The following is a 72089-nucleotide window of genomic DNA, read 5'->3' on the forward strand; positions in this document are numbered from 1 at the left end:
TCAGGGGTGGAAGATGGTTCCTCCAGTGGGGTTTGTTCTGACGCTGGCGCCCTTCTTTGGAAGTGGTCGAGGTGCTTCTGCATCATCCGCGTTTTTATCGAGCTTCCGACTACGTCCTCATTTTCAACATCTCCACGTGTTGTCCGCTGCAACCAGCGCTCTGCCCTCCCCCACTCTGCTCTCCCCCTGCCCCCCTCTGTTTCTCCCCCTGTACCCCCTACGTTTGTGCTCCCCCCGCTCCCTTGACTTTAACCCCCCTTCTCTACTTCCCAACCAGTGAAGCCCTCCTCGCCGACCAGCTCCCGAGCATCGTTGATATGTATTCTGTGTGGTCTCTCCCCTCCGTTCCCTCCAGCAACCCCATGATTCTCAGGTTTTGCCGACTCTCCTCGTCGTTGATTTTATCCTTCAACCCATTGTGGGTCTTGACCAGGCTCGCTACCTCGGCCTCGAGCATCGTGATCCAGTCCCCTTGGTCCATGGCTGCTTCTTCAAGGTCCTGTGTCATCTTTACCTGGGCCTCTCGCCACCACTCCATATTTCCATTGCCTCCCTTACGGAGCCCAATGCGGCTTCCACTGCCGCCTCGACGGCTGCCAGGCGGTCTTTTCTCATCTCCCTATTTCTCTGGAGCTCGGAGGTGATGAAGCACATCAACTTGTCCATCAATCCCTGGGTCTGTGCTGGGAGCTCTGCGGGGTCGACCCTCCCCAGTTCTGTGCCTCCACATGCAGTTGTGTGCTCTGAGGTTGAGGTTTCCCTCCTGTCATCTTTATGGGCTTTTCAGCTGGGCGGCTGATTCTTTCCCATTCTACTTGGCAGTGCAGTCGATGGGGGGGGGGGGGGTTTAGCCTGGGGGATTATGAATACTTTTTGTGCCCGTTTGTTGCACTTAAAAGACCATAGTCTAAGTTCTTAGATGAGAGCCACCTTTCATGTGACTGCTGAACTCATGGCTGCCACCAGAAGTCCTCCACGCCCATTCTTGATGTTACTTCAGTAGTGTATGCAGTGGTACGAGGACGGTCACCAGATTAAGGATAAATTTCCCATAGTAACTCATGAGTCCGAAGAACGACCGCAATTTGGTTGCATTCTCCGTCGTGGGGGCTTATTTGATTGCTTGCACCTTCTGCTTTACTGGGTGCAGGCCATCTCAGTTGGCACAACACCCGATGTACGTGACCTCTTTGGCATACAAAACGCATTTACCTCTCTTAAAATGGACGCCTGTCTCGGGGAACAGGCAGAGGACTTCCTTCAAGTTGCTAATGGGGCTCCTATTTGATGGCTCCAGCGACCGAAACGTCATCCAAATAGACCGCCACTTGCGGTAGTCCTTGGAGGATGTTCTCTATGACTCTTCAGAAAATAACGCAAGCCGATGACACTCCAGATGGCAACCTTGTATGTTCACTGTGGCCTCTGTGGGTATTAATTGTCATAAATTTTCTGGAACCTGCGTCTAGCACCAATTGGAGGTATGCATGAGTTTAGAAAAAGAGTGCCCTCCAGCCAACTTTGCATAGAGGTCCTCTATTCAATGTATCGGGTATCCGTCCAAACAAGAGGCCTAGTTTACTGTTTGCTCATAATCCCTGCATACGCGGACGGTTTTGTCTGGTTTCAGTACCGGGACTACAGGCGCTTCCCAATCTGCAAACTGTATCGGCCGGATGATTCCTAGGCTTTCCAAGTGGTTTAGTTTATCCTCTACCTTTGTGAGCCATGTGTACGAAACTGGGCAGGCCCTGAAGTACTTTAGTTGGGCCTTCTGCTGTCTGCAGCCCCCCGCGTCCAGCTCAATTTCTAGCAGGTGACCATTCACCTGGACAATGATTCTGAAGGAGGCGACCCGCGGCATGGTGATGTAATTCAGCTGCATGCATTCAACACCATCGGGCTGCTCTAGGTGGAGGGTCCTAGCGCTAAGCAGGTGACTCCCTCATATAGGGTGATGCACTTGTTGGGAGACCTGGTTTCTCCAGCCACAGGTGCCGCACCTCTGTAAATCCTCCCCCAGTGGCTCTGAGGAGATGTCTTGCCTGGCTGCAGTGGCCTTCAGCCAACGGGCCTGGCACCCGACGGTGTTCGAGCAAAGGCAGGGTTGCAGAGGTCCCGTTTCTAGGGGCCGCCGCTCATTTGAATGGGGGGAGTGCTACATTAGTCACCTCAATACCCAACATACACTGGAGCTCTTAGACTCTCTTCTCTGTGCTATCCTGTGAGAGGCCAATCTTGGTGATCCTTTTTAGATCCAACGATGGCTCAACCAGCAATTTGCACTGTGTTGCCATGTTGTTTACACCGCATACAAGGCAGTCTCGTAGCATCTCAGGTAGGGATGGCACATAGTTGCAGTGTTCCGTCAGTTTCCATAATTGTGTCAGAAACTCACTAACAGACTCCCACGGGGCTCACTCAGCCTTATTAAATCAGTACCTTTGGCTAATGACTGATAATTTGGGGTTGTAGTGGTTTGTCATGAGCGCCACCAATTCCTCAAAAGTCTTGCCGTCCGGGGCTGCAGGGTAGGTTAGGCTCTTTATGACGCTGAAAGTGGGGGCCACACAGGCAGTCAAAAGAATCACCGTCTGGCGATCTTCCCCAGTAATAACGTTCACCTTTGAGAAATAGCGCATACGCTCCGGGTACTGAGCCCAGTCTTCCAAACGTGCATCAAACGCGTTGAGCCTACCGAAGAGTGGCATTTCTGAAAGAGTGCAAACATTGCTGCTTTGCGTTGATAAGCAGCCATAGTCTGACTGGCCTGCAGTTCTGTTTTATCCTCATCGCCAATATTGTAGTCGATGAGGAGTCCCGAAAAGTTGGATCAAAAGTAATTTATTTTCTTTATTAAAAAAAATATTTCCAATTAAGAGGCAATTTAGCATGGCCAATCCACCAACCTTTGGGTTGTGGGGGTGAGACCCAAGGAAACACAGGGAGAATGTGCAAAATCTACATAGACAGTGATCCGGGGCCAGGATCGAACCCAGGTCCTTGGCGCCGTGAGGCAGCAGTGCTAACCATTGTGCCACCATGCTGCTGCAAAAGTAATTTATTTCTTGCTCACAGCGAAGAAATAGAGCAACTAGGCAACAGTCCAAGTCCCAGCTGGGACCATCCTGAGATGCCGGCTGCTACCTGGGCCGGCTTTTATCTTGGGGAATTAACAAGCCCCGCTGTTGGGACTCCACCCACAGCAGGGGGAGCTCGTACACACAAGCACCTTGGGAGACCAATTGGGTTGTCCACCTGGGGGTTATGGCAAGTGTGTGCCTTTGCTTCCCAATTAAAAACTAACAGGGTAGACTTTAATTTGCTGCCCTGGTGTTAAATTGACATTGTGAAGAAAAAATTGCCCAGTTTTCATTTCTGATCTGCTAGTTTTTACATTGGATGATAAGTTGAATACCTACCTAAAGAACAGACAGAATGCTGTACTGATTTTCAAAACAAGACATTACTGGATTTAAGCCCTAAAGTTGCAACATATCCCACTATTCAATTATGCTTCATAAAATATGGGATAAGTGATCTAGAAACATGAAGCACAGAAGATGGCTCATCATGCCTGTAACAGGCTCTCTGAAAGAGCTATCATTTATGACTACTCCCTCACTCTTTTCCCATATTCCTGCAAATTTATTCTTATATATACATCCAATTCACTTTTGAAAGTTATGGTGATCTTACTTCCACCCAGCTTTTAGGGTGCAGTCAACTCGGGGAACATGCGTCCGAGACTTTAGTCCCGTTTTCTGCACTGAGGAGCTCCATCCCGATCTCTCAGCCCCCCCGATGTGACTCCTGAACCCCCAACTCACCTAAAAGGGTCCCCATCACCCACGTAGGGCACTCCCAGGTCCCATTGTGTGAAAAATGCCAGATTGGCATCTTGGCAATGCCAGCCTAGGACCCTGGCAGTGCCCCTGCCAGCTGGCATGTCGTCTGGGTGTTATATTACTTTGCGGAATATATGTTACTCATTTGCTTCTTACCAAGATGACCTCTTACTCAATGTTGATTAATACTTGTAGTCTTCCAACTAAAGCAAATACTTATACTAAATATTAATTAAACACGATTGAATAAGAATGAACTACGATTAACTACACCTTCACTCTGAGCTATCTCTCTCTAACTCTAGTCACTAGTCACTATACACACAAAGAGGCGGGAACTCAGCTTGAGTCTGTCTTTTATACCCCTTTCTAGTGCTGCCATCTAGTGATTACTTAGCTGTTATGTCTATACATTAACCCCTTGTATACATACAGATATGCAGATCAATACACTGGGCACCTTGGCACTACCAGAGTGACAGGCTGGCCACGTCAGGGTGCCAAGGTGGCACCAGCAAAACCAGGGCAATACCCTGCCAAGAGGGCAAGCACCTGGGGGCCTCCAATCCTTTGGGAGACCCCCACGAGTGCCAATCCATCTGGTCTCCATTTGCGGCAGTTGCCAACTTCTCCAAGGCAAGGGAGTTAGATCCCACACCTTGGATAGATCTCTGGAATGCATAGTGAGACTAGCTGTCTCACTCTAATATGCAGATTTGCCAGAAAGTGATCCCGCATCTCGGCATTTACTAGATAGGCTGCGCTGCTTTTCGGGTGCAACGTGGCTGGTAGATCTCGCCCAACATCTCATTGAGTAATATGATATTTTCCTCATCTCCCTTTGCAATTTTTGTCAATTATTTAACATCTGTGTCTGCTGTTTACCAATCCTTCTGCCAGAGGACGCAACTTCTCCCCATATTAAAATGTATTGTACCAAGACCTTTCCTAATTTTGAACTTCTTTCAAATATCATCTTAACCTTGTCTGCTCATAGAAGATTAATCCTTAATAAACAGAAGAAAGTCATACATATTTTTAGGTAAGCTTTTTGTTCTACGATTCTGAGGCAAATCTGATACTGCCTGTCTCAAATATTATCCCTGTGTCTGCGTGGGTTTCGTCCGGGTGCTCCGTATTCCTTCTACAAATCCCAGAAAAAGACATGGGGGACAATTCTCCAAGCCCCCCGCCGGGCCGGAGAATCGCCGCAACCGCGCCACAATGCCCTGACGCCGGCACGGGATTCTCCGAGGTGCGGAGAATCGGCGCCATTTACACTGTCGCGTTTGGCACGGTGCCAGCCGCAGGCCGCTGGAATCGGCGGGGCCGCCGATTCTCCGGCCCTAATGGGCCGAGCCAATACGGCAGAGTCCCACCGGCGACGCTCACCCTTGGTCGCTGGCGGCAGGAACTCTGCGGGAACGGTCAGGGGGGCGACCTCCGATGTGGTCTGGCCCACAATCGGGGTCCACCGATCGGAGGGCCGGCATCTCTCACCCCCGGGCCTACTTTCTGGCATGGCCAGCCACTGAACACCGACCCCATGTCGAGTCGGGGCTGGCGCGCTAAAGAAGTCCCCCGCGCATGCGCAGGTTGGCGTGGCGGAAAGGAGGCTGGAGCGGCGTGAACCGCTCCAGCGCCGTGCTGGCCCCCTATGAGGGCCAGAATCGGTCATCGGTTCGCGCTGTCGTGAAACGCGACGCCGTTCATGATGGCGCGAACACTTGGGCTCCATATTGGAGAATCGCCCCCATGCTGTTAGGTAATCTGGACATCCTGAATTCTCCCTCTGTGTAACGGAACAGGCGCCGGACTGTGGTGACTAGGGGCTTTTCACAGTAACTTCATTGCAGTGTTAATGTAAGCCTAATTGTGACAGTAATAAAGATCATTATTATTATTACAACTCAATTGATTGAAGTATGCACCAAAGAGAGGCCTCTGGTTTTACTGGCATTTTGAAAGTCCGCCAGCACTTTGAAGGGGGTGTGGGAAAAATTGAAAGGGGAATGTTCAATATGTTTGTCTCCTGTACTTACATGACTATGAAGAACAAATGCTGCATGGTTATGCCTACGTGCAGGGGAAATTCCAACATATAAAGGCATCTTCCACTTCATTTTTGCTGTAATAGAAATGATGTTAACATGAGACTCAATGAATCTCTTAACCTTTACCAGACAAGCCAACTTTAAAGTCCATTGCAAAAAATGATCACAATATTTACAATACAGACATATCAGTTTACTTATCTTTGGTCCTCATTCTTTTGATATGGTTTATTTTTTACATACAAATGAATACTTCAGCATCCAAAGTCAGAAGATCTGGGGTGGGATTCTCCCTCCACGCCCGGCGGAAAACGGGCGAGAATCACTCCAGACATTTTCCTCGAAGGTCCGGGGTGATTCTCCATTTTCCAGGGGGCTAGCAGAACCCCGGCGTGTGTCCTGTAGCTCCGTCTGCCGGTGGGGCCCTGATAGCCAGACAGTGCGACCTTGCATGCGCATGGCGGCCACAAGCGGGTCCGCGCATGCGGCGGAAGGCCACTTTGGCACGGGTGCCGCCGACATGGCAGAGCCACACAGCGGGCCCGTGTGAAGGAAGGTAGGTCCCTCCCAGATCGCGATGGCCCACCAATCGGTGGCCCCTGATCGCGGGCCTGACCAGCGCTGAGGCCCCTCTTCCCGGAGTCAGATACCCCGTGTCCCCCATCAACCCCCGCCAGGTAGTACCACATGTAAACCACGCGGGCGGGAATTCGGCCGGTTGACCACGGGGAATCGCCACTGGGGCCTGTTCCAATGGCACCCACCAATGCCACGTTGACCATGCGCGTGGGACTGGTAGGTCCGCAGTGAATTGCGGAAGCACCGTCGTGCTGAATTTCCGACGTAAACAACTATTCTCCGCCCCCGTGCCGGCCGCGGTACGGAGGGTCGGAGAATCCCGCCCCTGAAAGGTCCTGAAATTCTTTAAGTTCTATGGGTCTGGTGCCAATATGGACACCCCTTCCCCTGGAAAATAGCTGAAAACAATTCTGTATAATTTACGACAGCGGTTGATTGATATATTCTGCCATTTTGAGGAGATTCAGGAATACACAGACAACTCTATTCAAGAGAGAAAAGGACTGGTTACGGATTACGTACATCACCTTCGAGATTTGATTGCCACTGTACCTTAATGGTCCCAAAATCATGCGTATGATGGGAAATCGGATTGTTCCCGAGCCATAAAGTGGCCTGTCTGTTTTCTGTAGCCAGAGGTCTCTTAGCCACAGTTCTTTGTCCGATAGGGGCGTACCTCTGATTGCTGTAACCAATGTAAAGTTTGTGAGATGTCCATGAATGGAGATGTATGAATTCCAGATCGAAAATGCAGGATCTTTGACTTCACCCCAGAAACATGGATGTGTGTCCTTATGGCTATCTCGACTCTGAATCCTCTTGGGACTTTCTGTGCATTGTGATGTTTTGTCTTTGCACAGCTTACCGAGGTGTCCTATTCGGCTAACTTGAAAATTCTGGGCTGAAATATTGGACTTTGATGACACCTGTGGGGGTGCTTTGCACCACAGCTATGGCATGGTCGCTCTCATGTTCAGTTAGGGTATCCCTTCCCTTGACCTGAATTGTCACTGTTTCACTAACTGAACAGTGGAGTTTATTTTGAACCATAGTTTGCTTTTTTTTCTTAATATGGAATTGTGCTGCAAACAGATTTCAGATTGGCTGACATCCTGGATGGCTTTCTTAAGTGTTACCATGTCCGAAAATGCATTGTCCGCCACTTGTACAGCTTTTCTATCCGTAATTATCTCCGCTTACTGGTCTCTATAATCACAACCTTCAGCCATTCCGCACAGCTAATTGATGAAGGAGTTGACAGGTCCTTTGGTAGCTGGCTAAATTAATCCCTTTCAAAGATTGTGATCCATGGTTCAAAGTTTCAAATTGCATGTTTAACTTTAAGAGGTTTCCAAAAATCGAAGATGGCGTTGCCGTCCGCTTCTTTACAAAGGGTTTTCCTCCGTTCCTGATCTCGGCGTTTGAAAGTCTTTCAACAATGATGCCCTGGATCGACTGGTTTGAGTCTTTCTTCCTCATTTTGACACACTGTTCTCAGGTGTTGGAAGCATCAAATCCTGGCTTTTGCTAGCTTTTTAAACTGTCTACTCAGTCACATTTAATTTTTAATTTATTTTTTTCTTTGCTTGGATTGAGCTTGGCTGGTGATCAGGAATCAACTCAGGAATCGTGTTTCTCCAACTGTGAGTTAAATGACAATTTCTGACCACAGTACTTAACTTTTTCAGGACTTGTATTGGGCAGTAATTTTTTATTTTAAGTTCACCCCTGCTAGGCCTGCTGACTCTGCACACTCTGGGTATTGAAGCTGAACTTCCACGGGATTCAATGAAATCATTTGCAGTAAGGAATCTATTTGCTGCCTTCAGCTTCCAAGTCTTCTTTGGAGCTTTTCTATGGTGACTTCCTTCTGCACCATCATTTCTTGAGCTTTTCTTCAGGTCAGAATGCTTCTTTGATTTTTCCTTCCGTTGTCTAGGATTTTAATTTTCTTTTGCAGTCTCTGCGAAGTTTTGAGTTGTTCCATTGTTGCCACCATGCTGTTGTAAAATGTTGGGTGTAGTTTGGTTGGTCTTATATTCATAGACTTAGGTAGGTCAACAGTAAGTATTTATTAACTGCCAGAAACTAAATACATAGATACATTAAAATTCCAAGCTGGAAGCTGCCTCCATGCTTGCTTCTACACACAGCTCTGTCCAACATTACATTGACCCCTAGGTGCAAGTCAAGTATTCTCTTACATCACAATGTGGACAGTACTGTACTCAATCCCACATTAAACTTTTATGTGCCAGATTCTTACACCACTGAAGTTACTTAGACACTTTGTATCAGGGGGCAGTCTCTGGATAGGGTCTTCTCATTTGGTCGATGGTCAGAGACAATGGGTGTGACTGTGAGTGAGGCAGGTGTGAGAGCAGCCAGAAGGGAGAAGTGGAGGAGTCTCAGTCTCAAAAAGGTTTGAAGTTCTTGAAACCTGTATGGATGAAACCAGTGGTTGCAAGATAGATGATAAAACTAGCCACAGCACAATGATGCAGGAAGCTATACAAGCAGGGGAGTTAATAGAAATGAACGGCTCAATTCTCTGGGAAAATTTCTAAGTGTGGTAGTGAGCAGGAATTGCCACAAGCTTCCTGGTGCTCAGCCCAGCGAGGCCGGTAACGCAATTCAACATTAATTGGTCCACTTAATGAGGCCTACGGGCTTCTCGTTGCAAATTAAGGCTCGCCAGCAGATTCACCGGGACCGTGTTCACCAGCCCCCCACTAACAAGGTTCAGCAGCACTTGGGCTGCACTTGCTCAGCCAACCCCAGCAAGCTCGTAACAGTGATGACAAGAGGATCAGCCCCAAGATTCGGAGATGCTGACCTGGGGAGGCTCCTAGATGCAGTGGAGACCAGGAAGGATGTCCTGTTCCCCCGAGGTTCCCGTAGAGTCAGCCACAAGGCAGCCAGTGCTGCCTGGGATGAGGTGGCGGCAGATGTCAGCTCGGGGATTGTGACCAGGAGGACTGGCCTTCAGTGACGGAAAAAGGTCAACAACCTGTACCGGGCAGCACGGCTGAGTAGAACTCAATGCCACCCCCCCCCCCCCCCCCCCCCCCACACGCACACACAAAGGAGCATCTACCCCACAACTTCCAATGCAACCCCCAGCCTTTCCTCCATCACCCCTCCCCCCAAATCTCCCTCACATCCCCTCTCCCACCACTGTGAACAACACATGTTGCTAACGATGCCCTCTCTGTGTCTCCTCAGGAAAAGCTCTCCTATAATTGTTGGGAGAGGGCCCAGACTAGCAAAGGGGTGCCGGACTTAACAATCCTCACCTCCTTTGAGGAGCAGGCCCTAGAGATGGCTGGGTGGCTGAGGACAGATCGGTTAGCCATGAAGGGGCTGGAGGAGCTGTCAAACATGAGAAGTGATTGTCTTACTGACTGACCCATCCCTCCCACTGACCACATGTCCATTCTCCCGCAGGTCCTCCGGCCCATCCCGGGCGGCACCCTCTCCTAATTCCGAAGAGAACACCTCGGAGGAGAGTTCCGAGGATGCAACCATAATCGCAGCAGAGCTGTCATCCCCACCATCCACCAGCGCAGAAACATGGATCTCGATGGGGCATGTTAGTGGACAGGCTTCGGGAGCACAATCTAGTGAGCACCACACTGCTGATGATGCGCATCAGGTGGCGAAGAGACAGCAGTCGGAGGTCTGCTGGATCCCAGGACCTAGCTGAGTACCAACCTGATACTGAGCCTGTGATACACAGGTACCCGGAGCTGATGGAGACGATAGGGACCAACTTGGGCATTCAAAGGGAGATGTCAGCGTCACTCCAGCAGATCCATACCCACTTGGATGAGTGGCACCAAGGCCAACACTGCCAGGGTGCCAACCGCAGTGGAAAACCTGGTGCACGACGTCGGCACCATGAGTAAAGGTGTCCAAGGCATCGCGCAGTCGGAGACGGCCATGGCCGAGTGTCTCGAAAGAATGTCCGACTTGCTGGGGGATGTCACCCAGCACCAGACCGACCTTGGTGAGGTTCTGCGGGACATGTCCCACTGTCAGATGGGAATGGCTGAGGCACTGCGAAGCTTGTCTCAGTTGCAGGTGGGCATTGCCGAGGTGCTGTGGAGCCTGTCCCAGTCACAGGTGGACATGGCGCAGTTACTGAGGAACATTGCTGACGGAGTCAACTCTATGGTGCAGACCATGGGGGACCGCCAGGGCTGGCAGTGCCAGGTGATGCAGGGGCAGCCAGGCTCGAACCAGCTGCCCTTCCATCCCTAGGTGGACTCCAGAGCCCAAAGGGCACCGGCCGGGAGGAGGGGGTGCTGGGTGCTGGGTGCTAGCCGGACCCCGTCCCATGGACTGGGGATGTTGGCCTCCAGCACCCCCAAGTTCCACCCCTCTGATGAGGTCACGTCTCGAGGTCAGCACACGGGACTGGGTGGCCAACAGGTGAGCCAGAGCCCTTTGGCCCCAGAGGACATCCGCCATGGACATCGAAGGCCATGGGATGAGGTAAGCAGCTGGCTGCCCCACCTCTGATATGCATCCTGGGGAAACACCTAGACGTAGTGGTAATGCTCAGGAGGGTAAAGCACATCGAGGATCATTGAGGGAACGGGGGTGGGGCACCATCGGGAGTGGCGTTTGTGACAACACATTAAATTCGCAAAACCATTATGATTGCTCTGACACTTTCTTCCTAATGTGGACCAAGCCCCGGATCCTTTGCCCATCTCTCCAGGCATCCCCCCCCCTCCCACCATGTCTGCCCACCCCTGTGGAGGGTCCCCCGCCCCCCCGCCGAGGACTGGGGTGGCAAGCCTAGCACCTTCGGGCTCTTTGCCTATAAGCAAAAATAGTTACTCACCTCCTCGGCTCCCCACTGAAGCTCTTCCGCCAGGTTAACCTTTTGCAATTGGAGTACTAATCGGTGCCAGTGTGAGCACTTGCTGGAGAGGCCACTGAATGACAGGGGGGCGTTAGATATGGGGTCACTCACGTAAATTGTATTGAAATGTGGCTTAAGTGGTGATAATTGGTTTCTCGCGATGCTAAGGCGAGTTCCCAATTTTGCCGGCGGGAGCAGGCCGCTTGCATCACAAACCGTTTGCCGCCTGGTGCGTTACTCATTTTTGGCCTCCCGCTATTCACCGGCCTTGTTACGCCAGAATCAATCCATCTCTGCCTTAAAAATATCCAATGACTCTGCCTCCATCACTCTCTAGGAAAGAGACTTCCTCTCTAATCATAATTCTTCTCATCTCTGTCTTTTATTTTTAAACTGTGTCCCCTGGTTCCGCCGAGTCTTTCCCAGAATGGGAAACACCCTTTTAGTATCCACCCTGTCAAGTCCCCTCGGGATCTTATGGACTGGATTTTCCAGCGGGGGGATCCTCTGCTTTGCCGGCAGCGCACTCACACCCTCGGATTTCCTGATGGCGTGGGGTTGCCCCCGATGGGAAACCCCATTGGCCGGTTGGCAGGATGGAGGATCCCGCTGCCGGTGGGGCGCGCCGCACCAGAAAACGGGTGGAGCGGGACGGAGAATCCCACCCAATCTGTTTCAATAAAATCACCTCTTCTAAACTCCAATGGATACAGGCCTATCGGATCTACCTTTCCTCAGAACATAATCCCTCATCAGTTAAGTGAATCTTCCAATGTAGTTATATTCATTTTTAAAGAATATCAGAATTGTACACAATACTCTAGATCTGGTCTCACCGATGCCCTGTAAACTGTAGCAAATGTGCAGGGTAGGTCAATTGGCCACACTAAATTGCCCATTAATTGGAAAACAAGAATTGGATACTCTAAATTTATATATTTTTTAAACTGTAGCAAAAATTTGTACTTTTGTATTCCATTCCCCTTGCAATAAAGGCCGACATTCTATTTTCCTTCCTAATTGCTATGCCAATGTACTGTATGATCTTATTGAAACATGTAGGGTGGGATTCTCAGGGATAGGCAGGAAGGTGGAGCTGAGGCCTGCCATTATCTTATTGAATGACAGAGCAGGCCTGAGGGGCCAAATGGCCTTCTCTTGCTCCTAATTCATATTCAAATGCAAAAATCTTAATAATATTCTATGCTCACACTATTATGCACAGGTACTAGTTTTGAAGTTAAACAAGCTGAAACACAACAAACATTTTCAGATATCTAGACTGTTATTTTTGTTGGCTGTAATGAACTCCAATTGGCTTTATTGGTTGGCCAATTGGAGTATGAGCCCCCTCAATGATAGCTCATTGAGGGGGCCCATATAATCACCTGTGTAGACTTTGTGAGCCAGTCTTAAGTTGACTGGACTGTTAGCAGCACTGTTTGTAGCTGCTCCTGTAATATCGTTATTGTAAATAAATATTGGTGTGGTGACGGAACTCCTGCCTCCCGTGGATTACTACAGTGGCGACGAGGTAAACTACGAATTTTGCGGAGACCAGCTGCCGCACTCGGAGGGTAAGCCTTGCCATTTTAAAAATGCCGTTTTTGGGAGGTTAGAGGCATTCGACCCGGCTATTGAGGACTGGTCCCAGTATGTGGAGAGAATGTGTTACTTCTTCCGGGCAAATGATATACTGACGGACGAAAGGAGACGGCTTATCCTGCTGTCGGCGTGCGGACCCTCCGCTTTCACTATTATACGTAGTCTGACTTATCCCGATGTGCCGGACACGAAAACTTTCCAAGAAGTAACGGAATTGGTGAAAGAGCACTACGACCCAAAACCACCCCTCATATTGCGTAGGTACAGATTCTACACAGCAAAGCGGGAAGACAGGGAGTCAGTCACAAATTTCTTGACCCACCTGAGAAGGCTGGCGGAAAAATGTGAATTCGGCCCGCGCTAAATGAAATGCTTCGGGACCAGTTAGTGTATGGTATAAACAACCTCACAATACAGAAACGCCTGTTGGCGGAAACGGAGCTAGACTGTAGGCAGGCGTTACAGCTCGCACTGTCCCTAGAAAAGGCAGCAAGTGGGGCGCAGGAACTACAGGGCACGCCAATGGAGGTAGATATCTGTGAGAGGGACTACCACAACGGGTCCTGCTACCAGATAGCCGCTCTCAGGAAAAACCTGAGGATTAGAGGGAAAAAGGAAAACCCCAGAACTGCCCCCAAGTCTGCCAGGACTAACTGGAGACAGAGGGAAGTACCGACTGAGGCTCCCCCAACAGAGAAGGACCGTTTCTGGCACCAGACAGAGTGGGGTAACAGCAACAGAAACCCTAGAAGGAGGTGGCAAAAGAGGAATAGCAGGTGGGGACGCAGGGAAGTGCACAACCTAGACGCCCCATCCTCCTCCAAAGGGGAACAATTATATAATATTGCAACGAAGAAAGCAGAACCCATTAGGATTACCCCACGGGTGAACGGGCGGCCGACAATAATGGAAATAGACACGGGTGCGTCCGTATCAGTAATTTGAGTGGCAGCATTTAGAAAAATCGAAGATGGACTCCAGCCACTAACCCGAACAAAAACATCGACGAAACTTAAAACCTACACGGGGGAACGCCTGGAAGTTCTAGGCACGACTCATGTACCTGTGGAATATAAGAAACAATTGCTCAGATTACCGTTGACGATAGTAGAGGGCTCCGGACCGAGCTTAATTGGACGGAACTGGCTGAAAGACCTAAAATTAGATTGGATGAAAATTTCCCAGAGTGGAAGCGGGCAGTTGAGTGGAGTACTCCAAAAATACCCGGAGGTCTTCCAGGAAGGTTTGGGGGAAATCATAGGCGCCAAAGCAACTTTGCACGTGGACCCAGAAGCCCTTCCGAAATTTTGTAAGGCCAGGCTGGTACCTTTTGCATTAAGAAAGAAAGTAGATGACGAAATAGAAAGGTTACGGCGCGACGGCATTATCAGACCAGTACAATTCTCGGAATGGGCAGCGCCGGTGGTACCAATTTTGAAGCCAGATGGCTCGATACGTCTCTGTGGAGATTTCAAACAGACAGTAAACAAATACGCACTGCTGGACAAATACACAATCCCGAAAATAGACAACCTATATGCCAAATTGGCAGGTGGGCTTTTGTTCACGAAACTAGACATGAGCCACGCCTACCTGCAATTAAAACTGGACAAGGGCTCCCAGAAGTTCGCTACGATCAACACCTTGAAGGGCCTTTTTCATTATACTAGGCTACCTTTTCGAGTATCATCAGCCTGCGCTATATTCCAGCGTACGATGGAAAATATTCTGCAGGGACTACCACAGGTGCCGATTTATTTGGACGATGTCTTAATCATGGGTAGGACAAACAGGGAACACTTAAGGAACCTGGAGGAAGTGCTCAGGCGTTTCCAAAGGCAGGCGTACGGCTAAAAAGGGAAAAATGTGTTTTTCTGGCCCCACAAGTGACGTACCTGGGATATAAAGTAGACGAGTCAAGCTTACATCCATTAGAAGACAGAGTAAGGGCAATAAAAGAAGCCCCAGCTCCCACCACGGTCCAGGAGTTACGATCATTTCTAGGGTTGGTAACCTATTATGGAAAATTTATTGAAAATAGGGCCTCCATCCTAGACCCCCCTCCACCAGCTACTAAAAAAGGGGCAAGAATGGAAATGGTCCACCTGCCAAAACCGAGCATTTAGGGACATTAAGGAACAGCTGTCATCTGAAAATGTCCTAGAGCATTATGACCCAAGGAAGGAGTTGGTGGTCACTTGTGATGCATCCCCCTACGGGGTAGGAGCCATCTTAGCCCATAGAGGAAGGAACGGGGAAGAATGGCCAATAGCCTATGCTTCGAGGACCTTGGCGATGGCTGAGAGGAGGTACGCCCAAATCGAGAAGGAAGGACTGGCGGTGATATTCGCAGTAAAAAAATTTCACCAGTATCTGTACGGGCGGAAATTCACCATAGTGACGGACCATAAGCCGTTATTAGGGTTATTAAAAGAAGACAAGTCAATACCCCCGATTGCATCAGCTAGAATCCAACGCTGGGCGTTGCTACTGGCGGCATATAGATACGTTCTGGAGCACAGACCGGGAACGCGAGTAGCAAATGCAGATGCTTTGAGCAGACTTCCCCTCCCGGACACTCCGCCGCAAATACCAAAAGCAGAGGAGACAGTAATGACTCTAAATTTTTTGGACACCCTACCAGTAGACGCACAACATATTCGGTTGTGGACGCAAACAGACACAGTTTTAGCCAAGATGCAGCATTTACTGCTAACAAGGGAACTGGAAAGACCAGTGGAGCCCCAGATGCACCCATACTGGAGCAGAAGGGACCAAATAACCGTAGAAGATGGTATCCTATTATGGGGAGCCCGGGTAATCATCCCAGCTCAGGGCCGTCAGGCAATCTTAACTGAGTTACATCACGGACACCCAGGGGTGTCTAAAATGAAGATGCTAGCTCGAAGCTATGTTTGGTGGCCAGGTTTGGACACAGACATAGCAGCCTTGGTACGTCGGTGCCAGGAGTGCCAACAGGGGCAAAGAGTGCCACCAGCGGCGCCATTGCACCCGTGGGAATGGCCAGGCAGACCGTGGACCCGCCTGCATATTGACCACGCCGGCCCTTTCATGGGCTCAATGTTTTTGGTGATAGTGGACGCCCACTTCAAATGGTTGGACGTCCACCGGGTAAACGCGGCAAGCACAGCATCGACAATTGAAAAGCTCAGGGCCTCGTTTGCAACACATGGACTTCCGGAGGTATTGGTGTCGGACAACGGAACGGCATTCACAAGTGGGAAATTTGGAAAATTCCTGAAGGAAAACGGAGTCCGTCACATCAAACGGCCCCTTACCATCCAGCGACCAACGGCCTGGCAGAGAGAGCGGTCCAGACACTTAAAGCGGGACTCAAGAAGCAGCCGGCAGCGTTAATGGACACAAAGCTCTCCCGCTGGCTGTTTGATTACAGGACCACACCGCATTCCACAACGGGCATACCGCCAGCTGAACTCTTAATGGCAAGGCGGCTGCGAACGAGGCTGCGTCTCCTTTTCCCAAATTTAACCGGGAAAGTGGAGAAACAACAGGAGGCCCAAATCAGGGGGCATGATAATAGTCGACAGCAGAGACATTTCCAGGTGGGGGCACCGGTTTGGGTCAAGAATTATGGGAATGGACCAACGTGGGTCAAAGGACGTAATGAACTCCAATTGGCTTTATTGGTTGGCCAATTGGAGTGTGAGCCCCCTCAATGATAGCTCATTGAGGGGGCTCATATAATCACCTGTGTAGACTTTGTGAGCCAGTCTTAAGTTGACTGGACTGCTAGCAGCACTGTTTGTAGCTGCTCCTGTAATATCGTTATTGTAAATAAATATTGGTGTGGTGACGGAACTCCTGCCTCCCGTGGATTACTACATTGGCAAAATACAAAGTTTAGATGAAAATGTAACCAGTTATTTTTATATTTCAACTTACTATTTTAATTAATTAAAAGCCCTATAAATTAAATGCTGTATTTTATGAAAAGGATGAAGGCCAACAATGAATAATGTAGTGCTGTGTCCGTGTTTTCAATTATTCTCGAAGGATTCTGATGTTTTATACTCCATGATAAGCAGACGTTTTTGGCTGCACCTTTGTAAATTCTCATATAAAATATTGCATTTGTATTTATGTTGTACACAAACCTGTCTGTCGTATTTCAATCGGATTTTCCCATTATCTGCCGGAGTCATCCTGGAATTGCCTAGTTCTACCACAAGATGGAGCTTCATACACAATGAAGGTACAGATTCCACTGTCTACTGAAATCATTAATACACTCGAAAGCAAATTTGTTTTGTTCTTAATTTTCACTGACAAATATCATGGGCGATCTACTCATACTTTTAATGTCTATTTATGATAACTGTCTAGTCACATTTAAAATGATCTTACTGAACTGACAACTGCTAGTTGAAAAGCTCTGAAGCCAAGCGAGAGCACAACGCGGCCGGAGAATCCTGGGAGAGGCCAGCAGCGAGCCTCCCGACAGCCTCCGTTACTCGCGGGCTTCACCAAAGTCCCGCAACGTGTTGGAGGCGGAACACCTCCCCAAATGGGCGGGACCGAATGATGCTCACAGAAGTAGGGCGTAAACCTACTCACCCGAGATACACCGGCCTCCCTCGATTCTCTAGCCTTCCCAGTGAGGATGCAGTCAGGTGGCGTTCAGCGCTGGTCCACACAAACATGAATCAAGCGGAACAGCACCCAGGAGTCTCCTGGGCCATCAGAGACCCCTGGGTGGCCCATGTCCCTCCCCCTAGAACGTGGGCACCTTGGCACTGCCCAGCTGACACCTTGGCACTGTCACCCTTGCACTGCCAAGGTGCCCAGATGGCACTGCAAAGCCAGATTGCCAGTGAAAGGGTGCCCAAGTGGCAGGGTGGCACTGCCAAGGGTCAGGGGGGCCATACCCATGAAACAAGGATGGGTTTGAAGGGTGGAGAAGTGCTGGGCAGGCAAGTAGGGGCCTCCAGAAGGTTGGGGATGATAGGTGAGGGTCCTAGAAGGGAGGAGGTGCTGTACGAGGACTTCGGGGGGCGGGTGGCCTGAAGGGGAGGTGCCCCCAGGGACCCCATAGTGGGGTGTCCTCACGTGTGGGGTGTGGGGTAGTGTCCATGTGTGTGGGGGGGGGGGGGTGACATTGCCCATGGGTGGGGGTTGTGGGGGACCCACAAGCTCACTTTGAGATCGGGGCATGCTTTCAAATGGTGGCCCGATCTCTGACTTCAGCTCCCCAGAGCTAAAAAAAATTCTAAACCAGTGAGAAACTCCCAAGGAGCCAAAAAAGTGACTAAGTGTCATTGAATAGCATTGGGGAACTCGCCAGCAGAGCAAACGGGAAACTACCTAAAACAAAGCCACAAATTATAGTCGGAAAACTAGAACCAGGGGGCACAACCTTAGGCTAAAGGGACGATCCTTTAAAACAGAGATGAGGAGGAATTTCTTGGTGAATCTGTGGAACTCTTTGCCGCAGAAGGCTGTGGAGGCCAAGTCACTGAGTGGCTTTAAGACCGAAATAGATAGAAATAGATAGATTCTTGATTAATAAGGGATCCGGGGTTATGGGGAGAAGGCAGGAGAATGGGGATGAGAAATATATGAGTCATGATTGAATGGCGGAGCAGACTTGATGGGCTGATTGGCCTAATTCTGCTCCTATGTCTTATAGTCTTATGGTCTTATGAAGTGCCACTATAGTCTACTTGTTCATGGCCTATTGAAATCTTGTTTATTTGCTTTGTTCTGTGAATGGTTGAATCAAGTCGGAGAGAGTCCAGATAGCTCTAATGTCAGTTTGAACCTGATGCCAAGTCAAGGGATACTCCAAGCATCTACCAGCACTAATCTTACCAAGTAAGGTAAGCAGCATTGAAGCATTCTCGCAACAAACAGCAAACCAGGAAGTAAAAGCCACTGAATACCTTCACATTAATTTTCAATTCTACAGATACTATCAGATACTGTCTACGGGATACTGTCCATGTGGAGTTTGCACATTCTCCCCTTGTCTGCTTGGGTCACACCCCCACATCCCAAAGATGTGCAGGGTAGGTGGATTGGCCATGCTACATTGCCCCTTAATTGGAAAAAAATAATTGGGTACTCTAAAAAAAAATTTTTAATTTACCAAGGTGCATTTTCAAGGGTTTTCCCCAGGAAGCCTAATAGCGAAACAGTCAAAGTTCTTGTTAGTTCAATCATTTCTGATTGATTCTTTTCTGGGTAGACCACATCAATACACCCTCCACAGATGTGTCGAAACACTGACAGCAACTTCAGGATTTCTGTATTTTTCTGCGGATATATAAACTCCAAAAGGTTCTATCAGTTTCAGAGGTGTAATCTCAGTAAACTCTCGTGGTTTTGTCATGTTGATGTGGGTTTGGCGCTCGTCATGGCTAGTGACTGGGTTACTTCATTGAAGGGACAGTTTGTGTTGAATGAGTCTCCACAATATACTCAGGATTTCTGGTATTTCTCTAAATCAGATGGAGATCAGACTTCATGGGCTGGATTTTCATGATAGATTTGGTAATCGCAAGTTAGGCCATTTCCCCAAGTCCCTTTCCCAAATTCTTATGCACATATAACCATAGAATCACATGCTAGTTTCATGGTTCAGAATCAGGGGTGGGTTGGTATCTCGGCCACCATCTCATGCACCAGTGCTGATGTACTTGTGGGCCTGGAAACCATCAGGTATGGAAGAAGGTGCATTCCATCCTGGGCCCAATAAGAGATGCTCCTATAGCACCACAATGGATCCTCTACCGAGTAACAACCTTTGGACAGGAAGGTACATAGGACAGCGGAATGGAGGGCTGGCATTTAATATAGAACATAGAACAGTACAGCACAGAACAGGCCCTTCGGCCCTCAATGTTGTGCCGAGCCATGATCACCCTACTCAAACCCACGTATCCACCCTATACCCGTAACCCAACAACCCCCCCCCTTAACCTTACTTTTATTAGGACACTACGGGCAATTTAGCATGGCCAATCCACCTAACCCACACATCTTTTGGACTGTGGGAGGAAACCGGAGCACCCGGAGGAAACCCACGCACACAGGGGGAGGACGTGCAGACTCCACACAGACAGTGCCCCAGCCAGGAATCGAACCTGGGACCCTGGAGCTGTGAAGCATTTATGCTAACCACCATGCTACCCTGTCATTGCTAATATGACTAAGAGCTGAAACATTGTTGCTCTCTGAGAGTTGGCCCATTATGAGCACTCCCTTAATGGCCTCACAAACCATTTCAGGGCTCATTTAATGTTTCTGAATTCTGAACTCTAAGTAGTCACAGTGATGTTCTGCAAGGCAGTGAAATGGAGCCTCAGGACCCTCAGCTTGGAGCTCATTTAGACCTGGAGCAATAGATGTGTTGTTATCTAGCAGAGTTCCTGAAGCATTGAGAGCTCATGCTTTGTGAATGGGGGAATCCATAGCAGTGATGAGCTCAACCATGTCTTGGACTCTCAAGCACATAAATTCCACTCCTGCGAGAGTGGTCAACCGTGTGGAGAGCCACATGTGGCAGTACCAGGAGTGCATGCATGGGCAGCAAGATTTCTTATGCAGGGTGCATAGCTCAATATCTGACGTCTGAGCAGAGTTAAGGGCCCTGAACAGGATCATCTCACAGGCGGTCCAACTGCGTACTCTTCAAGCCAGCGGAGACCACATCCAGGACTGATGAATCGACAGAGGAGGGGCTGACTTCCTTGCACCAGGTCAAAGGCTAGGAATCGTCCAGCAAGTAACATCTCCTGACAACGCCCCCCCCCCCCCCCCCCCACCCCCAAAGCCCCCCACCATCTACAAGGCACAAATAAGGAGTGTAATTGAATGCTCTCCACTTGCTGGTTGAGTACAGCTCCAACAACACTCAAGAAAATCAACGCCATCCAGGACACAGCAGCCCGCTTGATTGCTCCCCCTTCCACCAACATTCACTCCCTACAACACTGGCACACAATAGCAGCCATGTGTACCATCTACAAGATGCACTGCAGGAACTCACCAAGGTTCCTTCGGCAGCACCTTCCAAACCCACGGCCACTACCATCTAGAACGACAAGAGCAGCAGATACCTGGGAACCCCACCGCCTGGAAGGTCCCCTCCAAGTCACTCACCATCCTGACTTGGAAATGTAATGCCGTTCCTTCGCTGTCGCTGGGTCAAAATCCTGGAACTCCCTCCTGAACAGCATGGTGAGTGTACCTACACCCCAGGGACTGCAGCAGTCAAGAAGGCATCTCGCCATCACTTTCTGAAGGGATGGACAATAAATGCTGGCCTAACCAGCAACGTGATGCACTATCAATTACGACAAGAGAGTAGAGAGTAATCGAGGCTTTATTAAGCAGAGATGTGTAGCCTCCTGCAGCTGCTGCCGAAATGACTGCAGCTCGGTGAGCCCACACATTTATACTCCGCCTACTGGGCGGAGCCAACAGACAGGGATCTACCCCCGTACCTGTAGTACAGGAGCCTTACCGCCTACATCTCATATGTGACGTATACAACAGTTGTGACTACCACATTCACCCCCTGTTAAAAAAGAGTCCAGCGGGGATGGTGGAAAAACTATTTACATGTATTTTAAGGTTAACATTTTGGGGAAAGTTCACAAATTCAGCCGATCGGGTGCCTTGATCCTCCGTTGTGAGCGCCGCAGTCCCGGTGGCAATTCAGGCGTCGGCTCGGTCCTCGGTGACTCCGGGAGCGTGTCGACCTCATCTTCATCCCCGGGTGGGACCAAGGGCAGAACGGATCGTTCTGGAGCGGGGGCTGTGGTGAGGTTTGCTGGGGGAGGAAGGGTGGCGCCCGGGCAGAGGGAGGAGTGGGCAACCAGCTGGTGCCAGGTCCCTGAGGGAGACTGTGTCTTGGCGGCCGTCAGGGTATGCCACATAGAGGTACTGCGGGTATGCATGAGTAGATGTACCCTCTTGACCAACGGGTCCACCTTGTGGAGCCGCACGTGCTTGTGGAGGAGAACAGGTCCTGGAGCTGCCAGCCACATTGGGAGCAAGACCCTGGAGGTGGAATTCCTCGGGAAGGCAAGGAGACATTCATGGGGGGTTGCATTAGTCGCAGTGCAAAGTAGTAATCCGATGGAGTGAAGGGTTTCGGGGTGGACCTTCTGCCAGCGGGAAACCGGGGGATGTTTGGACCGTAGGGCTAGCTGGACAGCCTTCCTGACCGTCCCATTCTCCTGCTCACCTGCCCGTTTCCCCGGGGGTTGGAGCTGGTCGTCCTGCTCGAGGCAATGCCCTTGCTGAGCAGGTACTGACGCAGCTCATCACTCATAAAGGAGGATCCCCGGTCGCTGTGGATGTAGGCGGGGAAACCAAACAGGGCGAAGATGGTGTTGAGGCTTTGATGACGGTGGCAGACAGCATATCGGGGCATGGGACGGCGAAGGGGAATCTGGAGTATTCATCGACCACGTTATGGAAGTACGTGTTTCGGTTGGTGGAGGGGAGGGGCCCTTTGAAATTCACGCTGAGGCGTTCAAAGGTGACGGAGGCCTTCACTGGATGCGCGCGGTCTGGCCGGTAGAAGTGCGGTTTGCACTCCGTGTAGGCCTGGCAGTCTCTGGTGATAGCCCTGACCTCCTCGATGGAGTAGGGCAGATTGCAGGCCTTTATGAAGTGAAAGAACCGGGTGACCCCTGGGTGACATAGAGCATTGTGTAGGGTCTGGAGTCGGTCCACTTGTGCGTTGGCACATGTACCTCGGGATAGGGCATCGGGGGGCTCATTGAGCTTACCGGGGCGATACAAAATCTTGTAATTGTAGGTGGCGAGCTCGATCCTCCACCTCAAGATTTTATCATTTTTGATCATGCGCCACTGTGCGTTACTGAACATGAAGGCAACCAACCGTTGGTCAGTGAAGAGAGTTAATCTCCTGTCGGTCAGGTAATGCCTCCAATGCCGCATAGCTTCTACCATGGCTTGGGCCTCCTTGACGGAGGAGTGTCGAATTTCGGAGGCATGGACGGTGCGTGAAACGAATGCCATGGACCTGCCTGCCTGGTTGAGGGTGGCGGCCAGAGCAACGTCTGATGCTCTCGTCTTGGAAGGGGAGTGTCTCTTCGACCGCGTACATCGCGGCCGTGGCGATGTCAGCCTTGATACGGTTGAAGGCCTGGTGAGCTTCGGCCATCAGGGGGAAAACGGTGGAGTGGATGAGTGGGCGGGCCTTGTCTGCATAGTTCGGGACCCACTGGGCGTAGTATGAGAAGAACTCTAAGCATCGTTTGATGGCCTTGGGGCAGTGGGAGAGGGGGAGTTCCATGAGGGGGCACATGCGATCGGTGTCGGACCCTAGAACTCCATTTTGCACCACATAGTTGAGGATGGCTAAGCGGTTAGTGCTGAGCACGCACCTCTCCTTGTTGTACATTAGGTTGAGGAGTTTGGCGGTGTGGAGGAATTTGGATAGGTTAGCGTCATGATCCTGCTGGTCGTGGCCGCAGATGGTGACGTTATCCAGGTACGGGAAGGTGGCCCGCTTTCCATACCAGTCAACCATTCGGTCCATCTCCCGTTGGAAGACCGAGACTCCATTAGTGACGCCGAAGGGAACCCTAAGGAAGTGATAACGGCAGCCGTCCGCTTCAAACGCAGTGTACAGGCAGTCCGCCTTGCGAATGGGGAGCTGGTGGTAGGCAGATTTGAGGTCCATTGTCGAGAAGACTCGGTACTGTGCAATCTGATTGACCATATCAGATACGTGTGGGAGGGGGTAAGCGTCGAGCAGCATGTACCGATTGATGGTCTGACTGTAGTCAATGACCATCCTGTTTTTCTCCCCAGTTTTCACAACTACCACTTGGGCTCTCCAGGGGCTGTTGCTGGCCTCGATGATGCCTTCCCGCAGCAGCCGCTGGACTTCAGACCTGATAAAGGTCCTGTCCTGGGCACTGTACATCTGCTCCTGGTGGCGATGGGTTTGCAATCCAGGGTGATGTTTGCAAACAGAGAAGGCGGGTCGACCTTAAGGGTCGTGAGACCGCAGACAGTGAGGGGTGGTAGGGGTCCGCCAAATTTCAAAGTGAGACTTTGGAGGTTGCACTGGAAATCCAGGCCGACTAGCAAGGCAGTGCAGAGGTTGGGGAGGACGTAGAGCCGGATGTCGCTGAACTCCATGTCCTGGATGGTGAGGGTGGCGGTGCAGTACCCCCGGATCTCCACGGAGTGGGATCCGGAGGCCAGGGAGATTCGTTGTGTGATGGGGTGTACCGCGAGGGAGCAGCGCCTTACCGTGTTGGGGTGGATGAAGCTCTCTGTGCTCCCGGAATCAAGAAGGCATGATGTCTTGTGCCCATCGACCTTTACCGTCGGCGACACGGTTGCGAGGTTGTGCGGCCGGGACTGGTCGATCGTGGTGGAGGCGAGTTGTAGCTGGTGTGAAGGCCCCTGGCTGGTCGGTGGCGGTTGCAGGCGATGAGCGGCCGAATTAGGTGCCCAACGAGCAAGGGTCCTGAGGCGGGGAAGATGGCGATGCCTACGGGTCGCACGTGGGGGTTGCAGGAACAATGGGCCTGGTTACAGTGGCAATCGAGCGGGCCTGGCACACAAAAGCGAAATGCCCTTTCTTCCCGCAGGCATTGCAGAGTGCACTCCGCGCCGGGCAACGTGCCGGGGATGCTTTGTCTGCCTCCAGAAGTTGCACTTGGGTCCCCCGGGGTTGGCTGGCTGCCGCGCGGCGCAGGCTTGGGGTTGGCTGGGGGCGGTCGCTGGTGGGGTCCATGATGGGGTGGTCGCTGGTGGGGTCCATGATGGGGTGGTCGCTGGTGGGGTCCATGATGGGGTGTTCACTGGTGGGGGTTCATGATGTCCAGGAGGGGGTCGCCTTGCGGTCGGGGGCGTACGCTTGTACGTTACGGGAGGCGACCATTAGTGAGATCGCGAGTTTCTTGGTCACCGCGAGGTCGAGGGTAGCCCCTTCTAAGAGGCGCTGGCGGATGAAAGCTGACCCTATGCCTGTAACGAAAGCGTCCCTGATTAGGAGTTCGGAATGTTCAACGGCCGAAACGGCCTGGTGAATCGCAGTTCCTCGCCAGGGCCTGCAGGGCACACCAGAAATCTTCCACAGACTCACCGGGGAGTTGATGCTGCGTGGACAGGAGGTGCCTGGCGTAGAGTTTGTTTGTCTGCTGAGTGTAGTTCTCTTTCAGAAGCACCATGGCCTCAGCATAGGTGGGCGCATGCCGGATGAGGGGAAAGATATCGGAGCTCAGCCGTGAATACAGGATCTGGAGTTTCTGTGCCTCTGAGGGCGGTTCTGTCGCAGATCGGATGTAGGCTTCAAAGCAAGCTAGCCAATGGGCGATGGCCGACTTGGCATTGTCTGCTTGAGGGTGCAGCTGCAGGCGATCTGGCTTGATGCAGAGGTCCATCACTGTAAAATCTCTGCTTAATAAATTGATGCACTATCAATTACGACGAGAGTAGAGTGTAATCGAGGCTTTATTACGCAGAGATGTGTAGCCTCCGGCAGCTGCTGCCGAAATGGCTGCAGCTCAGTGAGCACACACATTTATACTCCGCCTACTGAGCGGAACCAGCAGGCAGGGATCTACCCCCGTACCTGTAGTACAGGAGCATTACCGTATTACATCTCGTATGTGATTCATACAACAGTGGTGACTACCATACAACACCCACAACCCTTAAATTCATTTTATTTAAACGCGGCAATCTCACCATCCTTAGCTTCTTTGGTCCTTCTGTCAGAGCGCACGTCACTGATATGGGATCAATCAATGACCCTACAGAGATGCAGGAAGTGTGGCTAATGGATTCCTGCACTATGAGGCCGATAGTCACGATCCTCACAGATGTGTAGCCAAAGATGTGGGCAACCTTCCTTCACTTTCCCTGATGCAACAATAGCAACACTATGTCAAAGTTTCCACATGAAAAGCACACCGCATTGGTTAGACCATTAAATGGGTTGCTGTGATTTGCAAGTATAGAAGAAACTATTGGAAGAATTTATACATTAAACCAAATTGTTTAATACAAGTATCTGCATCATATTTACATTATTTCTAGTAACTGCTAACTACTACATCCAGAGAGGTCATTCCGTTCTCACCGAGACATGTGGAGACTGCAGCCAGGCAGCTTCCTATATGTGCTGACAGCATTGGAAAGGATGTTGGCTTTTGCGTTGTCCCTGTGCGAGCTCAGCTCTCGGTCAGTGTAGGCACGTATTCTTTCACCATTTCAACAGGGATCCCTCAAAGGAAGCACTTTTGAATGAAGAGGTCCCTCACAAAAATAGCGGCATTCATGAATTCCTCAGCATGTTTCTTGGCCTATCCTGTGGCATGCATCTTCTCCAGGAAATGGGGCTTACTCGCTGTATGCCACCTTGAGCGCCACTGCGCCAGGTTGTGCAGCATGCAGTACACCACTGCCATCCGTGAAACTCTGGCTAGTGAGTATTGGAGAGCACCCCCAGAGCATGAGAGACATCTGAATCTCATCTTTAACAGGTCTTTGGCCTAGTCAATGTGTGTCCTTGTTTAAAAATGGCTGTGACCGGACCACCGCTGGATTTCTGTCTCAGGATGTCTGAGTGGTGTTGGAAACCAACTCCTCATAAAGTATCCCTTGTCTCCTGATATCCATCCATGGGATTGAGATGGATGGTGAGGTGGAACAATTTGAGGCAGTTGTGAATTGTGTTTTATTGTGGCAGCTCCCAGAAAATCACGCACAGCGTGCTGAATGTTCTGCATTGATTGCAAAATAGATGACGATTTGAAAAATGGTAGCCCTGTCTATTCACAAATCTCCACTGGTGCCCTGATGACAACATGCATACAGTTCATGAAAGCCTAGACCTGGGGAAAGCTGGCTATGGAATCCAGTTGACTTCTGAATTCAAAAGGCTTATCGATCTTGAAAGTTATGAAGTCAGCCACCCTGAAGAAGACGGCATCAGCCACAGCATGAATGGTGAGCAGCGGAGATCCCGCAGAGGCCTGCAGCAGAACCCCTGAAAAAGCCGGAAGTAATGAAGTTGAGAGCTACAGTGACCTTCAGCACAACAGGTGAAGCATATCAGTATATCATTGTGAAGGGCATAAAGGTTGGTGACAAACTCCTGTGAGATACAATGTCGCCTCCTGCACTCATGGTCTGTCACCTCCAGGTATGTGAACCTGGTCATGTGTGTAAGATGCTCCAAGTTATCCCTGGTCCGTCCCCACCTTCTTCATGCTGCCTGAAGAAGTTGTTCTTGCAGCTGCCTGAGGACCCTGCCTTATGCCACACAAAGCTGCTGCAGCAATTCCTGCTGTGGTTGTTGCTGCATTTGTACTCAGCACTTCCAGATGTGCTGCAGCTGTACCCACACCCACTGGAAGACTGGGATTCGAATGGAAGATTGGTGGATGCTCTCTTCAAGGACTAATTCCCTCTTGGTGGCAGATCTGTGGCCAACCTCCAGATGCTTGGGGAGTTTGCCTCTTCCCTTGTCCCCCGTATCATCCTGGTGAAGATTCAGGAACTCTTCCAGAACTTTCTCAATTGAAGTATTAGAATATAATCCTTACTTGTAGCAAGTCGAAAACTTTCCTGAGCTCGTAAAGAGCCTCTCAGCATGTCCATGACCTGAGCAACCTGACGTGATTCACACTGTATTCTGCAACCTCCCTACCTCGGTGAAAATAGTGATGGAACACTAAACTGCATTTCATACTGGCTTTTATATATATATATTTTTTTAAAATTTAGATTACCCAATTATTTTTTTTTATATTAAGGGGCAATTTAGCGTGGCCAATCTACCTACTCTGCACATTTTTGGGTTGTGGGGGCGAAACCCACGCAGACACGGGGAGAATGTGCAAACTCCACACGGACAGTGACCCAGAGCCGGGATCGAACCTGGGACCTCAGCGCCGTGAGGCGGTTATGCTAACCACTAGGCCACCGTGCTGCCCTCATACTGGCTTTTAAAATGGTGGTCCCGACATTAGTTTATGTGAGTGTTGGATCACAGCCCGCCACGCTGGCCATGCTAGACAAAATGGGGTCCAGCATGAATTGGGGGAGGATTACACATTTTCAGTCCTTCCTTCCTCACCTCCATTTTCAGCTAACCGTGTGGCAAGATCCGGCCCCCTCTGGCACTGCCAGGATGGAAGGTTGGCCCTGTCAATGGGCGGGGCCAGAAGGGGTGATCCAGAACAGGCAGGGCGATGAAAGGGGCATGAGGAGGTGTCACTCACCTGTGGTGGGCCGCTGGTATCGGCGAGTGGGAGGGGGGGCCTGAAGACGCCTAGAAGGGGGAGGTCTTTACTGGTGCGAAGGGGGAGGGCTTTGATACCCTTTGGGAGGGCTCCGATGCCAGCGGTCCTTGGAAGGTGGGGGAAAGAAGGGTTAATGCCAGCAAAGATGGTGACAGTGGTGTGAGGGGGGGCACTGAAGTCCAGATTCCTGCGATGTTGGTGGGGGCCTGTACTCTCACTTTGAGATCAGGCACCCTTAATCTCTGTGAAGCTGGGCTTGCTGGGTCTTCGGGACCCAAGCATCACGTTTTCGGCGTGTTTCACCCTTAGCTCCAAAGAAAATGACTAAATGTGGAAAGATTGCGATTGGAATTGATGTGTTGGGTAAGCTGGGTCTGCGAGGACTGCGTTTACTGCAGTGGTGAGAGAGACAGGCTTCCAACACTTGAAGAAATGCAACTCAATTTTATTGAACTCTTAACTATAATACATGCTTTAACTGTGGGTTGACACTATGCTGACTTGACTGGAGACCTGAGGCTAACCTGACCAGACTATCTTACTGCCACATGGTGTTTGTTCTAGTTGCTGCTCACGAGCTCTGACTGTCTCAGAGGCTGGATCCCGACAGAGCGGGAAAACTCGTGCCCTCTGGCTTTATAGTGGTCGTGTCCTGTCTGGTGATTGGCTGCTGTGTTCTGTGTATTCACTGGTCATCCTGTGTGTCAATCACTGCCTGTCTGCACACCATCATATACCTGTGTGTATATTATGACATCTCCTCCCTTTTTAAAAAAAATGTGTGGAGGTCAATAAATAGTGAGTGTGTGTACAGGAGCCTAACTATATACAAAGGGCAGCACAGTAGCATAGTGGTTGGCACAATTGCTTCACAGCTCCAGGATCCCAGGTTCGATTCCGGCTTGGGTCACTGTCTGTGCGGAGTCTGCACACCTCCCCGTGTGTGCGTGGGTTTCCTCCGGGTGCTCCGGTTTCCTCCCACAGTCCAAAGATGTGCAGGTTAGTTGGATTGGCCATGCTAAATTGCCCTTAGTGTCCAAAATTGTCCTTCGTGTTGGGTGGGGCTACTGGGTTATGGGGATAGGGTGGAGGTGTTGACCTTGGGTAGGATGCTCTTTCCAAGAGCCGGTGTAGACTCGATGGGCCGAATGGCCTCCTTCCGCACTGTTAATTCTATGTATCTAACGTATTTACATGGGAAGGTGTCTAGTGCAGATGGAGGACAGATAACAAATTAAGGAAAAAAAACAATATGTACACATGTGTAAACGGATCACAAGGTAATGCAACATTCAGTCTATAAATTCAGTCTCTGTGGCGGGCGACAAATTCTGCTGGACCGCCTCAAGGGTGGGTTAGGGGCCGTCTGCCCTTGAACAGGCGGAACTGCCTCCAATGTAGAGGTCGGTAGAATAACTGGCAGATTGGTGGCCTCGTGGAAGGGCACATCCTGAGGAACCAGCGTGCGAGGCGGGGCATCACGGTCAGGTGGTGGGCATGGATGTAGCCGCAGTGCCTGCCTATTACGCCAAAGAAAGGAGCCATCAGGTATGCGAACGAGGAACGATCTTGGGGCCACTTGCTTAACCACCGCAGCTGTGGCAGACCAGCCACCGTCAGGTAGCTGAACACGAACTTGGTCAGCAGTGACCAGGTCAGGGAGATCTGTGGCGTGGGCATCGTACGCTGACTTGCATTGGGCCCGAGAATGTTGCATCCTTTGTAGGACCAGAAAATTGTCAAGGTCCGGGATGTGGACAGCCGGCACCGTCGTCCATAGTATGCGGTTCATTAGGAGCTGCGCTGGGGACAGGCCAGTGGACAAAGGAGTCACCCTGTAAGCTAACAGCGCCAGGTTGAAATCTGAACCCGAGTCAGCAGCTTTGCACAACAGTCTTTTAACGATGTGGACCCCTTTTTCAGCCTTCCCAATCGACTGGAGGTAATGGGGGCTTGAAGTGACGTGCCGAAAATTGTACTGCCAGGCAAAATCCGTCCACAATTTCTGAAGAAGCAAGGGCCATTGTCAGTCATAACTGTGAGTGGGATTCCATGCCGGGCAAAAGTCTCCTTGCATGCCCTGATTACTGTTGCTGAGGTGAGGTCAAGCAGTCTGACCATCTCGGGGTATTTGGAAAAGTAGTCCACGAGAAGGACACAGTCTCAGCCCTTTGCATGAAAGAGGTCAACACCAACTTTGGACCATGGGGAGGACACCAGTTCATGTAGCTGTAGAGTCTCTTTAGGCTGAGCCGGCTGGAACCTTTGACACGTTGGGCAATTGAGGACTGTGTTGGCGATATCTTGGCTGATGCCTGGCCAATATACTGCCTCTTGGGCTCGGCGGCAACACTTTTCGACCCCCAGGTGACCCTTGTGGATTTGGCCAAGGACAAGGACCAGCTCTCGCATGCTCTGTGGGATTACTATCCTGTCCAGCTTCATTAGTATGCCGTCCACTACCGCTAGATCGTCCTTTGCCCGGGGTGTAGACCAGGTCGAAATCGTAGCGGAGTAGTTTGAGGAGGATACGTTGTAGCCGTGGCGTCATGTCATTGAGGTCTTTTTGGATGATGGTCCGTCTCGACTGTGAATTTGGGGAGTCCATACACATAATCATGGAATTTGTCATGTGAGGAGGCCCAGGCATTCTTTTTAAATCTGAGTGTTTCGTTGCTCAGTGGGTGTCATGGCTCTACAGGCATATGCGACTGGGGCCCAGGAGGGGGTGTCGTCCCGCTGGAGGAGTACTGCCCCAATGCCAGCCTGTCCCGGAGCCACTGGAAGTCCGTAGTTTTTTTAACGAGATTGCGGAGAGCTGTGGTGTGTGATGCAAGGTTGGGGATAAACTTTCCAAGGAAGTTGACCATCCCGAGGAAGCTCCGGGGTCTTCATGGCGTTGATCGCCGACACCTTGTCTGCATCTGGCTGCACACCGAACTGCGAAATGTGGTCGCCAAGGAACTTGATTTCTGATTGACCGAACGAGCATTTGGCTCTATTGAGTCGGAGGCCATGCTCGTGGATCCTGTGGAACATTCGCCTGAGGCGATCGATGTGCTCCTGAGGATTTGTGGACCAGATAATGATATCATCGACGTACACTCGCACCCCCTCGATGCCGTCCATCATTTGCTCCATGATGCGGTGGAACACCCCTGAGGCGGAGATGATGCCAAAGGGCATTCGGTTGTAACAGTAGCGGCCGAACGGGGTGTTGAATGTGCACAGCTTTCGACTGGACGCGTCCAGCTGTATTTGCCAAAACCCCTTGGAGGCATCCAGCTTCGTGAAAAACTTGGCATGAGCCATCTCGCTGGTTAGCTCTTCTCATTTAGTTATTGGGTAGTGTTCCCTCATGATGTTACGGTTCAAATCTTTGGGGTCGATACAAATGCGAAGTTCCCCAGACGGTTTTTTGACACAAACCATGGAACTAACCCAGTCCGTGGGTTCCGTGATCTTAGAAATTACGCCCTGGTCCTGGAGGTCTTGCAGCTGCTGCTTGAGGCGGTCCTTAAGGGGTGCCGGCACCCGACGCAGTGCGTGAACCACATGGGTGGCATTTGGCTTCAACAGCATTTTGTATCGGTAAGGGAGCGTGCCCATGCCTTCGAACACGCTGTCGTATTGTGCTATACATCTGGCGAGGCCTTTGCCTCTGCGGATGACATGGTGTGAACCCGCTGCACAAGATTCAGGAGTTTGCAGGCCCGAGCACCGAGCAGGGAAGCTCTGTTGGTTCCTACAATTTCAAAATGCAACGTCGCTTTTGAAGAACGATGGGACACCGCAAGCTGGCATGAGCCACTGGCAGTTGTCTTCGAGGAGCTGACAGGCCGGTGGAAGAATGCTTGACGCGGATGGTGTCAAGGTCAGACATTGAAATGAGGTTTGCTGAAGCGCCGGTGTCCAGCTTGAAGCGTATGCGAGCCTTGTTGACCGTAAGGGTGGCACACCACTCGTCGTCCAGACACTGCTCATTGCTGGGAGTTGTTTCACCATCTTTGCCGAAGGCAGCGTATGCTTGGTGATGATGCCCACCCAGAATGGGGATGTGAGGCCCTCAGTGTCGGGATCTGGAAGAATGTCGGAGTCGGAGTCTGCAACGGGTTGCTGTACTGACCGGACGCTCCTGCGCTGTGGCTGGGATCGCTGTGTGTTGGGCAGTTGAGCAGATCTGCAAAGAGCTGCGTAGTGGCCAAGCTTGCCACACTGGAGACAGCGTCGAGATTTCTCAGGACATTGCCACTTTAAATGGGCGGAGCCACAGTTGTTGCATGTCATGGCGCCGACGTCGGGACGTTCTGTGCGTCGCCGCACATGCGCAGTGCGGTCAAACAACGTGTGCAGTTTGGTCGTCGGCCTCGCCGTCCCCTTGGTCGTGGCGCGTATGCGCAGGAACCCGGGAAAAGCGTGCGAAATGGCCGCCCTCATCCAGACTCAGGCCCTGGAGCTGTTTGATGGCCTGCACCCGTTCCGCATCGTAGGGGTTTTGCCATGCCGTTTCTGCCGCCTTGATGTGGGAGTACCGGTTGCTAGCGTGCTCGTGGAGGACGCAGGTCTCGATGGCGATGGTAAGGGTGAGCTGCTTAATTTTAAGGAGCTGCTGGCGAAGGGGATCGGAGTGGACCCTGAAAACGATCTGATCCCGGATCATGGAATCAGAAGTGGAGTCATAGTTGCAGGACTGCGCAAGGATGCGGAGATGGGTTAAAAAGGACTGAAAAGGTTGATCCTTACCCTGAAGCCTCTGCTGGAACACATAGCGTTCAAAGCTCTCATTGACTTCGATGTCACAGTGGCTGTCGAATTTCAGCAGGACTGTTTTAAACTTCGTCTTGTCCTCGCCTTCAGCAAAGGTGGGGGAGTTGAACATGTGGATAGCGTGGCCCCCGGCTGTAGAGAGGAAGAGAGTGATCTTCCTGGCATCCGATGCGGCTTCGAGGTCGTTGGCTTCAAGATATAGCGGGAACTTCTGCTTGAAAATCTTCCCGTTTGCACCGAGGTTGCCGGCGATGCTGAGCTGCGGAGGAGGGCGGACGCTGTCCATGTTACCGGATGGCTGATCGCTGGTCAAAGGCAGATTATCTCAAGGTAGGTACGTCAAACTCGAGCATAACTCACTGGTACCATGATGTGTTGGGTAAGCTGGGTCTGCGAGGACTGCGTTTACTGCAGTGGTGAGAGAGAGACAGGCTTCCAACACTTGAAGAAATGCAACTTAATTTTATTGAACTCTTAACTATCATACATGCTTTAACTGTGGGTTGACACTATGCTGACTTGACTGGAGACCTGAGGCTAACCTGACCAGACTACCTTACTACCACATGGTGTATGTTCTTGTTGTTGCTCATGAGCTTGGACTGTCTCAGAGGCTGGATCCCGAGAGAGCCGGAAAACTAGTGCCCTCTGGCTTTATAGTGGTCGTGTCCTGTCTGGTGATTGGCTGCTGTGTTCTGTGTGTTCACTGGTCATCCTGTGTGTCAATCACCGCCTGTCTGTGCTCCATCATATACCTGGATGTATATTATGACAGGAATCACTCCAGAACAGCCGACTCTATCGCACCAGTTTTCCCGCCCGAAATGACACTTGGGGCGAGATTCACCGGCCTCCCTGTTGCAAGTTTCTAGGCGACAGGAGATGGCGCGCCATTCGTTAGTGGCGGGATTCTCAGCTCCCAATGCTGTTAGTGGGAATTCCCATTGAAGCCACCCCACTCCGCTGTGAATCCCATGGGTGGTGGTGAGCTGCTGGCGGGACCAGTGAATCCCGGCAGCGATCGGCCAGAGTATTCCGGCTCTAGTCATTTTTTGGGAGAATCAGTCTGATATTTTTTATTTAAAAGGCACTGTATTATTTGAACATTGGACATTTTTAAAGAAGGGTGAGAAGTTCTACTTTGGACTGTTAACAAGCATGTCTTTTCCAAGGAAGTGACCAATATGGTGCTTGAGGCGTATGAGCCGTGGGTTTGTTTCCTTTGCAATTACTTTAATTGATGAGGAAGAAATTGGTAACGGCAAAGGTAGTAGCCTTGATTTATTTGAAAACACATGGTGGGACAAGTTTTAAGTTTTGAATCTGTTGTTTTGAACTTTGTGTGTTTGGGGGAATAAGCAGAGAAAGATGGCTGCCCTAACTCACTCTTGCCCTGCTTTGTCCAAACTTCTGTGTGTGGTCTTCAACTTGCAGTCAGAAAACTCTCATTTGAGTATACAGGGCGGGATTCTCTAAACCTGAGGCTAAGTGTTGACGCTGCCGTAAACACCGTCGCATTTCATGGCGGTGTCAACATGTCCTCAGAAGCAGCCATTCTGACCCCTACAGGGGGCCAGCACAGCACTGGAGCGAACCACGGCGCTCCAGCTGCCGCTGCCGGCATCAGATGGGTGCCGTGGGTCTGCGCATGCACAGTGGGACAGGCGCCAATGCGCACATGCGCAGTGGGGCCAGCGGCAACACACGCATGCTCAGTAGCTCCCTTCTCCGCGCAGGCCCCGATGTAACATGGCGTAGGGCTACAGGGGCAGGCGCGGAGAAAAAGAGGCCTCCAGCCTGAGAGGCCGGCCCGGCGATCGGTCAGCCCCGGCGATCGGTCAGTTACAGCGGAGGCCCCCATGTGGTTCGGATCCCCCTCGCCTTCCACCAGGCCGCCCCGGGTGCATGCTCACCGAGGTCGCGCCGGGTAAGACCTCATGTGGACGGCACGGGCGGGATCGGATTTTTTGTGCGGCTGCTCGGCCCATCGCGGGGGGAGAATCAAGCTGAGATAAGGGGCGGGATTTTCCCATCCCTCCCAGCCACGTGTTTCTCTGGTGCTGGGGTTCTCTCTTCCTGCTACTTGTCAATGGGATTTCCCACTGTAGTCACACCACACCACCAGAAAATCCCACTGTGCGGAGAATTCTGGTCAACATAAATTGAACCAGCTCTGTATTCTCCTCCACGCCAAAGCGCCATTGATGAGAACCTCTCAACATCTACTAGGGCCAATGGCCCATCTTCACATGTGGGAGCTCCAGATCAACAGCATCAAAACCCTGCAAACTCTATCCTTTATCTTCTAAAGGTTCTCCTTTTCTCATACTTATATACATTACATTTTTCTTGCCCGCGCTAATTTGCTTTATTTTACAGAGAAGTTTGTTTTGTCCTTCATTTGACTAACTGTACGTACATTTTGCTGTCCTCTGGATCGGTCGATGATATCCCCCCCACTTCCTCCTCCCACCAGCCCTCCCCCCATTGGTTTCAGCATCCTTTCTCTTCTCTTGTGGTTTTCCCATTTTTATCTCCCATCCCCCCCGGGTTGCGCAGTCCTTTAGTTCTTTATCTCTTTTTTTCCCTGGCTTACTCCTCGTTGCTGGCCTCGAACAGGTTTTGGAACAGGCCGACGAATTGCCCCCAAGTATCCAGGAAGCCTTCCTCTGGCCCTCGGATGGCGCACTTAATCTTCTCCAGGTGGTGAAATTCCAAGAGGTCAGTGAACCAGTCTGCAGCTTTGGGCGGTGCTGCCGATCGGCAGCCGAGCAGGATTCTCCAGCGTGCGATTAGGGAAGCGAAAGCAAGGGCATTGGCACCCTTCCCCATGTGTAGCTCTGGCTGCTCAGATACCCCGAAGATTGCCACTATTGGGCATGGCTTCACCCTCACCTCCACAACCTTGGACATTGCCTCGGAGAAGGCTGTCCACAACCCAGCAAGCTTGGGGCAAGCCTAAAACATGTGGGTATGGTTGGCCGGGCCCCTCTGGCACCGTTCACATTTGTCCTCCACCTCCGGGAAGAGCCTGCTCATTCAGGCTCTGGTCAGGTGCGCTCTGTGCACCACTTTGAGCTGCATTAGGATTAGTCCTGCGCAGGAGGAGGTGGAGTTCACCCTGCTCAGTGCTTTGCTCCACAGTCCCCATCCCACCTCTGTCCCCAGTTCATCTTCCCATTTTTGTCTGGTCCCGTCCAGTGGTGTTCGGGCTCTGTCCAGCAGCTGTCCGTATATTTTCCCACATATATTTTCCCACGTATATTTTCCCTTTTCGCTGCTTGTGCCTATCTGGTCCTCTAGTAGTGTGCTTTCTGGGGCCCTGGGGTACCCTACTGTCCCTTTGCGGAGGAAGTGCTTTATTTGGAGGTGTCTCAATTCCTGTCCTCTTGCTAGTTTCCACTTTCTCGTCAGTTCGTCCAGTGTCACCAGTCTGCGCCCTAGATGTTTCCCTCGCCTTCTGTTTCTTATTTGTACCATCTAATTTCCTAGAATTAGATCTGAAACTATGGGCAACATTTTGTACCCCTTCCAGAGGCGAGGTTGGAGGCCAGAGGAGGGCATGTGATCAGGTTGGAGGGTACAGGATGGAGACCACTCCACCTACCCCCAAATAAATCTGGGTTGGGAAGGTTTGCGGGCAGCTTTCCTGCCTGGATGCCAATTAAGGTAATTAAGTGGATAATTAATGTCCATTCAAGGGCCTCATGCTGCCAGCAGTGCATGGGGGACTAGCCACGAGGAGAGACTAATAAGTAAACCTGACTACCGGCAAGTAAACCTGGGAAGGGGGGAGTTCCCTTGCTCAGGGCCTGATCGAGAGACCGGGCATTGGAAATATGTGGGTGCCCACTGACGGCCATTTCCCTTTCCTCCCAATTCCCCCCTCTCCTCGGCAGAAACCCTCCGCACAACCTCAGTCACTTACCTTTCTCCAGGGATCCCATGATGAATCAAGTTCAAAATAATATACTTGCGCCCTGAACAACTGCACAGACATGGGCCGGGATTCTCCCCTACCCAGCGGGGGGGGGGGGGGGGGGGTCCCGGCGTAGTGGAGTGGCGCCAACCACTCCGCCGTCAGGCCTCTCCAAAGGTGCGGAATTCTCCGCACCTTTAGGGGCTAGGCCTGCGCCAGAGTGGTTTCCGCTACGCCAACTGGCGCCAAAACCAGCGCCAATGGCTTTTGGTGCTACACCGCCCGGCGTCAGGGCTGGCCGAAAGGCCTTTGGTCCGCGCATGCGCCGGTGCGTCAGCGGCCACTGACGTCACCACCGGCGCATGCACGTTAGGGGGGGTCTCTTCTGCCTCCGCCATGGTGGAGGCCGTGGCGGCGGCAGAAGAAAAAGAGTGCCCCCACGGCACTGGCCCACCCGCCGATTGGTGGGCCCCGATCGCGGGCCAGGCCACCGTGGGGGCATCCCCGGGGTCCAATCGCCCCGCTCCCCCCCCCCCAGGACCCAGGGGGCCCGCTTGCGCCGCCAATCGGGGCATGATTCCCGCTCCCGCCGATTCCCGGGTGACGGAGAATTCCGGCCACGGCAGGGGCGGGATTTACGCCGGCCCCGGGCAATTCCCCAACCCTGCGGGGGGTCGGAGAATTCCGCCCATGTTTCCCACATTACAGTTTTCATTCTAATTACTATCTTTGTTGAGACAATTTCCCATACATTTGGATTATATTTACAATAAATATTCAAAAACTGATATCGACAAGGCACTTACCAAGGCTCAATTTCACAATGTCATTTAATGTTGTTATGCTTCTCCCTTGATCATAAGATCCACCAAATAGATAGATATCCTGTATTTAACAATATTATTACTGTAATTTCACACATTTTTAACAAGGGAGCTAAATGTACAGAAAAACACAATACAGCACAACTTTAAATCTACCTTATCATGGTGCGATGTGAAAGTATGGCATCCCCTGCCAGATGGTCCTTCACCTTTGACCTCACATTGGCTCCAAGTCAATGATGCTGAAACAATAAAATGACATTTGTAGGCTAACAAATAAAAATTAAATTATTGTGTATCAGATGCTACTGAAACAAAGAAATGTACTGCCAAGCAGACCATTCGGCCTATCATGTCTGTGTGAGCTCTTTGGGGAGGCACAGTGATTATTGCCATGCTAAATGAGAGAGAGAGAGAGAGGAGCCCGGCTGGTGGAGTGACACTGAATCTGGGCAGGGACTTGAGTAGGCGGATACAAAGTAGAAGATGACCACGGTTGAAGATTCCTTTTTTGCTCCTATTAGCCTTGTTTCTACTACTAAAATGGGAAAGAAACAAGGTAGCAAGACGAAAAAGTCTGAGGATGTTCAGCCTGAAGAATATATTGTCGAAAGAGTGTTAGACAGACGGGTTGTACAAGGAAGGGTTGAGTACCTTCTGAAATGGAAAGGTTTCACAGATGCAGACAATACATGTGAGCTAGAGGGTAATTTAGCTTGCCCAGAGTTGATTCAGGAGTTTCTGGATTCCCAAAAGGCTACCAAGGAGCGTACTGAAGGATTCAAAAGAAAATCTGTCTCTGAAAATGAGAGTGAAGAAAACAAGCCGGGATCTGCCTACTGAGGTGGTATGGGTTGAAGTCAGAAATAGGAAAGGAGCAGTCACCTTGTTGGGAGTTTTCTATAGGCCCCCCAATAGCAGCAGAGATGTGGAGGAACAGATTGGGAAACAGATTTTGGAAAGGTGCAGAAGTCACAGGGTAGTCGTCATGGGTGACTTCAACTTCCCGAACATTGAGTGGAAACACTTTAGAACAAATAGTTTGGATGGGGTGGTGTTTGTGCAGTGTGTCCAGGAAGCTTTTCTAACACAGTATGTTGATTGTCCGACCAGAGGGGAGGCCATATTGGATTTGGTACTTGGTAATGAACCAGGGCAGGTGATAGATTTGTTAGTGGGGGAGCATTTTGGAGGTAGTGACCACAATTCTGTGACTTTCACTTTAGTAATGGAGCGGGAAAGGTGCGTGCAACAGGGCAAGGTTTACAATTGGGGGAAGGGTAAATACAATGCTGTCAGACAAGAATTGAAGTGCATAAGTTGGGAACATAGGCTGTCAGGGAAGGACACAAGTGAAATGTGGAACTTGTTCAAGGAACAGGTACTGCGTGTCTTTGATATGTATGTCCCAGTCAGGCAGGGAAGAGATGGTCGAGTGAGGGAACCATGGTTGACAAGAGAGGTTGAATGTCTTGTTAAGAGGAAGAAGGAGACTTATGTAAGGCTGAGGAAACAAGGTTCAGACAGGGCGCTGGAGGGATACAAGATAGCCAGGAGGGAACTGAAGAAAGGGATTAGGAGAGCGAAGAGAGGGCATGAAAAATCTTTGGCGGGTAGGATCAAGGAAAACCCCAAGGCCTTTTACACATATGTGAGAAATATGAGAATGACTAGAGCGAGGGTAGGTCCGATCAAGGACAGTAGCGGGAGATTGTGTATTGAGTCTGAAGAGATAGAAGAGGTCTTGAACGAGTACTTTCCTTCAGTATTTACAAACGAGAGGGGCCATATTGTTGGAGAGGACAGTGTGAAACAGACTGGTAAGCTCGAGGAGATACTTGTTAGGAAGGAAGATGTGTTCGGCATTTTGAAAAACCTGAGGATAGACAAGTCCCCCGGGCCTGACGGGATATATCCAAGGATTCTACGGGAAGCAAGAAATGAAATTGCAGAGCCGTTGGCAATGATCTTTTCGTCCTCACTGTCAACAGGGGTGGTACCAGGGGATTGGAGAGTGGCGAATGTCGTGCCCCTGTTCAAAAAACGGAATAGGGATAACCCTGGGAATTACAGGCCAGTTAGTCTTACTTCGGTGGTAGGCAAATTAATGGAAAGGGTACTGAGGGATAGGATTTCTGAGCATCTGGAAAGACACTGCTTGATTAGGGATAGTCAGCACGGATTTGTGAGGGGTAGGTCTTGCCTTACAAGTCTTATTGACTTCTTTGAGGAGGTGACCAAGCATGTGGATGAAGGTAAAGCAGTGGATGTAGTGTACATGGATTTTAGTAAGGCATTTGATAAGGTTCCCCATGGTAGGCTTATGCAGAAAGTAAGGAGGCATGGGATAGTGGGAAATTTGGCCAGTTGGATAACAAACTGGCTAACCGATAGAAGTCAGAGAGTGGTGGTGGATGGCAAATATTCAGCCTGGAGCCCAGGTACCAGTGATGTACCGTAATTCTGGGTCCTCTGCTGTTTGTGATTTTCATTAATGCCTTTGATGAGGGAGTTGAAGGGTGGGTCAGTAAATTTGCAGATGATACGAAGATTGGTGGAGTTGTGGATAGTGAGAACAGCTGTTGTCGGCTGCAAAGAGACATAGATAGGATGCAGAGCTGGGCTGAGAAGTGGCAGATGGAGTTTAACCCTGACAAGTGTGAGGTTGTCCATTTTGGAAGGACAAATATGAATGCGGAATACAGGGTTAACGGTAGGGTTTTTGCCAATGTAGAGGAGCAGAGAGATCTTGGGATATATGTTCATAGATCTTTGAAAGTTGCCACTCAAGTGGATAGAGCTGTGAAGAAGGCCTATGGTGTGCCAGCGTTCATTAGCAGAGGGATTGCATTTAAGAGCAGTGAGGTGATGATGCAGCTGTACAAAACCTTGGTCAGGCCACATTTGGAGTACTGTGTGCAGTTCTGGTCACCTCATTTTAGGAAGGATGTGGAAGCTTTGGAAAAGGTGCAAAGGAGATTTACCAGGATGTTGCTTGGAATGGAGAGTAGGTCTTACGAGGAAAGGTTGAGGGTGCTAGGCCTTTTCTCATTAGAACGGAGAAGGATGAGGGGCGACTTGATAGAGGTTTAGAAGATGATCAGGGGAATAGATAGAGTAGACAGTCAGAGACTTTTTCCCCAGGTCGAACAAACCATTACAAGGGGACATAAATTTAAGGTGAATGGTGGAAGATATAGGGGGGATGTCAGAGATAGGTTCTTTACCCAGAGAGTAGTGGGGGCATGGAATGCACTGCCTGCGGAAGTAGTTGAGTCAGAAACGTTAGGGACCTTCAAGCGGCTATTGGATAGATACATAGATTATGGTAGAATAATGGAGTGTAGATTAATTTGTTCTTAAGGGCAGCACGGTAGCATTGCGGATAGCACAATTGCTTCACAGCTCCAGGGTCCCAGGTTCGATTTCGGCTTGGGTCACTGTCTGTGTGGAGTGTGCACAACCTCCCCGTGTGTGCATGGGTTTCCTCCGGGTGCTCCGGTTTCCTCCCACAGTCCAAAGATGTGCAGGTTGGGTGGATTGGCCATGCTAAATTGCCCTTAGTGTCCAAAATTCTAGGATCTATGATTAATCTAGGACAAAAGTTCGGCACAACATCGTGGGCCGAAGGGCCTGTTCTGTCCTGTATTTCTCTATCTATCTATCTAAATTGCCCCATGGTGTCCAAAAGATTAGGTGGAGCACTGGGATGGGGTGTGGCCGTGGACCTAGGTAGGGTGCTCTATCCGAGGGTTGGTGCAGACTTGATCGGCTGAATGGTCTCCTTCTGCAACTGTAAGATAGTTATGGAACACCATCCACATTGCTGCCAAAGATTTATTACAGCACCTAATGGCTTCTTAATTGATGTCAGTTTATTTGTTCCTGTGACCAGTGCCGAGAAACACGTGGCTATTCAACCCAACTCACATTGAACAAGGGGCCTAAATGGGGAACACGCTGCCGAGGCCACACATAGCCCTGTTTTTTACATTGGGGAGCTCTGCTCACCGGAATCCCCCGTTGTAACGAGACATCAGGACATCATTTTGAAATGGCATCCCGATGGGACCGGTTCTGGGGGAGGTGGGACCAGTACAAACCGGACGGTCTGCACTTGGGCAGGACTGGAACCGATGTCCTAGGGGGGGTGTTTTCACCCCCTATGTGAAGACATAGTCAGAAATCCATAAGGGCGACAGTACAAGGTACAGTGACTGAGGGGAGCACAGTGAATAGGCCCAGTAATAACAAAAGGAATAAAACTGGAGATGTTAAGATTCAAAACAGAGGTAAAAAAACCAACATAAGTGTACTTTACCTGAATGCTCGTAGTATTCGGAATAAAGTAAATGAGTTGGTGGCACAAATCATCGTGAATGACTATGATTTAGTGGCCATTACTGAAACATGGTTAAAGGATGGTCACGACTGGGAGTTAAATATCCGAGGGTATCAAACTATTCGGAAGGACAGAGTGGATGGTAAGGGAGGTGGTGTTGCTCTGTTATTTAAGGATGACATCCGGGCAATAGTAAGGGATGACATCGGTGCTATGGAGGATAAGGTTGAATCCATTTGGGTGGAAATGAGGAATAGTAAGGCGAAAAAGTCACTGATAGGAGTAGTCTATCGGCCACCAAATAGTAACGTTATGGTGGGGCAGGCAATAAACAAAGAAATAACTGATGCATGTAGAAATGGTACAGCAGTTATCATGGGGGATTTTAATCTACATGTCGATTGGTTTAACCAGGTCGGTCAAGGCAACCGTGAGGAGGAGTTATAGAATGTATCCGCGATAGTTTCCTAGAACAGTATGTAATGGAACCTACGAGGGAACAAGCGGTCCTAGATCTTGTCCTGTGTAATGAGACAGGATTGATTCATGATCTCATAGTTAGGGATCCTCTCGGAAGGAGCGATCACAATATGGTGGAATTTAAAATACAGATGGAGGGTGAGAAAGTAAAATCAAATACTAGTGTTTTGTGTTTAAACAAAGAAGATTACAAGGGGATGAGAGAAGAACTAGCTAAGGTAGACTGGGAGCTAAGACTTTATGGTGGAACAGTTGAGGAACAGTGGAGAACCTTCCAAGCGATTTTTCACAGTGCTCAGCAAAGATTTATACCAACAAAAAGGAAGGACGGAAGAAAGAGGGAAAATCGACCGTGGATATCTAAGGAAATAAGGGAGAGTATCAAATTGAAGGAAAAAGCATATAAAGTGGCAAAGATTGCTGGGAGATTAGAGGACTGGGAAATCTTTAGGGAGCAACAGAAAGCTACTAAAAAAGTTATAAAGAAGAGCAAGATAGAGTATGAGAGTAAAATTGCTCAGAATATAAAAACAAACAGTAAAAGTTTTTACAAATATATAAGACAAAAAAGAGTGGCTAAGGTAAATATTGGTCCTTTAGAGGATGAGAAGGGAGTTTTAATAATGGGAAATAAGGAAATGGCTGAGGAACTGAACAGGTTTTTTGGGTCGGTCTTCACAGTGGAAGACACAAATAACATGCCAGCGACTGATAGAAATGAGGCTATGACAGGTGAGGACCTTGAGAGGATTGTTATCACTAAGGAGGGAGTGATGGGCAAGCTAATGGTGCTAAAGGTAGACAAGTCTCCTGGCCCTGATGGAATGCATCCCAGAGTGCTAAAAGAGATGGCTAGGGAAATTGCAGATGCACTAGTGATAATTTACCGAAATTCACTAGACTCTGGGGTGGTCCCGGTGGATTGGAAATTAGCAAACGTGACGCCACTGTTTAAAAAAGGAGGTAGGCAGAAAGAAGGAAATTATAGGCCAGTGAGCTTAACTTCGGTAATAGGGAAGATGCTGGAATCTATCATCAAGGAAGAAATTGCGAGGCATCTGGATAGAAATTGTCCCATTGGGCAGACGCAGCATGGGTTCGTAAAAGGCAGGTCATGCCTAACTAATTTAGTGGAATTTTTTGAGGACATTACCAGTGCAGTAGATAACGGGGAGCCGATGGATGTGGTATATCTGGATTTCCAGAAAGCCTTTGACAAGGTGCCACACAAAAAGTTGCTGCATAAGATAAAGATGCATGGCATTAAGGGTAAAGTAGTAGCATGGATAGAGGATTGGTTAATTTATAGAAAGCAAAGAGTTGGGATAAATGGGTGTTTCTCTGGTTGGCAATCAGTAGCTAGTGGTGTCCCTCAGGGATCCGTGTTGGGCCCACAATTGTTCACAATTTACATAGATGATTTGGAGTTGGGGACCAAGGGCAATGTGTCCAAGTTTGCAGATGACACTAAGATGAGTGGTAAAGCGAAAAGTGCAGAGGATACTGGAAGTCTGCAGAGGGATTTGGATAGGTTAAGTGAATGGGCTCGGGTCTGGCAGATGGAATACAATGTTGACAAATGTGAGGTTATCCATTTTGGTAGGAATAACAGCAAACGGGATTATTATTTAAACAATAAAATATTAAAGCATGCCGCTGTTCAGAGAGACTTGGGTGTGCTAGTGCATGAGTCACAGAAGGTTGGTTTACAAGTGCAACAGGTGATTAAGAAGGCAAATGGAATTTTGTCCTTCATTGCTAGAGGGATGGAGTTTAAGACTAGGGAGGTTATGTTGCAATTGTATAAGGTGTTAGTGCGGCCACACCTGGAGTATTGTGTTCAGTTTTGGTCTCCTTACTTGAGAAAGGACGTACTGGCGCTGGAGGGTTTGCAGAGGAGATTCACTAGGTTAATCCCAGAGCTGAAGGGATTGGATTATGAGGAGAGGTTGAGTAGACTGGGACTGTACTCGTTGGAATTTAGAAGGATGAGGGGGGATCTTATAGAAACATTTAAAATTATGAAGGGAATAGATAGGATAGATGCGGGCAGGTTGTTTCCACTGGCGGGTGACAGCAGAACTAGGGGACATAGCCTCAAAATAAGGGGAAGTAGATTTAGGACTGAGTTTAGGAGGAACTTCTTCACCCAAAGGGTTGTGAATCTATGGAATTCCTTGCCCAGTGAAGCAGTTGAGGATCCTTCATTACATGTTTTTAAGGTAAAGATAGATAGTTTTTTGAAGAATAAAGGGATTAAGGGTTATGGTGTTCGGGCCGGAAAGTGGAGCTGAGTCCACAAAAGATCAGCCATGATCTAATTGAATGGCGGAGCAGGCTCGAGGGGCCAGATGGCCTACTCCTGCTCCTAGTTCTTATGTTCTTATGTCCAAGACCCACAAAGAAAATCCCCAACCTCCCCCCAGCCCAATCATACACACACACAAAATGCCAGCTTGGCAGTACCAATCTAGCACCATGGCAGTGCCCCTGCCAGCAGCACCTGGGTACATTGGCAGTGCCAGACTGGCACCCAGGTGGCACTGCCAGGGCACTTTTGTAGCTGGGGCCTCCAATCCCCTTGGAGTCCTCCACAACTGCAGTTCCGTCTGGACCCCGTTTGTGGGGACCAGTACAAAACAGCACTCAACTGAGGTCCGCGAGGCGAGGGATTTAATCCCAAAGCTTCAGGTGCCTTGGGAATATGCACATTAGAGTAAGGCTTACTGACTCGCTTTAATATGCATATTTGCCAAAAACTGATCCCGCCCATGGGCGGGATTTCCCTTGCAATATCTTGCAAGATTGCGTTAAATCTCATGAGGTGAGGCAGTGAGGTGAAGCAGCATGGTGGCGCAGTGAGTAGCACTGCTGCCTCATAGCGCTGAGGTTCGAGGTTCAATCCTGGCTCTAGGTCACTGTCCGTGTGGAGTTTGCACATTCTCCCGTGTTTGTGTGGGTTTCGCCCCCACAACCCACAGATGTGCAGGATAGGCGGATTGACCACACAAAATTGCTCTTTAATTGGAAAAGATTAATTGGGTACTCTAAATTGCGATCTGCGTAGATCCCGGGAACGGGGTCTTCCAGCTTTCATTGGCCACGCAGCGCTGTGGTGAGCTGCCTTTCCGGTGCATTGACGCCAGGACTGAATCGGTGGTATACTAAGACGGGAAAATTGGCACCATCCCAAAGCAATTCATCAACTGTTCATAGGCTAGCACTGACGCCACATGGAACATGACCGATTCCAATGAAAAGCGGCATCTCATTCGCCAGTCAGGATTGACACTCAAGAGGCTGACAAGCTGCAAGTGCAGATAAGCACTTCACTCCCCAAACACACTCATTCCAGCTAACAAGATGGCAACAAGATGAGCGGTATCCCGTTTCACCGATGCGGAACTCGACACGCAGTGGAGGAGAGGCGACCTGCCCTGTACCCTGGATGGGAAGGAGGTTGCTACCCACTGCCATGCACCGGGCCTGGGCTTACGTGGGAGACACCATGAGCGCCGTGGGCAACACCGCCAGGACTGGCCATAGTGCCATAAAAAACCGTGATCTCCTCAGGGCAGCCAGGGTGAATAGGCAGCACCGTGTCCCTGGCACCAGCCCGTCAACATACACGTAACCTTATCCCACCCACCCCTTCCATTCATCATCATTGCCTGCCAGCATGGCAAAACCTGTCCAAGGGCTTCTCCCACTGACCCCCATCCCTCTCCCGCCCTCATTTCTCTGTTCTGTGAAGAAGGCTCCCTGCTTACTATCATAATATACACCAGTATATCATGGTGCAGACACACACTGATGGACACACACAGGGACCAATCAACATGTACAAACACCGCAGCCAATCACCAGTTAGAATATACACACTATAAAGGCAGAGGGCACCACGGTTCCCGCTGATTCTGGATGCTGCCTCTGAGTGTAACAGGAACTTATTCAGCCCAGCACAGACTTACAACACGTGCTGAGAGAATCAACTGGTTCGGACAAGGCTTAGGTCTCTAGTTTAAGTTAGCATCATTTAGACCCACAGTCATCGTGTGTTAGTTAGTTAGAAGTAGTTAATAAAATTGAGTTGAACCTTCATCAGTGTTGGAAGTGTCTGTTCATCTCTCAAGCCTACACTAGCCAACACTTCATGATACCAGGAGTTGAGAGATGCTCTCACTTCTGAGACCTACCTTTCAGTGATCTGCCTTCCACCAGTCTCGCGCCATCCTACAGAATGGACTCCGTTCGCCCGCCGCCGCCTCTCCGCATTGCAGGGAATCTGGGCTCCAACTGGAAACTTTTCAAACAGCGCTTCCAGCTGTACCTCAAGGCCAGGGACCTGGAAGTTGCCTCGGACGCACGGAAGATTGCTCTCTTCCTCTTCACAGCCGGTGACCATGCTCTGCACATTTACAACTTGCTCACCTTCGATGAGGGGGAGGACAAATCGAAGTTCAAGACCGTAATTCTGAAGTCCGACAGCCACTGCGCGGTCGAGGTCAATGAGAGCTTCGAGAGATACATGTTTCAGCAGCGAATTCAGGGTAAGGATGAGCCTTTCCAATCCTATATTACCCACCTCCGCGTCCTTGCGCAGTCCTGCAACTACAGATCTACCTCGGACTCCATGCTCCGTGACCGGATTGTTTTTGGTGTTCAATCTGAGCCCCTGCGCCAGCAGCTACTAAAGGTGAAGCAGCTCACTCTCTCCACGGCCATTGAGACCTGTGTACTTCATGAACATGCCTCCATGCACTACTCCTGCATCCAGGCTGCTGAAACGGCGCGGCAAGCCCCTTACGAGGCAGAATGGGTCCAAATGATTAAATCTCTTCAAGCACTGGATCTGAACGATGGCGGCCATTTCGCGCGCTTTTCACGGAGTCCCGTGCTCACACGCAGCGAGCATGCTGACGCCACGGACCACTTCGCGGAGGTGCACGCTACGCTGGATCGTCCCGCGCATGCACGGTGGCGCAACAAACGTCCCGACGTTCCAGCGTGCGGCAACTGTGGCTCCGCCCACTTAAAGAGGCAATGTCCTCCCGCGAAGTCCGGACGCTGCCTGCAGTGTGGCAAACGAGGCCACTACGCTGCAATGTGCAGATCTTCCCTGCTTGCTGTTTTTAGAAGGTCCATCCAGCCCCACAGAGACGTTAGGGCTATCCAGCCTGCCTTCAATGAACCTACTCTACACCTTGATTCCGACTGTGCCTGCAATGACCCACAGGTCCCATTCCAAATCGGCGTCGTTACTACTAACAGGATGTCCCCCAACCGTGGCACTGAACCCGTCCACAGCGTCAGCCAGGATGATGAGTGGTGTGCCACCCTTACGGTCAACCGGTCCCCTGTCAGGTTCCACCTGGACACTGGCGCTTCTGCCAATCTCATTGCGCGTCTGATTTTCGCAAACTCTGTGTACAGCCTGCTGTCCTGCCATCTGCCTGTAAATTGCTGGACTACAATGGCAATGCCATCACCGCCAGCGGCTCCTGCCGTCTTGAGGTGACACATCGTGCTCACGCAGTCATTCTCCCGTTCGAGATTGTTGCTGCCTCAAAAGCCTCCTTGCTTGGTGCGCAGGCATGCAAGCTGCTCCACTTAGTGCAGAGAGTACACTCTCTCTCTTCAAGCGATGTGTCTGCATGCTCTGACACAGACTTCAGGGCGCAACTTGACTCCATCATCCAGCAATACCATGATGTTTTCAAAGGCATGGGCACGCTCCCCTACACGTACAAAATCTTACTCAAGCCCAACGCCACGCCTGTCGTTCACGCACCTCGCAGAGTCCCAGCACCCCTCAAGGACCTCAAGGGCCGCCTCAAGCAACAGCTCCAGGACAGACTGGGTAAGCTCCATGGTCTGCGTCAAGAAGCCGTCTGGCGAGCTGCGGATCTGTATTGATCCTAAAGATCTAAATCAGAATATCATGCGGGAGCACTACCCGATTCCGAAACGTGAGGAGCTCACATCCGAGATGGCCCACGCCAAACTATTCTCAAAGCTTGATGGCTCGAAGGGTTTCTGGCAGATCCAACTAGATGAGTCAAGCAGGAAGCTGTGTACGTTCAACACACCCTTTGGCAGGTTCTGCTGCAACCGGATGCCATTCGGCATCATCTCTGTGTCCGAAGTTTTCCACTGGATCATGGAGCAGATGATGGAGGGGACCGACAGCGTCCGGGTATATGTCGACGACATTATTATCTGGGGAACCACCCCACAGGAACACATCGCCCGCCTTCAGCGTGTTTTCAGGCACATCCACGAACACGGCCTCCGCCTCAATAGGGCCAAATGCTCCTTCGGCCAGTCAAGTATCAAGTTTCTGGGGGATGCCATCTCCCACCAGGGGGTGCGTCCGGACAAGGACAAGATTGCAGCAATCACGTCCATGAAGACGCCCGAGGACAAGAAAGCGGTCCTCCGGTTCCTGGGTATGGTGAATTTCCTCGGGAAGTTCATCCCGAATCTCGCCTCACACACCACCGCCCTCAGAGACCTGATTCGCAAAACCACAGATTTCCGATGGCTCTCTGCTCACGAGGGTGAATGGCAGGAGCTGAAGGCCAAGCTTTCCACGGCCCCAGTGTTGGCCTTTTTTGACTCGACCAAAGAGACCAAAATCTCTACTGATGCCAGTCAGTCGGGGATTGGTGCCGTGCTCCTGCAATGAGACGAGGCCTCGTCATGGGCCCCCGTTGCGTATGCGTCATGGGCGATGACTCCCACAGAGCAGCGCTATGCGCAAATTGAGAAAGAGTGTCTCGGCCTTCTCACTGGAGTCGTGAAGTTCCACGACTACGTCTATGGACTTCCGCAGTTCATGGTTGAAACCGACCACCGCCCCCTTGTAAATATTATGAAAAAGGACTTGAATGACATGACGCCTCGCCTCCAGCATATCCTACTCAAGCCGCGCAGGTACGACTTTCAACTGATCTATACCCCTGGCAAGGACCTTGCCGTTGCCGATGTCCTCTCAAGGTCGATCACAACTCCATGTGATCATGACGGCTTCATTTGCCAAATAGATGCTCACGTTCAGTTTGCAGCCTCCCATTTGCCAGCTACGGGTGCACGACTGATGCAAATTCGCCATGAGGTAGCGGCTGATCCACTTCTCCAGCGGGTGATGCACCTAATGTCAGACGGGTGGCTCAAGGGTTAATGCCCGCAATTTTACAACGTCCGCGATGACCTGCCGGTTGTCGACGGGGTGCTCCTGAAATTGGATCGCATCGTCGTCCCACAAAGCATGCGCCAGCTAGTGTTGGAGCAACTCCATGAAGGCCATTTAGGAATCGAGAAATGCCGCCGCAGGGCCAGAGAAGCCGTCTACTGGCCGGGCATCAATGATGACATCGCCAATGTGGTGCTCAACTGCTCTACCTGCCAGCATTTTCAGCCCGCCCAACCACGGGAGAACCTGATGCCCCATGAGCTCGTCACATCGCCTTGGACCAAAGTGGGCATCGACTTGTTCCATGCATTGGGCAGGGACTACGTCATCATCATCAACTACTTCTCCAGTTACCCGGAGGTCATCAGGCTGCAGGATCTCACATCCTCGGCTGTGATCATGGCCTGTAAGGAGACATTTGCCCGACATGGCATTCCGCTAACGGTCACGTCAGACAATGGCCCCTGTTTTGCAAGCCAGGAATGGGCCGGCTTCGCCCGACACTACAATTTTGAGCACGTTACGTCCAGTCCCCTATACTCCCAATCCAATGGGAAGACGGAAAAGGGGGTCCAGATCTTTAAGCGGCTCCTCAGCAAGGCCGCTGACGCCGGCTCAGATTTCCATCTTGCTCTGCTAGCCTGTCGCTCCGCCCCGCTCTCCACCGGCCTTTCGCCTGCTCAGCTGCTAATAAACCACACCCTCAGAATGACGGTGCCATCAATTCTTGCTCCCAATCTCGATCATGTCCCCGTGCTCCACCGCATGCACATGTCTCAACTGCAGCAGAAAACTTCCTATGACTCATGGGCTGCTGACCTTCCCGACATCCATCCAGGCGACAAGGTTTGTATCCACCTCCCGGATGGTGGCTGGTCTGCGCCTGCTGTTGTTCTAAGGCAGGTGGCCCCCTGCTCCTTCCTGGTCCGCTTACCGGATGGATCCATTCAGCGCCGCAACAGGCGTGCTCTTCGCCTGGTTCCAGGGTCGTCACGGGATCCTCCGACCAGCTCTGCTACTGATCCCGCCGTGGACTGTGTGGCACGTCCGGTCACTCTGCCTGCCCCTGACAGTGCTGCAGCCCTCCCGGCTCCTGAGCCGCCAGCCATTGCCCCACCCTTTAGGCGGTCAACCAGAGTTCGTCGCCCACCTCAGAGACTGAATTTATGAACTCTGTACACTTGTGGACTCTCTGAAATGTTCTTTTTCCTATATCCTTTATTGTTGCATTCGTTATCCAGTGATTTGTAAATATATTCGCTGGTTGTTCCAGTTCATGGTAGTTATCTGCACCAGGCACCTTCCTCTGTAAATAGACTTGTTCCCTGTATATAGCTTTGTACATATGTCTTCGCAGCTCACACGTAGCTAGGTACATTCTCCACACACCCACACTATTTATTATCACAGGCCTATATCAACATTTTTTATATAAGGGGGGATGTCATAATATACACCAATATATCATGGTGCAGACACACACTGATGGACGCACACATGGACCAATCAACATGTACAAACACCACAGCCAATCACCAGTTAGAATACACACACTATAAAGGCAGAGGGCACCACGGTTCCCACTCATTCTGGGTGCTGCCTCTCAGTGTAACAGGAACTCATTCAGCCCAGCACAGACTTACAACACGTGCTGAGAGAACCAATTGGTTCGGACAAGGCTTACGTCTCTAGTTTAAGTTAGCATCATTTAGACCCACAGTCATCGTGTGTTAGTTAGTTAGTAGTTAATAAAATTGAGTTGAACCTTCATCAGTGTTGGAAGTGTCTGTTCAGCTCTCAAGCCTACACTAGCCAACACTTCACTTACCTGCCCCTCCCCCACCCAAACAAAAACTCATCTCAAACCACAGGTCATCTTTCCCAAGAACCAACAGAGAAAAAAAACACACAGCCCCAGGCAGCATGAGGTAGGATGGGGACAGCTATCCCCTTAAAACCTTTCTCCCCACCTCCCTTTATCAATCCAGCAGTTAAAAGAAAAGAAAAAGGCCCTCCCCATCGGAGGAAAATAAAACTCCCGTTCTCTCCCACGCCCACCTGTATTCCCAATTACTTCAAAGTGGCAGCACCTCAGTCTCCCAGAATTGTTCACTTCAGTTCTCCCCAGTTTATGCTCCTTGATTAAGTAATTGGCTGCTTCTGGAGTCTGAAAATAGTATCCCGGCCTTGATACGTCACCCAAAGCTTCGCCGGGTAGAGCACCCCAAACCTGATCTGCCGTCGATAGAGCATCGCCTTGGCTTTGTTGAACCCATTTTGCCAGCTCAGCTCCACTTCAGGGGTCTTATCCAACGCACCCTCTGCCACCAGCCTTGCCAGCATTCTCGAAATGTACCTCGTGGCACTCGCACCTTCCGCTCTTTCAGGCAGGCCCACTATTCGCAGGGCTACCTTCTCGAACTATTTTCCTGCTCCTCCACCTTTGCTCTCAACGTCTTACAAAGGTCTCCTAAGAGCCCCACCCCTGCCTCCAGTGCCACCACCCGTGCGGTGGTCCGTCATCGCCCCCTCAATCTCTCAGATCTGCGACCCCTGAGCCTCCAGACATTTCTCCCCCCTCTCCATTGAGCCCTTCAGGGGTGCCACAGCCGCTTCGATGGCCTTCGAGCGATCCCCTGTATCTCCTTCCTCTGCTGGCGGAACTCATCCTTTCAACAACTGCTCCATCTGGGGCTTTGCTACTTGCACTGGCCCTTCCCCATCAGCCATCCTTCCACTGGCTGCTGCACCATAGGTTTCTTCCAACTCCTTGGCCAGATCCTTCACCTTCTTCTGCCGGGTTTGGTAACCAGCAGACATGCCACTCCCAGGAGAATTTCTCCTCTGACCTTCAGCTACACTTTGCTGTCGAAGTTGCACCTAATTCCGGGTGAAAAGAGTTATTTTCTATCCCTTCAAGCAGGAGTTGCCTGCATGTGACCACTCGCACCATGGCCGCCACCAAATGTCCGATGTTCTGGGTTTTAATTTGGACCCTGTGGTGAATCACAGTAGCGTAATTCACACTGTATTACACATGTTGTACTATGTCTCTGTAAACTCGGCACATGAGCAGTTGCCCTGCTCTGCCACTAGGGGGAGATGCACTGGGAGTGTACGGGAGTTTGTACTGGGCTCCACCCTTGGCTCCACCCATGGCTCCTCCCCCTAACCGGAAGTATAAAGGTTGATGCTGAGAGCCTGCCTGCAGTTCATCTGGAGTTCATCGTGTCACAGGCAGGCTCTGTTGTAAGACAATTAAAACCACTGTTCACTTCTAACCACGTGTCGCGTGAATTGATGGTCTCATCAATTTAATCGTCTTAAGAAACAGTAAGGAATGACCATGGAATCAGCCCTCAAGCCTAATTGACTGGAACTCGACCCGCAGGATGCAGAGGCGAAAGAAATCTTTTCGCATTGGCTCCGATGTTTTAAGGCCTACCTGGCTGAAGCAAGCACCCCAGAAACGACGGAGGAGCAGAAACTCAGTCTACTGCACGCGAGGGTGAGCCATCGTATATCTACTCAGCTAAACTGTACCGGCTCATATACAGAGGCCCTAGCCCTACTCGATAGAATGTACGTGAGGCCTATCAATGAGGTCTACACGCGCCACGTTTTTACTACTCGCCACCAGCGCCCTACAGAATCGCTAGAAGAATTCCTCAGATACTTAAAAGCCTTATCCCGGGACTGTAATTATCAGGCTGTAACTGCTACAGAGCATAGAGAACTTGCTGTCCGTGATGTCTTTGTTGCAGGCCTTAGAATGAATTACATGCGCCAGCGACTGCTGGAGAAGGAGGCCCTAAATTTAGAAGATACTGTTGAACTCGCTACAACAATGGAGATCTCATTTCGCAGCCTCACCTCGTTTCCTGCCGACTGCACGACCCCGTCATGGGCCCCCGACCAGCGACTCCCCCAGGCCTGCGCCGAGCGGCCACCCAGCCACCATGCTGCCCCAGCCTGCCACTTTTGTGGCCAGCCCCAGCACCCGCGGCAGCACTGCCCGGCCCGCAACACGACCTGCAGCAGCTGCGGGCGAAAAGGCCAATACGCCAGAGTGTGCCTGGAAAGGAAGGCCCCAGCCCCTAAAACCCCAGCGGCACAGAATAATCGCTCTCCGCGCTCGCAGGCCCGCAGGCCCCTGGAACGCAGCGGCCTATGCCCCGACTCCAGCCCCACCCGCCACGTGCGATCCATATTGGCGGACTCCCACCACGCGGTCCACCATGGGCGACTCATGGGGTCGCCATCTTGGATGCCATCTTCCTTGCTCTGTCCATATCCAAGGGCACACCAGTGAGAATGTGAAGCAGGGAAGTATGTGAAGTAAGGGTTAATAGCCAGAAACAGAAAGAGCCAGGTGGGACATCACAAATTAAACGAATATGTAAGAATATGTTATTGAAGCCATTGCAGGATGTTCAAGGTAAGGGAGTGCAACTATAAGCCACACAACCTTGAGAAACAAGGCGAATGGCCGGATGATGAGATATGAAAAATGGAGGCCGCTTGCAATTATAACTACCATTTACCAATTAAGCTACTAGTTAGGCTAGAGCTGCTACATTATCATATGCCAATAGATAACTTCAAGGTTTGTAAAATCATGTATTGGAATTATTGTAATAACCAATGTAAGAGCCATTTATAAATCATGGCTGGGCACCTGGTGTTTTGCTAAAATTGCTATACGCTTTTGTGCCACTAGATAACCGCAAAATGTCTATCTCAATGTCTGTAAGATTATGTATTGAAAATATATGACAATAACAAATTAATCATGTCATGTACTAAACATTTGGTAAAAACAAGCTGTAATCTGTATTGGGGCCAGCTCAAGTGAATGTAAGAGACAACCCCTTAAAAAAACATATAAAGGAAAGGTGCTTTGAGCAAGACTTTGGCACTCTCAGAGAGGTGGTTCTTTGGAATACCTAGAGAGCGGCCCCGATCGCAATAAAGAATATTCTGAAGTACGGATGTGTTCGAGATTGTTTCTTCCGGACTGAGAAACAAGTGAATTAGATTCACATTCACACCATCACAACTCTAACAATCCAAGGCGCTAGCTATTCTAAATTCCAACTATACGTCCTGCCCGAACTCTGCGCCCCCTCTTATTGGGACTCGACTTTCAATGCAATCTCAAGAGTCTCACCCTCAGCTTCGGCGGACCTCTACCCCCACTCACTATCTGCAGCCTAGCCACACTGCGAATCTCCCCCCCTCCTCTCTTTGCCAACCTCACTCCGGACTGTAAACCCATAGCCACTCGCAGCAGGCAGTACAGCCTACAGGACAGGGTGTTCATTCGATCCGAGGTGAGGGGATCATAGAGGCCAGTAACAGTCCCTGGAGAGCTCAGGTTGTGGTCGTCAAGACCGGGGGAAAATTCCGCATGGTCATAGACTATAGTCGGACTATTAATCGGTTTACGCTCCTCGACGCGTACCCCCTCCCCAGGATTGCAGACATGGTGAATCAGATCGCCCAGTATCGGATTTTTTCCACGGTGGATCTGAAGTCTGCATACCACCAACTCCCAATCCGCCCGGAGGACCACCACTTCACGGCGCTTGAGTGACCCTCCGTGTCCCCTTTGGCGTCACTAATGGGGTTTTGGTGTTCCAACGAGCAATGGACCGAATGGTGGACCAGTACGGGCTGCGAGCCACGTTTCCGTACTTGGATAACGTCACCATCTGCGGCTATGACCAGCAGGACCACGATGCCAACCTCAACCGATTTCTCCAGATGGCCCAGAAGCTTAACCTCACATACAACAAGGAGAAATGCGTTTTCCGCACAACCAGACTAGCCATCCTCGGCTATGTTGTGGAAAACGGAGTCCTGGGTCCTGACCCGGACCGTATGCCGCTGTAGAACTCCCTCTCCCTCATTGACCCAAGGCCCTCAAACGGTGCTTGAGATTCTTTTCGTATTATGCCCAGTGGGTCCCTCAATATGCGGACAAAGCCCGCCCACTCTTTAAGGCCACACTTTTTCCCCTGTCAACTGAGGCTCGCCAGGCCTTCAACTGCATCAAGGAGGACATCGCCAAGGCTGCCATGCGGGCGGTGGATGAATCCGTCCCTTTCCAGGTTGAGGGCGACGCCTCAGAGGTATCTCTTGCAGCCACACTAAATCAGGCAGGGAGACCAGTCGCATTTGTCTCCCGAACCCTCTCCGCTTCGGAACTTCGACACTCCTCAGTCGAAATGGAAGCACAAGCCATTGTGGAGGCTATTCGTCACTGGAGGCACTACCTCGCAGGTAGAAGGTTCACCCTCATCACTGACCAAAGATCGGTTGCCTTCATGTTTGACAACTCGCAAAGGGGAAAAATTAAAAATGACCAAATTCTGAGGTGGAGGATCGAACTCTCCACCTGCAATTACCCACCTGCTCCACCCACGGCTCCTCGCCCCTAATCAGAAGTATAAAGGTTGATGCTGAGAGCCTGCTTGCAGTTCATCTGGAGTTGATCGTGTCACAGGCAGGCTCTGTTGTAAGACGATTAAAACCACTGTTCACTTCTAACCACATGTCGCGTGAATTGATGGTCTCATCAGACCCCCAACTCCTCAAATTCTCTCAGCAGAACATCATTCATGCTTCTACCTACGTTGTTGGTTGTCATACCGATCACACAACTGGCTGCCTCCCCTTTCCACTCCAAGCTCCTCTCCAGCCACAAATAGATGTCCTGAATCCTGGCTCTTAGCAGGCAACACAGCCTTCAGAGCTACCAGCTGCAGCTGCAAAGAACAATATCTATCCTCCTGATCATACTGTCTCCCAACACTACCATATTCCTCTTCACCCCCACACTTGAATGGCATTTTTCACCATGGTGCCATAGCCAATCCACCCATTCTCCTCACCCATACAAACAGCAAGCAATTTGCACTTGTTGGACGAAGTCAGGAGCTGAGGCTGATTCATCAATACATTGACCAACTTTAAAGTTCTGCCTAACCTAAAGGATGTGACTGCCTTCTGGAACAAATGTTCAGGCAACTCTCCCCTGCCTGAAGCCCTGCAATGTCTGCAACTCTGATGCCAGCTCAGAAACTCTGAGCCTAAATTGGGCAATTTGAAATGTTTACTCTGGTTGTCCGGGATTGTAGTTCATTCCATGGATTCCCACATACTGTAGTCACAGCACCACCAGCCCAGCCATTTCTGTCTGACCTTATTGACTTAATGAATTAATCAGTTAGTTAACAATTTGCATTGTTAAATTATATAGAAATTTGCATTCTCCTACCTTGGAGACAAAGGAAGAAAACTCAATGTAGAATCCGCTAAAGTAGACCAAGCAGGTAGAAAATAAAGGTTAGGTTTATTTACGGTATACAAGAATCTCCACACCCCAAAGGGTCTCTCTCGGGTCGGGGTTTTTATACTAGTGATCTAATCCCCTGTCAAGGGGAAAGCCCGCTCCCTCGTTACTGGGGGAGTTCGTATTTAGTGGAGGAGATGGGGAATCTGATAGTCCTGATGCAGTGACCTGCACGAGGGTTATAACACTCAATATCTACTGGAGGCTGAAAGAAAAAAGTAGAAAAGGGAACATCTCTTACCCACATTGCACTGAATTCCCACGTGGACCAAGTTCCAAAGCACACACTCTGCCTACATCTCATTCCAGCCTAGTTTCCTCTCCGTTCCCAACTTTGGTTGGACCTAAAAGTTCTGACCTATGTTTCTGTCAAGCTTTGTATTAAGAAAGACTTTTAGTTCCGGCATACGGAGTTCCTCAGTACAGAAAACCGGGCTATGTGCGGCCTCGGCCACGTGTTCCCCGCTGAGCCCCCCCTATCTAACCCAGGTGACGTTTTCTAGCGTTGTGTCACTCGGTGCTGCGAGCGCCGGAACTTTGTTCCAATTTAGTTAAATCCCACCCAAGATGTGGTCCAACTACAGCACAGCAGTTTGATGATAACATCCTATGATGTATATTCTAATGTAACATCACATAGCTTAACTTTCTATTAGTTGTATAGATTGCAGCTCTGCATTGGTTGAACATGCTGAATAAAAAGTCGGCTAAAACCCCCAGGTTGTTATTGGTACTTCAATACCATTGAAGCATGTGTGTTACCTTTACGTCTTCCAATATACAGTGCCATTGTCATTTAAATCCCATTTGTATTTGTTCTGCACACTTATCTTGTCAAACTCTATCTGTAATTTCTTTTTTTTTAACAGACAATTTTATTGAGGTATTTTCGACATTGTAAACAATAACAATATACATTAGTGTGCAGATACCAATTACAAAAAACATAGTGCAAATAACAGTACCACTCTCGCAGATAGACCTGCCTATTCTGCCCCCCTACTCTACACTATTCTACCCCCCCACCCCCCCACCCACCCCAACCCCCCCCCCCCACCCCCCCCCCCCCCCCCACCCCCCCCCCCCCCCACCCCCCCCCCCCCCCCCCTTGCTGACGATTAGTTCCCGCGAAGAAGTCGATGAATGGTTGCTACCTCTGGGTGAACCCCGATAGTGATCCTAGTAAGGCGAACTTGATTTTGTTTCCAAGCCGAGAAAGCTTGCCATGTCCGACAGCCATACTTCGGTCTTTGGGGGCTTTGAGTCCCTCCAGGCCAACAGTATTCGTTGCCGGGCTATCAGGGAAGCAAAAGCCACAACGTCGGCCTCTATCCCCTCCTGTACTCCCGGGTCTTCCGACACCCCAAAAATCGCCACCTCTGGACTCATCGCCACCCTTGTTTTCAGTACCCGGGATATGACGTCCGCAAATCCCTGCCAGTATCCCCTGAGTTTTGGACACGCCCAGAACATGTGGACATGGTTCGCTGGTCCTCCCCCACATCTAGCACACTTGTTCACCAGCCCAAAGAATTTGCTCATCCGGGCCACTGTCATGTGGGCCCAGTGAACCACCTTAAACTGAATCAGACCGAGCCTGGCACATGTTGTGGTTCCATTTACCCTCCTCAGAGCGTCTGCCCAAACCCCTCCCTCCAACTCCCCACCAAGCTCCTCCTCCCACTTAAGTTTCAGTTCCTCGGTCCCTGTGTCCTCCGCCCCCATAAGCTCCTTATAAATATCCGAGACTGTCCCCTCTCCTACCTCCCCCCTGGAAACTACCCTGTCCTGGATCCCCCTTGGTGGAAGGCGTGGAAAGGACGGGACCTGTCTACGTACGAAATCCTGCACCTGCAAGTACCGAAAGTCATTCCCCCTCACCAGTCTGAACTTCTCCTCCACGCCCTCATGTTCGCGAAGCTCCCTTCCAGGAACAAGTCGCCCATCCTTCCCACCTCCGCCCTCTGCCACGCTTGAAACCCGCCATTCATCTTCCCCGGGACAAATCAGTGGTTGTCACATATTGGGGACCAGACCGACACTCCCACTTCCCCCGCATGCTTCCTCCATTGGCCCCAAATCCGCAAAGCCGCCACCACTATAGGGCTGGTGGAGTACCTGGCCGGCGGGAGCAGCAGGGGAGCCGTGACCAGGGCTGCCAAGCTGGTGCCCCTGCACGAAGCAGCCTCCACCCGCTCCCAAACCGGCCCTGTACCCACCATCCATTTCCTTATCATGGCTATGGTAGCCGCCCAGTAGTAGTTGCTGAGGTTCGGCAACGCCAGTCCCCCCTCGCTACGGTTCCGTTCCAGCATCCCCCTCTTTACCCGCGGGGACCTCCCCGCCCAAACAAATCCCAGGATGATTTTATTGATTCTTTTAAAGAAGGACCGCGGAATGAAAATAGGGAGACACTGAAAAATAAACAGGAATCTCGGGAGGATCGTCATCTTCACCGTCTGTACTCTCCCCGCTAGTGACAGCGGGAGTGCATCCCACCTCCGAAACTCGCTCATTTGCTCCACCAGCCTAGACAAGTTCAACTTATGCATCTTACCCCAGTCGACTTCCACAAGTCCCCACTTGTATCCCTAGATACCTAAAACATTCCCCAACCAGCCTAAATGGTGGCTCCCTCAGCCTATTCTCCTGACCCCTCGCCTGCACCACAAACATCTCGCTTTTTGCCATGTTCAACTTGTAGCCCGAAAACCGGCCAAATTCCCCTAGGATTTCCATAATCCGTCCATCCCTGCCGCTGGATCTGAAACATACAAAAGCAGGTCGTCTGCGTAGAGCGAGACCTTGTGTTCTATTCCCCCCCCTGACCATTCCCATCCATCCTCTTGCCGCTCTCACAGCAATTGCTGGCGGTTCTATGGCCAACGCAAAACAGCAGTAGAGAGAGGGGGCATCCCTGTCTTGTCCCGCGGTGTAGTCTAAAATATTCAGATGTCGTCCTGTTCGTCCTTACACTAGCCTCCGGGGCCTGATATAGCAGTTTAACCCAGTCCACAAAGCCCTCTCCAAACCCAAACCGTCCCACCACCTCCCATAAATAGTCCCACTCCACCCGGTCAAAAGCCTTTTCGGCATCAATTGCCACCACTACCTCCACCTCTCTGCCCTCCGGGGGCATCATAATCACTGTCTGTAATTTCTTAACTGCCACCTTTGATTCCTCTTCTGCTCCCATTGGCTTGATATTTGTTTGAGTGAAAGTTAGTAATGATGAAACTTCCAATACTGATTATTTAGACAGTCCACTCAGAACTTATGTCTGCCCAATGAAACTCCTCAAATAAATATTCAGAGTTCTTTTAAATTTAGCTTTTTTTTCGACACCTAAATTTTACCTTGGCTCTGCAGCCGCTTTAATCTTAACTAAATAGCCTTTCATGTGAAACTTTGAGAAATTACATCTGGAAATCTTGGTACGTTATATTGTCAGACTTCCCACAATCTCATTGGGATGTTGCTTCCTCAAAAAAAAGGAGGTTGATCGGACAGAATTTTCCATTTCTGAATTCACGCTGACTGCTATTTACTGAGTTATTAGGTGGCTGATCTCCCATCAAAGCTACAGTCATATTATTTGAGTTTTCAAAGAACAAAGCACAATATAGCACAGGAACATGCCCTTCAGCCCTCCAAGCCTGTACCAGTCATGGTACCAACCTTTGCTGAAACCCTCAGCACATCCTTGTGCTGTATCTCTCTGTACCCATCCTATCCTTGTGTTTGTCAAGATGCCTTTTGAACACCATTATTGTATCTGCTTCCACAATCTCCCCTGGCAACGCGTTCCAGGCACTCACCACCCTCTGCATAAAAAACCTGCCTCGCACACCTCCTCTAAACTTTGCCCCTCAGATCTTAAACCTATGCCCCCTGGTGACTGACCCCTCCACCCTGGAAAAGAGTGCCTGCCCATCCACTCTATCCATGCCCCTCATAAACTTGTAGACCTCTATCAGGTCACCACTCAACCTCCGTCTTTCTAATGAAAACAGTCTGAGTCTATTCAGCCTCTCCACATAGCCAACACCCTCCAGCCCAGGCAACATCCTGGTAAACCTCCTCTGCACCCTCTCCAAAGCCTCCACATCCTTCTCGTAGTATGGCAACCAGAATTGTGCGCAATATTCCAATTGCAGCCTTACCAAGGTACTATACAACTGTAGCATGACTTGCCAGTTTTTATACTCGATGCCCCATCCATGAAGGCTACCATTCTATATGCTTTCTTGACGACCTTATCCACTTGTGTTGCCACCTTCAAAGATTTGTGGACCTGCACGCCCAGATCTCTCTGACTTTCTATATTCCTAATAGTTTCCCCATTTACGGTACATTTCCCCTCTATGTTAGACCTGTCAAAATACATTACCTGACATTTGGTCAGATTAAACTCCATTTGCCATTTCTCTGCCCAAATCTCCAACCTATCTATGTCCTGCTGTATTTTCTGATAATCCTCAACACTATCTGCCACTCTACCAACCATGGTGTCAGCCGCAAACTTACTAATCAGACCGGCTACATTTTCCTTCAAATCGTTTATGCACACTACAAACAACAGAGGCCCCAGCACAGATCCCTGTGGAACACCACTACTCACAACCTTCCATTCAGAAAAACACCCTTCTACTGCTACCCTTTGCCTTCTGTAACCGAGCCAGTTCTGTATCCATCTTACCACCTTACCTCTGATCCCATGTGACTTCGCCTTTTGTACCAGTCTGCCATGAGGCACCTTGTCAAAGGATTTACTGAAGTCCATGTAAACAACATCCACCGCCCTCCCCTCATCAATCATCTTTGTTACCTCCTCAAAAAACTCAATCAAGTTAGACCTCCCCTTCACAAAACCATGCTCTCTATCGCTTATGAGTCCATTGGTTTCCAAATGGGTACAAATCCTGTCCCTGAGAATTCTCTCCAATAATTTATCTACGACCGACATGAGGCTCACCGGCCTATAGTTTCCAGGATTATCCCTGCTACCTTTCTTTAGGCTACCTACATCTGACAATAAGTAATACAGATCCCAGATTTTGTGATTGCAATGATGGTGAAACTATCAATGTTTCTTGCTTTACAGTTGTGTAAATGACAGCAGCACAATTAAAAGCAGAGATACAAAGGTTTCTACCTGTGTTTCTCTGCTCCTCCACGGGGTGTGTTGTTGAAAGTCCTGAAAGTGGAAACCTTCAGAAATCACTCAAATTGATGCGAATTCCACTTTTACACAATTCGCCTCAATGCAATAACCCTTGAAAATTAACACATTGTTGAGTGAAGTATATTTGGACTTTTAATGGCATGCTAAGTTCATAATTTCTGATGAGTAACTTCTACAGCCCTGAAAAAAAAATTTTATATCCATGGAATGTCAAATTTCTGGAACGGAGAATCGCCGGGGAGTGGCATGAATCCCGCCCCCACCAGCTGCTGAATGCTCCGGCGCCGGGTTTTGGCGGGGGCGGGAATTGCGCCGCGCCGGTCGGCGGCCGCTGGCATCAGCCCCCTGCCGATTTTCCAGCCCGCGATGGGCCGAGTGGCCGCCCGTTTTCAGTGGGTCCCGCCGTGTAAATCACATCAGGTCCTTACCGGCAGGACCTGGCTCCACGGGAGGCCTGCAGACGCCAGCACACGCTGGTGCTCCCGCACATGCGCCAACTCGCGCCGGCCGAAGGAGGCCCTTCAGCGCCGGTTGGCGTGGCACCAAGCCCTTCCGTGCCGGCCGGCGCGGCACCAAACACTCCGGCGCCGGCCTAGCCCCTGAAGATGTGGTGGATTCAGGGGCTAGGCCGCACCTATGGGACGGCCCAACGCCGGAGTGGTTCACGCCACTCCTCAGCGCTGGAGTGGCCCGCCCCGCCTGTTCGCGGAAAATCCCACCCCTGATTTCTGGTTTTTAAAATTCCATAGATTTTTTTTTAAATAATTCACAAAAAATAAGTTTGTTTATGATATTTTGGCTTCTACCGGATTGCCAGAAGTACATCCTAATCTTCATTTCACTCTGTAACATTATTGAAAGGATTTTATTAGAAGTTGCTTTCTACTTTCTACTGAATGGTTTATTGGCCATGAAAATTCTTCCGTGTGATTGGTTGTCCAGCCTGTTTGATGACATCACTGCTGCTGAGCCCCAGACACTGACATTAGCTGACACTGGAATCAAAATAACATCGGGAAAGAGAAAATACTTTGCCATAGAGGCTGTTAGATCTCTGTAGGAAGTTTACTTCAAAGTCAACAACAGAGCAAAATCTAATATTTTAATGTAAGATAGACTTGATCAATGTCTGATTTGTTGCCTTTCTGAATATAGGCACAACAATCTACTAGTCATTCTCTCTCCCTGTAATTCTGTATCTCACACTCTGATGAGAGATCATTAAGCTGAAAGGGGTAACCCCCCCTCTCTTCCCCACCCCCAAATGTCACCACAAAGGTACCCATGTAAGGATTGCATGGCAATTTCCCAGGAAGTTCAAACTTTCGTTGGGAAATTACCGTGCACTGGGAAGTATCCAAAACTCCAATTTAAATCGCAAGCTTCAGATGCTTCCAACTGTCTGATGGTAACCCAGTAAAAATTAGAAAAATTAAAATGGCTTCTAACTCCTAGGTAACTATATTACTGACCCAGAAAGGTGCAGCTGCACCACAGGGTAAGTAACCAGGAGGGGAGCAGCAATCTGATGGCACTAAATATATTTCTCTTTCTAAAGATGCTGCCTGATCTCAGTATTTCTAGAATGTTCTGTTTTTATTTTAATATTTATTGCAATATTTTGTTTCTCTTTCACATCATTCTCACTTTGAAATATTTATTCAGACCCAATATATATTCTGTATTTCAGCTTCCCAGATTAGAGGACAGATTTTAAAATGACATAGCAAAGTTAAGGTAATAATGGTATAACTGCCAGAATTACAGGATAAGTCTAAATAAATAATTATACATATAGCTTGATCTCGGTTAATATTTACTTTATTAAAATTCTCTGAAATAAGATATATTTTGCAGCTTTACGCATTTGTCTAACTTTTTAATCTTAAAATGTGGTATCATGAGTTTGTAGAACATTTTAAAATGCAAGAATTACTTGATGTGCAAAGCAAGATTGGTGTGGTTGTTGGAGATTATTCACCTCAGCCCTAAATCATGGCTGCTTCAGTTCCTCAGGGTAGGACAGAAGGGAATAGCCACCGAGGTCAGATGGAAGGAGGCAAGATCCCAATAGAGGGACTGCGTTCAAAAGACCACGGATCCCGCCTGATGTCAGCAAATTGCCATGACAGGACTGAGCCTCATGAAGAACTTGTGTTTGCAACGACAGGATCCCTGGTCCTTTGAACGCAGCCCCTCTATTGGGATCTTGCCACCTTCCATCTGACCTCGGTGGCTATCCCCTTCTGCCCTACGGAGGGGTATGTAACTGAGAAGAAAGCAGCTGGTGCTGGTGTTGCCCCTGCTGGTGATGTGCCATGTAGCAGTGGAAAATCCTGCCCTAGACTTCAACAGAGGAGGAATAGCAATACTGTATAAGCTCCTCCCTGGCTAGTCTGAATGCTGGCATCATGGAAGTGCAGTTGTGAGTGGGTGAAGTGCCTTCCAGGAAGTTGGTAATTACTGGTGATAACACTTGCTGACAGAAGGAGTGCTTTGCAAGGCAGCCTTACTGCCTCGTCAGTTCTGAAGCTGTTCAGTGTATCTGATCAAAGCTTGTCAGTTTTACTGAGGAAGTCCCTTCCAAGGGACCCTCGCCTTTTCCTAACTGCCATTTACGAGACAGCGTGAGACCGTTCTGCTATTGGAAAAGTGAAATTCCTCTTGGAAAATCTCTCTTAATTGCCTCCCTCACGTTATCAATTGTTTTTTCACGTCGGCTGCAGGGATCCCAACTCCTCCACCAACCTGCCCCAGGAAAAATGGCCGGAAGTGGGAACACACTGGCAAAACAGACACATTTTTTCCTAATTTTCCAGTCTCCCACCCGCCACCACTCTCACCTGCTCACCCCCCAATTCCGAACTCTTAACATTTCAGGTCATTGACCTTTCATCAACACCGCCAAAAGTGAGAGCTGCAACAGCTTTTAAGCAAGGACAGAGGCCGGGGAAGGGGAAGTGGAGGAGAGAGAAAAAGGACCAGCTCTGCTGAGAGGACAATGATTTGACGCACTGGATGGGGAATCAGTGATCCCACAATGGGTGATTGTGGTCATGTCAGAGTTGAAAATACAGTAAACCAAAGACAAGAACCCAGCCCACCTGAAACTAGTTCCCTTCCAGTTTTAACAGCAGCCGGATGAGGAACAGGTGACCATGCCACTCAATATGAAAGGATTGGTCATTTATATATTAGAATGAGACTGTCTATCTTCATTTTAACAGTTATTTAACTTTTAGCATATATTGACAAGGTTTCCCAGTCGTCAGTAAACACAGCAACCCGGGGCCCATTGAGCCGCGCCCGTCGCCGCCATTCTCCGAGGCATGCAGCGCGATTCACGCCGGTGCGATTTTTGGGGGGCCGGAGAATTCGGATGACGGCAGGGGCGGGATTCACGCCGACCCCCGGTGATTCTCCGACCCGGCGGGGGGTCAGAGAATCCCACCCCTGATGTGGGTTTAAGCCCACTCTGGCACTTGAGTGTATGAGCGGGATTCTCCGGTCTTGTTCATGGCAGGACCCATTGCGAGTGAGAACGGAAAATTTTGGTGTTCCTGCCAATTACCTTTCAACGGCACCGGAAAATCCCAGCCATGATTGAGGATGGAAGATTTTGTCCTATTATCTACATTGTAAGGATATGGGAAAAGAGAAGGTGAGTAGGACTATCTGGATTGCTGCTTAAAAGAACCACCACATAAGCAATGGATTGAATGGCCTTTGATGATTCTCTAAGATGATAATGTTAGTTGTGAAGTGTGTCACAACACAGTACATTAACACATCATTAATGTTCAGAATACATTCTAAATCATGATGCAGTATTCAACTGGTGGGGTGGGGGGGGTGATTTTATTCAATTTCTAAGCAGTTATCTCAGATGGCGAGTAAATGCTGACATGGTTGGTTAGATCAAATATCCTGTTTTGGGCGGTAAATTCTACATATCTCTATATGTTTGTATGCAACAGGTATCGCTAGGAGATCTCATCAACAAATGGAAGTGTTATGGTACCATACAGTGTATATAGAAGTGAGAAATGGCTTCACTAACTGTAAGAAAGGAATATCATATCATGAATATACCACCAAGTGCACATAAACAAACCTTTAGTAGATGAAACTGTGTTAAATGAAGTACCTGTATCAAGCATGTGGATATCCTTATAATATAAATTCTCTACTGTACAGCCACCATACAAATATAGAAGTTCTCCCACTGTAGCAAAAGTGTGGGTGTATCTAAAAGAAAAATGAAAGGTAATACTTAGTTCTTGCTACATAACAAATATTTAAGAACATTGTTAATATAATTTTTGAGATCAGATTTAAAATCCTCTAAAACTGCAAATTAAGTTTTTGGAAGGATCTCCAAACAATTCTTGTATGTCTTTCTTATCTCAGGAATTTTTAAAGTTGTGTCAAGATGTTCCAGAAAACCTTCTAACTGATGTTGCAAGGCTGTAGATGGATTGTATGAACGCTAAGGTGTTCAACTGAAATCCTGCTTTTGGGGCCGAATATTTATTTTCCTGCTTAGCTGCACTCCAAAGCAATCAATGTGTGAACCACTTTGAAACATTCAATTGGGGGAAAATAGTGGTGTAGTGGTAATGTTTGCTCGACTAGTAATGCAGAGGCCGAGGTTCAAATCCTACCATACACAGAAAATCCAGCAGGTGGCCTTTCTCCCATCCCAACTTGTCTGACATTTTACTGGTGCCAAGGGCTGGCCACCAGTATTTTACTGCAGCAGGGGGAGATCCTCGTCATGTGGGAAGCCTGGTAATTCTAATTATGCAGGCAGGTGTCAGACAAGGCGGGAGAGTGAAACTTCCTTTGGGGCCCATCTACCAGCTTAAACTTTCACTCCCTCTGGCACCAATGCACTTTGGCTGCAGTGTGATGCATGGCAGCAAATTGCCGAGGCTTCATCAACAATGGGAAAAATTCTCCACCTCATGATGCTGCAACCACGAACTGCAATTAGGCAGAGAATCGGGCATCCAGCCAATTCGAGGTCCCGCCCGGCACCAATTAAGGCGCCATGCTCCAGACCCTCGCTGGTGGCGATAATGAGGTTTGTTCCCCGTATCGGCGGCGGCATGCAAAACTGCCATTTGCATGCATTTAAATACGATTAGCAGGTTGGACAGAGTGTGCTCCACCCTTCCGTGAATCGCTGGGAATGCACGGCGGGAGAGTGCTGACCTATTAGCATGTCCTGAATTCTCCACAAATAGCACCCACAACAGGAACCGCATGCAGTTCAGTCCCGGTGTCAAAATGGGGAATTTCACCTATAACTACCAAACCTGCAACTTCTACCACCTGGAAAGATGCACAGGAACACCACTGTATACAAATTCCCCTCCAGTCACGCACCACTCTAACTTGGAAATGTATCACCATTCTTTCACTGTCACTGAGTCAAAATCCTGGAATTCTCTACCTAACCACACTCTGGGAATACCTTTACTGCATGGACTACAGCGTTTCAAGAATTTATCTTTCCAACTCTTTGGGACAATTAGGAATGGACAATAAATGCCCACAGATGAAAAGTTTTCAAAAAACCTCTATTTTGAATTTGTTCCCAGGTGGCATATACTGTTGGGCTAGGAATGCTACTCAGAATGCTACTGAGGGCATCCAAGGTGTACACACAACCCACTACGAGATATGACCAACTGGTAGTTGAAAATGACCCTAATTTTTCCATCTGACTTACATATCAACATAATGGTCTGGCTTTTAAAGCAGCAAATTGGGCAAGCTTCCCCCTGAGTTTATGTAAAATATGGCATGATGACATTGGATTGGCAATCCAGCGTCACCCCGCCAGTCTCTGATAATATGGAAGGAGAGCAGGTGCTGCAATAGGAAGGCCGCAAACCCTTCGCACAAAAGAAATGACAAAGCTATTGAGGCTTGTTAAAAAGCCAAACAATAGGGCAGCACGGTGGCCTAGTGGTTAGCACAATCGCCTCATGGCGCAGAGGTCCCAGGTTCGATCCCGGCTCTGGGTCACTGTCCGTGTGGAGTTTGCACGTTCTCCCCGTGTCTGCGTGGGTTTCGCCCCCACAACCCAAAAATGTGCAAAGTAGGTGGATTGGCCACGCTAAATTGCCCCTTAATTGGAAAAAATAATTGGCTAATCTAAATTTAAAAAAAAAAAAGCCAAACAATTGCATATTTTAGTTGTCCACTCTGTTTATTGCTGGTCACATGGGAATTAGTCCAGCTTTGAGGAGGTGGCACAAAGGCAGATGAAAAGTCCTGCGGACAGGACCATGGATTCATGTAGCAGCTGCTGGTGAAGGTATCAACATTTGGCTTCAGTAGACTTTTTTGTTCAGATTTTATAGGGCAACATAACTATTAATGAGAGAGCGAGAGGGAAGGGGGTCTTTAAACTGGTGGCCAGAACCTACTTCCAGTTCACAGCCAAACCCCGCTCCCATCAGATGTCCCGCCCTCGAAGCCCAACTGAGAAAGGAGCGAATTGGTTGGCTGACACTTAATTCAATATGCTGAAAGAGCAGGGTCAGGAGCAAGCAAACTGTGCACTTCCCCTTCCTCCATCCATACCCCTCTGGTAACGTAAAATCCAGCCCATTGACCTTTTTAAAAAATCTTCTGTTTCCCAAGTTAAAAGAATCCCTAATTTCATTAACAATAACCCTTATATTTGACTGCGTCTTTTCATTTATGAAAAGATGGAAGAATACAATTCCTTCATAGCTTCCCAGTTATTTATTTCCCAGTAAATGTAAATCTCTGTGCCTTCCCAGTTAAGTGAAATGAAATGAAAAATGAAAATCGCTTATTGTCACGTGTAGGCTTCAATGAAGTTACTGTGAAAAGCCCCTAGTCGCCACATTCCGGCGCTTGTTCGGGGAGGCTGGTACAGGAATTGAACCGTGCTGCTGGCCTGCCTTGGTCTGCTTTAAAAGCCAGCAACTTAGCCCCGTGTGCTAAACCTGCACTGATGGGATGAATTGTGTAAATAAATGTGTAATGATACAATTGGGTCGTGCATTAACTTCCTTGGCGGAATTTTCCCTCGCGGGACTAAGGCATGGATTTTCTGGCTCCACGTGGCCGGACTCGCTACGGGGATACAGCTGGCCAGCCAAAATTCAGGACTGAAAGACTCCTGCAACGCGAGTGGGTCGGAAAAATCCTGGCCTAACTCCCATGATAGGGCAGGGACAGGAATTGATTCTCCTGATTCCAGCTATGCAGACCATTGTGAATTCTCACCATATCACTCGACCCCAGCCTTATTAAATATGCATTGGGGGGCTTTGTAACGTTTTGCCTGGTGGGATGGGCTGGATGGCTCACGCCGCGTCATCATATCTGAGTGGCGTTTTTAAATGGTGCTTGGACATAACTGACCTACTGTTGTAGAAAGAAGATGGACTTCCAGGAACACTCTGAAGCTGGAAGATTGACCTCCTCGAAGACACTAAAGTTGGAAAATCCACCTGATAGATGCTCCCCCCATCCGCTGCTGCATGCTCTGAGGTTCACGGCTGCTGGAGGCCTTCATCCCGAACTCTTGAGGCAGCCCTAGGCCTTCTTAAGATAGGTGCAGATATGCCATGTTGGTCCAGATGTGCTCTGGATCAGTGTGATTTCCGCTGGTGGCTCGGATAATCGGGTGAGGCGAGGGTGGAATTCTGGACAGGTCTTCGGCGTGGGGGCGGAGAATGGGGCGTCAGACCCGCGATCACGTCCGATGCTTTCCCACGATTCACTGGGGACCGGAGAATTGGCGCCATTGAAAGAGGCCCCCCCAGCAATTCTCCACTGGCCGAGTTCCCGCCGGCCGTGGTTCACTCATGATTCCCCCTTGCCCCCCCACCCCGTAACCCAAACAAAACAAAAACAAAAATCTTAAACTCATCATTAAAACTCCCCTAATGTAATGAGCTGCAGTTACTCCCACCACTCCTCCCCCGTTAGCTAACGCTACAGCTGGCAGGGCAGCCCTCGCTCAGAGTAAAAGCAGAACAAATAACCACAACACCAGCCAACCCCCCACACACACATCCAACTCTCATAGCCAAAGAAAGAAAAACAATACCCATCCCATAAACCAAAAAGAAAAAATACAAATACAATCTCCAAACTAGCCCAGAAACCCCCCAGAAAATCCCCAAAATCATATGCCCCACCCCCCATACAGAGATCTCACAATAAATATAATTGATAGTTGGCTCATCCCCAGCCCATGCTTCTTCACAAATACATCCACCTCCTCCAGTGCATCAAAATAATAGTCTTTTGAGTCTTAAGTTAATCAAACGCGTGCAGGGTATACCACTCCAAATCGAACCTTGGCCTTGTTGAACACCGCACTCCACTTCTCCAGTTCTGCTCTTACATTATGCTAGAGCTTAATGGTATGACCCTCCCATTTATTTCCCAACGGTTCTTTCTCCGGGTAGCTATGGAATCACACCGTGATCGCCCAAGGTGGTTCACCAGAATGGGGCTTTTGCCTGATCGAGTAGTGGGCCCAATCCAGCTCAGGAGAGGATGTCACTCTCCCGTTCCCCCATCACCTTCCCAAATATCTGCAACATGTATTCCATAGGATTCGGGCCCCTCCAGACGCTACAGCAGCCCCACGATTCTCAGGTTCTGCCTTATGGAACGATTCTCCAGATCACTCACCTTGGCCGTGAGTGCATTATTACCTCCGGCCGCCTGAGTCAACTCCGCTTCCATGGAGACAATCTGGTCACTTTGTCCCGAGAAGGCACCTTCACACCCTTTATCACCATGCCATGCGCCTTTACCATCTGTGCCGTTTTTGCCAAGGCCCAACAAATCCCCCTTGTTGAGGCTCTCGGCGACAGCCTGCCTTTTGTGAGGGCCACAAAGAATCCAGCACAAGTTTGTAGAATATGAAGAAATAACATTTATTTACAATTACATACATAAATATATACAGCAGCAGCAGTAGGCAGTGGTTTAGCACATTACATATAATACAGTGGCAGTTTACCACAATCCACATATTATATACCACAGTAGTTCGGAGCAAGCAAGGACAAGCCCAGGCATGTAGCAATACAACAGTACAATACAATACAGTGGTTTACCACAGTACTCTCTTGCTGCTCACTCCTCTCTAGCTGGTTCCATACTGGCCAGCTCTATTTATGCAGGGACTCCGCTAATGGTTTCTCCACCCCCCTCTTTGGGGAAGCTCATACTCCCTAAGGATTGTGGGATTGCCATTAGTCCCCAGCCAGTGGTAAGCAGGCAGGTTATAACACTGCTGTAATCTCTTAGAATTAGAATTAGAACAGTACAGCACAGAACAGGCCCTTCGGCCCTCGATGTTGTGCCGAGCAATGATCACCCTACTTAAACCCACGTAACCCGTATACCTGTAACCCAACAATCCCCCCATTAACCTTACACTACGGGCAATTTAGCATGGTCAATCCACCTAACCCGCACCTGGACTGTGGGAGGAAACCGGAGCACCCGGAGGAAACCCACGCACACACAGGGAGGACGTGCAGACTCCGCACAGACAGTGACCCAGCCGGGAATCGAACCTGGGACCCTGGAGCTGTGAAGCATTGATGCAAACCACCATGCTACCGCCAAGATGCTTGTAACTATCTCGGCCGTCAGCGGAGTGGCCAAAGTTGCAGCAGGAGCCTCTTCCATTTCTCAGCAGATGAGGCTCGAGAGACTCTGAGTCAGATGACAATTCTTTGCTTATCTGCTGCCTCATCT

General features: G+C 49.8%; 1 protein-coding gene across 1 annotated transcript; it reads left to right on the forward strand.

Moving 5' to 3' along the window:
- The first annotated feature begins 38164 nt into the window (after window positions 1–38164).
- LOC119969899 (chromobox protein homolog 3-like) lies at window positions 38165–38599 on the forward strand. Its single transcript, XM_038803877.1, has one exon. It carries the CDS (start codon window positions 38243–38245, stop codon window positions 38597–38599), a length of 357 nt encoding a protein of 118 aa, XP_038659805.1. The 5' UTR covers window positions 38165–38242.
- Window positions 38600–72089: the final 33490 nt, after the last annotated feature.

This window comes from Scyliorhinus canicula, chromosome 8 (genome assembly GCF_902713615.1).
Source record: "Scyliorhinus canicula chromosome 8, sScyCan1.1, whole genome shotgun sequence".
In the NCBI taxonomy this organism is placed as follows: Eukaryota; Metazoa; Chordata; class Chondrichthyes; order Carcharhiniformes; family Scyliorhinidae; genus Scyliorhinus; species Scyliorhinus canicula.

Coding starts and splice junctions, on each gene's coding strand:
- LOC119969899 (XM_038803877.1), top strand. CDS start 38,243: ATGACCACGGTTGAAGATTCCTTTTTTGCTCCTATTAGCCTTGTTTCT.